Source organism: Gobio gobio (genome assembly GCF_949357685.1).
Source record: "Gobio gobio genome assembly, chromosome: 2".
NCBI classification, from domain to species: Eukaryota; Metazoa; Chordata; class Actinopteri; order Cypriniformes; family Gobionidae; genus Gobio; species Gobio gobio.
In genome coordinates this window covers 653164-725252 of record NC_137098.1, presented here as the reverse complement: position 1 = coordinate 725252, position 72089 = coordinate 653164, and the positions used below count along the sequence as shown (strand labels likewise).

The 72089-nt window shown below is 44.9% G+C and overlaps 3 protein-coding genes across 3 annotated transcripts in view; 2 read left to right on the top strand and 1 right to left on the bottom strand.

Annotated features, from left to right (window-relative positions):
* hacd1 (3-hydroxyacyl-CoA dehydratase 1) overlaps positions 1–2723 on the bottom strand; it is a 15072-nt gene extending 12349 nt beyond the window's left edge. Inside the window, exons 1-2 of the mRNA XM_079805577.1 lie at positions 2575–2723; positions 733–850 (exon numbers count right to left, since the gene is read on the bottom strand). Coding sequence (XP_079661703.1) covers positions 733–850; positions 2575–2693 — 237 coding nt within the window. The 5' untranslated portion in view covers positions 2694–2723. The remainder of the gene's footprint in view (positions 1–732; positions 851–2574) is intronic.
* Positions 2724–20951: 18228 nt separating this feature from the next.
* On the top strand, positions 20952–27986 carry LOC307139520 (transmembrane protein 236; the record flags this gene model as incomplete). The annotated part of the gene is made up of 4 exons (XM_079838515.1): positions 20952–21223; positions 22932–23004; positions 24745–24868; positions 27205–27986. The coding sequence occupies 4 exons, from the start codon at positions 20952–20954 to the stop codon at positions 27984–27986; spliced, it is 1251 nt and encodes a 416-aa protein (XP_079694641.1).
* Positions 27987–31882: 3896 nt separating this feature from the next.
* Positions 31883–59866, top strand: LOC307119296 (macrophage mannose receptor 1-like). The gene is made up of 15 exons (XM_079805490.1): positions 31883–32404; positions 39770–39936; positions 40044–40108; positions 40225–40325; positions 42331–42470; positions 42559–42661; positions 47715–47896; positions 50621–50726; positions 50975–51207; positions 56008–56173; positions 56413–56565; positions 58355–58471; positions 58609–58770; positions 58876–58902; positions 58987–59866. The coding sequence occupies exons 1-15, from the start codon at positions 32332–32334 to the stop codon at positions 59112–59114; spliced, it is 1923 nt and encodes a 640-aa protein (XP_079661616.1). The 5' UTR covers positions 31883–32331; the 3' UTR covers positions 59115–59866.
* Positions 59867–72089: the final 12223 nt, after the last annotated feature.

Genomic DNA, 72089 nt, shown 5'->3' with positions numbered 1-72089 from the left:
CAGAACATGGTCATAAAAATGCATCATTATAACTCAAATGATATCTATCAACTCGCGATCTGACCATTGTTTTTCACTTTAAAATATCAGACCAATAGTAGTTCTTCAAGAGTGACTAGATAACACTTGAGTAATTATGACCATGTTCTGAGTAAACAAGACTGCTGCATCGCTGCTTCAACAGGAAGAGAATCACAATAATATGAAGTGCCCAACCAAAGGGAACACTGATGTCCATAATGGTGAGTTTTTTGTTTTTTGCTTGATAAAATGGCACTCAAACCAATCATTTCATCTTAACTTGGGTTTTCTGAGTAAACAAGGTATAGTATGTGAATAGTTCAGATGACTAAATTTGTACAATTAAATTAACACATTAAGTAAAGTTAACTAGTTAGAATCACGGTTGGATTTTACAGTGTATATGCTTTTATGTGGCGTTCCTCAGGGCTCGGTATTGGGACCACTGTTATTTTCAAAATATATGCTTTCTATTGAGTTCTATTTGTTGGAAGTACTGTGTCTCTTACCACTGCTACACTGATGATGTTCAGGTTTATTTTCCAGTGAGTTTAGATAAGAAACGTTCATTAGACGAGTGTGAATGCTAAGTGATGATGAGGAAGGTTTGACAATCAAAAACTGGTTTATGTCTAACAGTAAGATACAGCAACACTGGAGTAAAAGTAAAGGTTTATATCACATATGGTGGATAAAAGCAGGTGATCTTACCTCCAATAGTGCAAATGTCTGGAAACATTTGAGTGTCCTTGCTATATGTTTGTACAAGCCTTTATGGGTGCCTTTCTGAAGGTAATAGCGGACCATGGAAATAGCCAGCACAAGCCACCTGCAATAAAAGATCACATCCAACGTCTATAGAAGCCGTGCCACATTGTCATCTGTCCCTTATGTTAAACTCAACTAGTCAGAGAAACACCTGCATGATTAAACACTCTCAGTGCATTATGGGCTTTCTATAGTTGCTGAGTCTACATGGGCGGGACACTTCTTATTGCAATATATTATGGGACTGAATGAGTGCACTAGATATTCTCCACTAATTACAAAATGGCTGAAAACAGAAAAAGAAGACTTGTCTTGTTTTCTTAGAGCAATAATCTCTCAAACACAGTTTCACTAGATGCATATATTTAACTAATGACACATCGTAAAGAGTATTTAGTCACTTAAGCCACACGCACATGCATGAAAGTCATTGCATAGGTGAAAAAATATCAAAATAAGTGGTATTTATATTAAAGAGAGGAAGTTTTAGCATATTTTTGGCCAAGTCAATTAACAAAAAAAGCTTAAATGAATAGAAATGTACAATCACACTTTGATTTTCTGTCAAACATTGGTGGAACACTAGTCCATGTTACTCTCAGAATGCATGTGAACGTGACAGGAAGTGACTTCATCCACTAAAAATCACGGTAACACTTCATTTTAAGGTGACTACATGTACTATAACAGTAAATTATGCATAATTACAAGTTACTAACCATAAATTAGTCAGTTAATATTACTCAGTACTTGTTTGAATAAGTACAATGTAACTGTTAAAATAAAGGGTGTCATTGTTACAGTGTAATTATATATTGAAATACTAAGTAATATTAATATTTACCACATGTACTTACAATAGGGTTAGTTGCGTGTAATTATGCATCTGTTATTACTATGGTAAATACATGTAACATGTGTAACAAGGACACTGTAAAATAAAGTGTAACCCATTTTTTATGTGCCTTACTTAAAACTTAAAAACAACTTTAATGTAATTTCTGCAAAAACTTGTGTCATCTAATAAGATATGCTTATTACACATTTGTAATGGTGAATTATGAGTAATATTGAATAACACAGTTAACATTATAATCACATGTGCTTTAGTATGTTAGTCAACACAACACAATAAGTGAAGGTAAGCATGACGGAAGATTATTAAAACATAATTATTTTAACTGAACTGTATTCTCTTTAAGTAGCCTTTTGCTTTTCTCATTAATAGCCTATTTTTTATTTGTACTACAAGGACATACTATTCAATACAAGGTTACACTTTATTTTAAGGTGTCTGTTACAAACATTTAAGTTCTGAGCAAGGAATGAATTTAGGAATAGGGGTTATTTGCATGTAATTACGCATAATTTATAGTTATTACTTCAGAGATATGTAACGCGCGTAAAGGACGCTAAAGTAAAGAATTACGCGCATTGTAAGTTTACACTGGTTGCGATGGCGCTGAACTGAATATGAATAATGTACGCTTTCAATATCATTACAGTGCATTTCATTTTTCTTTGTTAAATTTCGCCTGTCGAGCGAGTTCTAAACATATCTCCGCGACACGTGCGGGTCCGTATTAGGAGAGGCTGGGCAGCTTCAGTTCCGTCCGAGTATAGTCGACCACTACAGAACTAAACTACACGGACAGTAGTGCGGGTTTCATGCAATCCAGCCTTCGAAGTAGCCCTAAGTAACAGCCGGTCGAGTGATTTACAAGGCAACTATAAACAGACACATTGAGAATAAACGCAGCTCAAAGTCAAAGTGTCCGCAGATACCCGGCTGTCATGGCGATGTTGTAGAAGGTGAGCCATGCCGTCGCGATTGCGCCTTTCGTCCGCTTCTTGTTGTTGGTTTCCTTCTCCTCTCCGGTCCCGTCCTCCTCTCCGGACGCCATGGCTCCTCAGACTGAAGCCTCGCGCGAGCTGCACAGCTGTCGGGGGCCGGACATCCCAGGGGTCAGGGCAGGAAAACAAGCCTTTACAACTCAAGCACATCTGGAGATATATGTGACCCTGGACCACACAAGCAGTGCTAAGGGAATCTATCATCATCTAATAAATCAATCTTTCATTGATGTGGGGTTTATTAGGACAATATTTGAAAATCTGGAATCTGAGGGTGCAAAAACATCTCCTTTAAAGTTGTCCAAATGAAGTCCTTAGCAATGCATATTACTACTAATAATACATTTATGATATAGGGGGAGAGCGGGCACAACCTTTTTGACTTTCTCAGTTTGTGTAAATCCACTTGGGGTTCAGAGTATTTATTTTTTCCCACATTAATTGCACACATGTCTAGTACTATTATGTGGTTTTGTTTCATTAATACAGTGTTTACTTTTTTCTTGATTTACCCCCAAAGAATGGAAGTGAAATTTGAAAACATGCCCCATAGGTGGAGTACATTATAACATGAACAAATAACAGCTTAAAATGTGACCTGATCTAATCAAAAAAATAGACAAACTAATATATTTAGTCAACAAAATACAATTATTAACTTTTTAAAATAAAATAATGGCATTTTTAATCATTAAAAATATAAACATTTTTGAGTTTGACTACAAACTACAAAATTTTGGACTACAAAAATTATCGCTAAATACAGCTAAACAGCATAATTCAAAACATAATAATAATTAATAATTTCTGAACATTAACTCTCAGTCATTATTCACCTTTTTCTCATGGTTTCTCAAAAGAATTCATAAAAGTATAGAATATAATGTCATATTTCTAATAGGGGCTCATTGTAATACAGTGTTAGAACACACACACACACACACACACACACACACACACACACACACACACACACACACACACACACACACACACACACACACACACACACACCCCACCTGCACAACTGGGATGTAAACCCGGCTCGTGTTTTCTGCTGATAGATGAGCATTAAAGAACATCTCAACTGTTAAATAACAGATATAAGATTACAATAATATGAGATTTGTCTTATTTTAAATAAACAAAAAACAGAGATGAAAACTAAACTTAAGTAAGAAATGTACTTTTGCTATGGTTAAATACATGTTCAGTAATTTTTTAATTTTGGCGCTATTTTTTCTCTAAATAATGTTGATATGGCATCTAGTAAATACACTAAGTTTCGTCATCCTGGCGTGTGTGGAAAGGGTTAAAACATGCGTGTTACAACTAACCCCGCGTTAGGTTGAGCCCCGCGCTCCCCTATTCACCAAATATCTTCATGGAACATGATCTTAATATCCTGATGATTTTTGGCATTTAAGGAAAATGTATAATTTTGACCCGCACAATGATTGGCTGTTGGCACAGATACACCTGTGAGACTCACGACTGCTGTTGAGCTCACAGATCAGATTTATGTTCTCACAATGAACTCAAAATATATCATGAGGTGGATAGGTTACACTTCTACACTGTAAAACATGATCGTGATTTTAACAGTAAAAGACTGTAACAGTGAAAAACAGTAAATTGGTTAACAGAAAGTTTCCGTACTACTTATGCTGCGTTCACACCAAACGCGAATAAAGCTTGAAAATTTTGAATCCAGAGCAAATTGGACGCGTGTATAAATCGAGCGTTTGAAGCGAAAAAGACGCACGTTCAAGGCGCTCCAGGAGAAATATGTCATCAAACACCACTCTGCCAGTCAAAACGATTAGGCAGACAACAAATGATGATCATGAGAGCAAAGATGGGCCGTTAGATCAGCACAAGATGAATTATATCTGATGATTAACCACCACAGGACATCAGAGCCAGCGGCAGAAGGACTGGCTGAGGAAAGACTGCTCTCACCGGGTTAATGAGCTGAGCTGATCCACTGGAGCTCACACACACACACACACACACACACACACACACACACACACACACACACACACACACACACACACACACACACACACACACACACACACACACACACACACACACACACACACACCAGATCACATGTTCAACTCCACACACACCAGATCACATGTTCAACTCCACACACACCAGATCACATTTAAAGCTCCACACACACCAGATCACATGTTCAACTACACACACACCAGATCACATTTAAAGCTCCACACACACCAGATCACATGTTCAACTCCACACACACCAGATCACATGTTCAACTCCACACACACCAGATCACATGTTCAACTCCACACACACCAGATCACATGATCAACTACACACACACCAGATCACATTTAAAGCTCCACACACACCAGATCACATGTTCAACTCCACACACACCAGATCACATTTAAAGCTCCACACACACCAGATCACATGTTCAACTCCACACACACCAGATCACATGTTCAACTCCACACACACCAGATCACATGTTCAACTCCACACACACCAGATCACATGTTCAACTCCACACACACCAGATCACATGTTCAACTCCACACACACCAGATCACATGTTCAACTCCACACACACCAGATCACATGTTCAACTCCACACACACCAGATCACATGTTCAACTCCACACACACCAGATCACATGTTCAACTCCACACACACCAGATCACATGATCAACTCCACACACACCAGATCACATGTTCAACTCCACACACACCAGATCACATGTTCAACTCCACACAAACCAGATCACATGTTCAACTCCACAAACACAGCAGATCACATGTTCAACTCCACACACACCAGATCACATGTTCAACTACACACACACTAGATCACATGTTCAACTCAACACACACCAGATCACATGTTCAACTCCACACACACCAGATCACATGTTCAACTCCACACACACAGCAGATCACATGTTCAACTCCACACACACCAGATCACATGTTCAACTCCACACACACCAGATCACATGTTCAGCTCCACACACACCAGACCATATGTTCAACTCCACAAACACCAGATCACATGTTCAACTCCACACACACCAGATCACATGTTCAACTCCACACACACCAGATCACATGATCAACTCCACACACACCAGATCACATGTTCAGCTCCACACACACCAGATCACATGTTCAACTCCACACACACCAGATCACATGTTCAACTCCACACACACCAGATCACATGATCAACTCCACACACACCAGATCACATGATCAACTCCACACACACCAGATCACATGTTCAACTCCACACACACCAGATCACATGTTCAACTCCACACACACCAGATCACATGATCAACTCCACACACACCAGATCACATGTTCAACTCCACACACACCAGATCACATGTTCAACTCCACACACACCAGATCACATGTTCAGCTCCACACACACCAGATCACATGATCAACTCCACACACACCAGATCACATGTTCAACTCCACACACACCAGATCACATGATCAACTCCACACACACCAGATCACATGTTCAACTCCACACACACCAGATCACATGTTCAACTCCACACACACCAGATCACATGTTCAGCTCCACACACACCAGATCACATGTTCAACTCCACACACACCAGATCACATGTTCAACTCCACACCCACCAGATCACATGTTCAACTCCACACACACCAGATCACATGTTCAGCTCCACACACACCAGATCACATGTTCAACTCCACACCCACCAGATCACATGTTCAACTCCACACACACCAGATCACATGATCAACTCCACACACACCAGATCACATGTTCAACTCCACACACACCAGATCACATGTTCAGCTCCACACACACCAGATCACATGTTCAACTCCACACCCACCAGATCACATGTTCAACTCCACACACACCAGATCACATGTTCAACTCCACACACACCAGATCACATGTTCAACTACACACACACTAGATCACATGTTCAACTCCACACACACCAGATCACATGTTCAACTCCACACACACCAGATCACATGTTCAACTCCACACACACCAGATCACATGTTCAACTCCACACACACCAGATCACATGTTCAGCTCCACACACACCAGATCACATGTTCAACTCCACACACACCAGATCACATGTTCAACTCCACACACACCAGATCACATGTTCAACTCCACACACACCAGATCACATGTTCAACTCCACACACACCAGATCACATGTTCAGCTCCACACTCACCAGATCACATGTTCAACTCCACACACACCAGATCACATGTTCAACTACACACACACTAGATCACATGTTCAACTCCACACACACCAGATCACATGTTCAACTCCACACACACCAGATCACATGATCAACTCCACACACACCAGATCACATGATCAACTCCACACACACCAGATCACATGTTCAACTCCACACACACCAGATCACATGTTCAACTACACACACACACACCAGATCACATGATCAACTCCACACACACCAGATCACATGATCATCTCCACGCACACCAGATCACATGTTCAACTCCACACACACCAGATCACATGTTCAACTCCACACACACCAGATCACATGTTCAACTACACACACACCAGATCTTCAGAGAGGAGCTTTCTTTAGAAACCACAGATTTGAGCTTTAAACAACCACATTATCACCTTGAAAAGTCTTAAAACTACATTTTGTGACACAATAGTAGTATTCTTAAATTATGCGGGTTTCTCATCACATCACTTCATCATGTGACAGCAGCGAGCAGGCTCCTGATTGGTTAACGCAGCGCGAATTGACGCCAAAGTTCTAAATTTTCAACTTGGGCGTCAGACGCTTTTCACTTCAAACGTGTGAATGTACAAAAAGCAAAAAGTCGTGCATAACGCGTGTATCACGCAATATGCCCAATTCGCATCAAATTTGCATCATTCACGCGAAATGTATGCGCAAATGAGGCAGAAACTCGTCTATCGCGCCGCACGACTCCAGACACGCGTCAACACGTCTTTCCATTGACTTAGCATTGAAATCACTCGCTCCTGATGCTCTATTCACATCTGGTGTGAACGCAGCATAAGAGATCTAACCTTACATTTAATGTAATTTTACAGTAAAATTGTCACATGGTGTTTTGGGTGTTGGTTCATGTTTCATGTTTTTAGTTTATCATGTTCAATGTCATGTTTACTGTCATGTTTCTCAGTTTATCCTGGTCTTGTCATGTGACTCCCATACCCTCATGTGATCTTGTGTCTTGTTCTGTCATTGGTTCATTGTCTGATCAGTGTTCACAGGTGTCCCTTGTCTTGTCACTAGTCTCTGTGTATTTAAGCCCTCATGTTTGCCATGTGTCTTGGTCTGATATTGATGTTGTAACCACTGTTGGTGTGTTTTATGTTTTGCCAAGCCACGTCTTTGTTTTATGTTTTGAATTTTGATTTTGGAATAAACTGCACTTGGGTTCTTCAAGTTGCCTCTCAGTGGATTAATGTTACAAAAATACCATTACATTTACAGTTTTTGGAAATGAAAGAGAACAAGTGAAAAAACGTAAATCGACACTCCCAGAATTCCCTGCGTGACACTTCACATTTGATGTATCAGTTATGTACATTAGGGTTTTATGTCACATCTAATTTTTTTAAATGAAAGTTTATTGCATTTTTAAAATGTCATGTGTGTTATGATGGTTTTCAGTGTTTGTGTACGTATGATATGGTGTATTTCAGTAGGTAATTTAACATCATTTCAGGTAATGAAGTATGTTTTTTTTTACTGTAAATTTAACTTAAATCTGTAAAACCTCAAATGTTGCTACTGTATTTTTTTACAGTAAATTTCTGGCAACCACAGCACCAGTTTTTACCATAAATTCAACAGATTATCTGGTTACACTTTATTCAGTAACACTTTATTTTAACAGTGTCATTGTTAAACATTACATACTATAACAGTAAATGATGCATAATTACACGCAACTAACCCTAACCCTATAGTAAGTACATGTAGTTAATATTACTCAGTACTTACATATATAATTACACTGTAACTATGCATTAAAGCACTGAGTAATATTACTAGTAATATACTACTACATGCAACGAGTGTATAGTTAAATGTGTTGTGATAGTGATGCCACATATATGTACCATTATAAATATTCACAAGAATGAGGTTTATGCAGTAAATATCATTGCATTATAAGTGTTATATTTGCCCATCACAGCTGGACATAACTCAGAGAGGAGATTACTGTGATGACATCCCTCATCGCCAAAGCAGAAAAACAATGAATTTGAATATTGTTAGTAAAATGAAAGTAATATAGTTCAGTTGCTGTTGGGTGTACGAGTAAACTAATGCATAGCCTGTGTGTAATGAATAAAGATGAAGTGTGTGTGCATTTGTAGAGCTTTATAGTGGTCAGTGTGTGGTGTTCTCATTCTCACCGCACGGTGGCGCTCAAGAGCGATTGAGGGAATCTTACCTCTGTTACTCCTGTAATATCCATATTTAGAGGAACACTGATGCTCTGTTTGATTTGATGATTACAACTCTGGTAGTGATGAGAGAAACATCCCATAATGAACTGAAGCAGCTTCTTCACAATATGATTGAGGAAGGTGTAATCTATTACAGGGGTTTTCAATCTTTTTGTGTGTGTGTGGACCACTATTTGTAATCAAAAAAGTTTGCGGACCACCTCATAACACACATAATAAAATATGTCTACATTATTATATATGTCTATTCCGCACCTCTAAATAGGCTTACTAGCACTAAAACTATAACTAGTCATCACATCAGTACAACAGGCTTGTTAAAAGAAAGTTTACTGCACACAACGGCTGCTACATATTTAATTTATTTATTCTGGCTCATAGATGCATCCGACTCACTGTCAATCTCTTCATTTTTTGTAACTTCTGCCTCTGTCTCTTTTCTCTTCAGAGAACCTGTTGCTATCCACCGATCCATAACAGCACTGAACTTGAACGTCACGGCCAAAGCAGCACTAGCCTATTTTAGTAATCGCACAATAACTTGACAATTAAATACAAATGTTATATCAATATAGGCCTACATATTTTTTTTACTTTTTATTTTTTTATGGGAATTTCCTGGTTAAATTAAGGTAAAAAAATATTATTTTATTTGATTTTATTTTGCCTTTCCACGGACCACCTGCAGTACCCTCACGAACCACAGTTTGGGAATGACTGATCTATTAAATATAATTACAACTATACCACAAACTTTAACTTCATTATGGAGTGCAACTTGTGTTCCCTCAATCATTTGTAGGCTAGAGAGAGAGAGAGAGAGAGAGTTTGGCTAATCAAGGCAATTACAAACAGTTGACTCCCCCCCAAAAAAAAGAATTTAAATGACAAAACTGATCCATCTGATCCTTAGCCCCGCCCACAAAATTAGAGGTGGGGCGGTTCGGTCTGGACTTGATCCTCTATGGAGCAACTATGCTGGGGGCGTGGCGTGGGGGCGGAGTCATGTCATAGCTGAGGGCGTGGCGTGGGGGTGGAGTCATGTCATAGCTGAGGGCGTGGCGTGGGGGTGGAGTCATGTCATAGCTGGGGTTGTGTCATAGCTGGGGGCGTGGCGTAAGGGCGGAGTCATGTCATAGCTGAGGGCGTGGTGTGGGGGTGGAGTCATGTCATAGCTGGGGTTGTGTCATAGCTGAGGGCGTGGCGTGGGGGTGGAGTCGTGTCATAGCTGGGGTTGTGTCATAGCTGAGGGCATGGCGTGGGGGTGGAGTCATGTCATAGCTGGGGGCATGGCGTGGGGGTGGAGTCGTGTCATAGCTGGGGTTGTGTCATAGCTGGGGGCATGGCGTGGGGGTGGAGTCGTGTCATAGCTGGGGTTGTGTCATAGCTGAGGGCATGGCGTGGGGGTGGAGTCGTGTCATAGCTGGGGTTGTGTCATAGCTGGGGGCATGGCGTGGGGGCGGAGTCATGTCATAGCTGAGGGCGTGGCGTGGGGGTGGAGTCATGTCATAGCTGGGGGCATTGCGTGGGGGTGGAGTCGTGTCATAGCTGGGGTTGTGTCATAGCTGGGGGCATGGCGTGGGGGCGGAGTCATGTCATAGCTGAGGGCGTGGCGTGGGGGCGGAGTCGTGTCATAGCTGGGGGCGTGGCGTGGGGGTGGAGTCGTGTCATAGCTGGGGTTGTGTCATAGCTGAGGGAATGGCGTGGGGGTGGAGTCATGTCATAGCTGGGGTTGTGTCATAGCTGGGGGCATGGCGTGGGGGCTGAGTCATGTCATAGCTGAGGGTGTGGCGTGGGGGCGGACTCGTATCATAGCTGGGGGCGTGGCGTGGGGGTGGAGTCGTGTCATAGCTGGGGTTGTGTCATAGCTGGGGGCATGGCGTGGGGGCGGAGTCATGTCATAGCTGAGGGTGTGGCGTGGGGGCGGACTCGTATCATAGCTGGGGGCGTGGCGTGGGGGTGGAGTCGTGTCATAGCTGGGGGCATGGCGTGGGGGCGTAGTCGTGTCATAACTGAGGGCGTGGCGTGGGGGTGGAGTCGTGTCATAGCTGGGGTTGTGTCATAGCTGAGGGCATGGCGTGGGGGTGGAGTCATGTCATAGCTGGGGGCATGGCGTGGGGGCGGAGTCATGTCATAGCTGAGGGCGTGGCGTGGGGGCGGAGTCGTGTCATAGCTGGGGGCGTGGCGTGGGGGTGGAGTCGTGTCATAGCTGGGGTTGTGTCATAGCTGAGGGCGTGGCGTGGGGGTGGAGTCGTGTCATAGCTGGGGTTGTGTCATAGCTGAGGGCGTGGCGTGGGGGTGGAGTCATGTCATAGCTGGGGTCGTGTCATAGCTGGGGGCATGGCGTGGGGGCGGAGTCGTGTCATGACTGGGGGCGTGGCGTGGGCGGAGTCGTGTCATAGCTGGGGGCGTGGCGTGGGGGTGGAGTCGTGTCATAGCTGGGGGCATTGCGTGGGGGTGGAGTCATGTCATAGCTGGGGTTGTGTCATAGCTGGGGGCATGGCGTGGGGGCGTAGTCGTGTCATAACTGGGGGCGTGGCGTGGGGGCGGAGTCGTGTCATAGCTGGGGGCGTGGCTTGGAGGTGGAGTCGTGTCATAACTGGGGGCATGGCGTGGGGGTGGAGTCGTGTCATAGCTGGGGGCATTGCGTGGGGGTGGAGTCATGTCATAGCTGGGGTTGTGTCATAGCTGGGGGCATGGCGTGGGGGCGGAGCCGTGTCATAACTGGGGGCGTGGCGTGGGGGCGGAGTCGTGTCATAGCTGGGGGCGTGGTGTGGGGGCGGAGTTGTGTCATAACTGGGGGCGTGGCGTGGGGGCGGAGTCATGTCATAGCTGGGGGCGTGGTGTGGGGGTGGAGTCATGTCATAGCTGGGGTTGTGTCATAGCTGGGGGCATGGCGTGGGGGCGGAGTTGTGTCATAACTGGGGGCGTGGCGTGGGGGCGGAGTCATGTCATAGCTGGGGGCGTGGTGTGGGGGTGGAGTCGTGTCATAGCTGGGGGCGTGGCGGCGGAGTCATGTCATAGCTGGGGGCGTGGCGTGGGGGCGGAGTCGTGTCATAACTGGGGGCGTGGCGTGGGGGTGGAGTCGTGTCATAGCTGGGGGCGTGGCGTGGGGGTGGAGTCGTGTCATAGCTGGGGGCGTGGCGTGGGGGGCGGAGTCGTGTCATAGCTGAGGGCGTGGCGTGGGGGCGGAGTCGTGTCACAGTTGAGGGCGTGGTGTGGAGGCGGAGTCGTGTCATAGCTGGGGGCGTGGTGTGGGGGTGGAGTCGTGTCATAGCTGGGGGCGTGGCGGCGGAGTCATGTCATAGCTGGGGGCGTGGCGTGGGGGCGGAGTCGTGTCATAACTGGGGGCGTGGCGTGGGGGTGGAGTCGTGTCATAGCTGGGGGCGTGGCGTGGGGGTGGAGTCGTGTCATAGCCGGGGGCGTGGCGTGGGGGCGGAGTCGTGTCATAGCTGAGGGCGTGGCGTGGGGGCGGAGTCGTGTCATAGCTGGGGGCGTGGTGTGGGGGCGGAGTCGTGTCATAGCTGGGGGCGTGGTGTGGGGGCGGAGTCGTGTCATAGCTGAGGGCGTGGCGTGGGGGCGGAGTCGTGTCATAGCTGAGGGCTTGGCGTGGGGGCGGAGTCGTGTCATAGCGAGATCTATAGAAACACTGAGCCGTATTGGGTCAGATTGTCCGTACAGATTCTGTGACTGATCAACGACCCAGAGGATTTAATGGCCGGAGGGTCATTTTCTCATCAGAACACATGCAGCTCCGCCGAACCCCACAGGTGTGACATATTCATAACTCACCCAGTCCTTCCATGAAGACGTTCATCCAGTGTTCCTCAATTTAATGGATTAAAAGTATGTATTACACACATTTAACGTTTTAAAATGATCATGTCTTGTGCTATGAAATTGATATGTGGAGTTGACAATATGTTGTCAGTGTCACAATATTATTAGAATAACTGACAATAGTGAAGTTTTTTATTTACATTTTTATAGCAGCCGTCTTGATAAAGACTGTGTGATTTATGAGATATTATGTGGTGTAATATTTGTAGGAGCGGCTACATTTAGACGAGAACATGAACAAGTGTCGCACATATAATGTGACTGTCAGCTTGAAGCACAGCATGAGCCCATCCCATCATGAGATAAAGAAGACTTGTGAATGTTTTGTACATTAATAACCTCACGCATTATCTGTCTGATCGCTCATCGTGAAAAACTGCTTTAAAGGTCCCATGGCATGGCATTTTTCTATTATTTTATAGTGTTTTCTGAGGTGTACTTATATTATTAGTATGATTTTTACATCATAAAATGTCATAATTTAGAAATAAAAGGCATTTTTTCTATACTGCTGTTTGCCCTGTGGCTGAATGCCCTGCTTCAAGAGGCGTGTCTGCTGTGAGACTTCAGTAAAAACGCCCACTGTTGTGATTGGCTGACATCTTTGCATTTTAAATGAGCGGAGGGGGCGTGGTTTAACGAGGCACGAGCAGGCACGAGTCTGCCAGAGACAGATGGACCTGTGTTCACTTCACATCAGTTCTCTCAGCATGTCTCAGTTCAGGGTGAACTGTTGTAGTTACTAGAATATACTTCAGGTTATTCGTTTATTTCTAGTCGGAGGGGCTGTCACTCATGTCAGAAAGTTAGTAACTTTAGTAAATTATGGATCAGCGCTGACTCGAGACGCGAACCGTTTAGAACGATTCAGTCCGATTTGGTGAACTGCTTCGGTTCACTAAAAAGAACCGATTCAAAAGAATGATTCGTTCGCGAACCGGACATCACGGAGACGAAGCGATTGCTAACAAAGTTATTTATAGTAACTACTGAGTTATGAGAGCGCTGTCAGTCAGCGCGTTTTTATTGTGTTTGTATCTGAGAGTTCTGAATAAACACGAGTCCCAGTCACACCGAGTCCTCTTCATCATTATTACCAACTTTGTAACACATGCAATGTACCATTACAGCGAGATGAACGAGTTAGTAAGTGTTGGGTATAGCATTATTTCTAGATATGTTCCAATCATATGAATAGCGTCATTGACGCGCATTGAGTAACGTTACACAGCGCAAACAAAGACACAACAGCTGTAATCGAATGTAATCCAGTTTATTGTGGGGAAAGCTGGCTAGCCTAGCCGGATACCCTCATGCTTACCCCCCTTCTGCTTAATCTCACCCGCGTTCGGCTCCTCCGCTGTGGGCCAGATGCAGTACTGGGGGTCGGGGATGTTGAAGGTCGAGCTTCGGCGTGTGTGAAGTTTATCTCTAAAGATGTTACTCTGCTGATGTTAAACAGAAAAGACTGTATGCACATTTTAGAACAGATAGACGCGACAAGGACGTACAAAAACACTGACTCACAAGATAGAAAACACGAAAACACCTTTCTGTCGGGAGAGAGAGAAGCCGCTGCGTGTCCACAAATAATAAATAATAAGCTACACATAAGAAATCAATGATCACAGATCAGAAGGAACTGAAGAAAGACTTCTGTTTTCATTTGTACATCCAAACACTGAGAAACTGCCAGCATTCACTCGTTCACAAGTAACGTTAATGATCTCTCGAGTGTTTGCATGGGCGTGCCAGATTCTCTGGGCGGAGGAAAGGGAGGAAACCGCTCCTGCTTGGACGTCAAACCAGGAGACGTCAGGATTGGCTCGTCTGGCCTGTCATTTTCTCAAAGGCAGAGAGAGACAGCCAGAACTCGGTTTTACACCGATCAACATTTCTATCCACTTGGGGACAATATTCAGGCTAGGGGAACTCATATTAATGTTGAAATACCTCATAAAATGAAAATTTCATGCCATGGGACCTTTAACAATCCCGTGACGAGTTTGACTTTATTGGCGTTTTGTTCACCAAACGTTTGCCATTGCAATAATGAAAGCTCATTGTTTTAGGCTAATCTTCACATGTTCATCATATAGAGCAGATGTTTAACTGTAATGGACGTATTGCACAGGCTTTGGGAATTGAGGAACGGCTCTGTCTGTTATACAACTTCAGATCAGGGTTTATTAACTCACTAGAGCTTCTTTTCAGATAGTATAGAAGAACTCGATATTTATTCGATACAGTGGCTAAATTAACCAAAAATAAAGCTTCAACTTCTGATGATTGTAAACAGCACAGCAGTAATGACTTTATGAACTTCTTCACATGTAAGATTGATAATATTAGGAAAAAATGTTTAACCATGCAGCCGTCTAATACAGCATCACATCAGACAGAGCATTGTAGTGTCACTGAGGAAAAATTACACTCATTCACTGCTATAGGAGAAGAAGAATTGGCTAAACTCGTTAAATCATCAAAATCGACAACATGTATGCTCGACCCTATACCAACTAGGCTATTAAAAGAGATGCTACCAGAGGTCATAGATCCTCTTCTTAATATCATTAATTCATCTTTGTCATTAGGATATGTACCGAAAACGTTTAAGTTGGCTATTATTAAACCACTTATTAAAAAACCGCAACTTGATCCTCCAGAATTAGTCAATTATAGACCAATCTCAAATCTACCCTTTCTGTCAAAAATACTTGAAAAGGCAGTGTCTTCACAATTATGTTCCTTTTTAGAAAGAAATGGTATCTGTGAGGATTTCCAGTCAGGATTTAGACCGTATCATAGCACTGAGACTGCTCTCGTCAGAGTTACACATGATTTACTCTTATCATCCGATCGTGGCTGTATCTCTCTATTAGTGTTACTCGATCTTAGCGCTGCATTTGATACTATCGACCACAACATTCTTTTGAATAGACTCGAAAATTATGTAGGTATTAGTGGAATTGCATTATCATGGTTTAAATCATACCTATGCGACCGTTATCAGTTTGTAGCAGTAAATGAAGATTTGTCACACCGATCGCAAGTTCAGTATGGAGTACCACAAGGCTCAGTGCTAGGACCGCTACTCTTCACCCTGTACATGCTACCACTGGGAGATATCATTAGGAAGCATGGCGTTAGTTTTCATTGTTATGCTGACGATACTCAGCTCTATATTTCTTCACGCCCTGAAGAAACTTACCAATTCACAAGATTAACGGAATGCATAGCTGATATAAAACATTGGATGACCGGTAATTTCCTGCAACTCAATTCAGAAAAAACAGAATTTTTAATTATTGGACAAAAAAGCTCCACAAGTAGTAGCCTAGAATACTGTCTAACACTTGATGGCTGTTCTGTCAAGTCCTCGTCGTCAGTGAGGAACCTGGGTGTGCTCTTTGATACCAATCTCTCGTTTGAAAGCCACGTTTCTAGCATCTGTAAAACTGCTTTCTACCATCTTAAAAATATATCTAAATTACGGCACATGCTCTCAATGCAAAATGCTGAACAGTTAGTTCATGCGTTCATGACCTCAAGGTTAGATTATTGTAATGCTCTACTGGGTGGTTGCCCTGCTCGCTTAATAAATAAACTCCAGCTGGTCCAAAACGCAGCAGCTCGAGTTCTTACTAGAACCAGGAAGTATGACCATATTAGCCCAGTTCTGTCAACACTGCACTGGCTGCCTATTAAACATTGCATAAATTTTTAAATCTTACTTATTACTTACAAAGCACTAAATGGTTTAGCTCTCCAATACTTGAGTGAGCTCTTAACATATTATACTCCATCACGTCTACTGCGCTCTCAAAATTCTGGCCAGTTGAGAATATCCAAATCAACTGCAGGCGGTCGATCGTTTTCCTATTTAGCACCTAAACTCTGGAACAGTCTACCTAACATTGTTCGGGAAGCAGACACACTCTGTCAGTTTAAATCTAGACTAAAAACACATCTCTTTACTGTGGCATACACATAAAACACTCTCAATGAAATGATTGTTAGGCTGCATTAACTAGGTCAGCCGGAACCGGGAACACTTCCCATAACACCTGATGTACTCGTTACATCATCAGAAGAATGGCATCTACGCTAATGATAGTCTCTCTGTTTTATCCCGAGGTTTACTGCAGTCAGTTGGATCCGGGCCGTATCCAGTTCAGATGGTGGACCTGCGCCCAGAGAAGACCAACACAGGACCCCGAAGTGTCTGAGAGACCGTGATTAGACTCTCCCTGAAACTGCCTCATCGACACGGCATCTCAATAAACCCGTCTCCTGCGTGTTGCCTCCGATCATTCGAATATTGCACTTTAATAATTATTTAATCAACATCATCCTCAATAAACCCGTCTCCAGCATGTTGCCCCCGGTCCCTCGAATATTCCGATCTATTATGACCTCAGAGCTGTAAAACTGCCAGAATAATAATAATAATAATAATACGCTGTTTGTTAATTGGCCAGAGGAGAACTGGCACCCCGACTGAGCCTGGTTTCTCCCAAGGTTTATTTTTCTCCATTAGGTCACCTAATGGGGTTTGGGTTTCCTTGCCACTGTTGCCTCTGGCTTGGCGTGCTCAGTTGGGGACACAAAATTTTTCAAATAAACATCGAAATAAATCGAAATAATAAACTAAATTAACCATTTAAACTAAATTACTGATCGAATTATTGATCTAAAGCCCACACTGTCGCTGTGGGATGGTTGAGATGGGCTGATGACATCAGCGTTTTTTCTGGAGTGGCTATGCGGCTGAATAAAATTATGCTGCATTATTTTCCTGTTTAACACTGTAAAGCTGCTTTGAAACAATCTACTTTGTGAAAAGCGCTATATAAATAAAGTTGACTTGACTTGACTTGACTAGAGCTGCAGAACGCCACATGGCAACTTTTCGGGACTGCACCAAGCACAAATACATCGTAATCATTATAAAGAGTAAAGATAAAGCGTCTAACAAGATCCATGTGCTTTCATCCTAATGGCTTGTTTTCCCCCATAAGGCGGATATGAGGTTTTGTGGGCGTTCCCAGTAATGCCAACCAAGTCTATGCGTTCACCTTTACTATCTCTCTCAGAAATGATGATGGTGTTGCTCAGTACTCCGTGTGTCCTTACACTCTTTTTACAACACCAGCACAGATTTTCTTCTTCTACTTCCTCCAGCGAGCTCTGTTGACATGTGTTGCTCAACACGTCACTTACTCCAGTGCTCTGATTGGCTATAGGTCTGTCCAATTGAGTGCAGAGGCATTTTCTGTCCTGGTTTGGTTGAAACAGCCCATAATCACAGCCCAATGGACTCTGAGGATGACCACGCCAGGCTATGTAATATTGTGACAATTGCAAAATATTATACTTTGATAAAGAGTCATTTTTATTGTTATAATAATGAATTAAATAAAAACACAGATGCTGCCATCTAGTGGCTATAGTGAAAACTCATGTTATTTTAATTTTAAAGTGTTTGTTTTCCAGTAGATGGCAGCAAACCAACACACTTTCATGTCATCACCATTAATGTGATTTACAAATGTGGATCTTTTTTAAAAAGTGGATTTTACATCAAATCTAGCCATTTTATATAAATGCAAGTATTTAAATTATTACAAATTGAGGCAAATAAATAATTAAACACTCCCAAAACGGCACAACTTTACAGTAAAAACATTAATAAAGTGAGAATGTTGTATTCCTTATGTGTGTGTTTTGACAACTTAATTCCGGATGCATGTGAGAATCTTCGGCAACACTTTATAATAAATAATGATGATTTAATACTTAATTCAACACTAATGATTAATGACTGCATGGATTTATAAGAGCTAATCATAACTATGACCGGAGTCATACGGATTCATAAGGCAGCCTTAAAGGTGCAGTGTGTAAGTTTTAGCGGCATCTAGTGGTGAGGTTGTGAATTGCACCCGTCCGCCGCTCACCCCTCCCTCTCTGAGCACATAGAGAAGCTACGGTGGCCCACACAGGACAAACATGTGGTGGTCTGAGACAGCAGAGTGTAGCTAGCGCTCTGTAGAGAAGTTTGTCCCTTTAGGGCTCCTGTAGAAACATAGCGGCACAAAATGGCAGCTTCACTGTAAGGGACCCGCGGTGTGTGTAGATAGAAACGGCTCATTCTGAGGTCTTTATACTCCACTGATTATATTGCATTTCTGTCAGCAGATCCTCATAAATACTACACACTGCACCTTTAAAGAGTTCAGACACAAATAAAGGTATTTCTGATGAAATCTGAGAGTTTTCTGTCCCTCCATTGACAGTATTTATTGACAGTAAAGACGTCATTAAAGTAATCCAGTGACTCCATTGGTTTAATCTCAGTTTCATGAAGTGATGCGAGTGCTTTGTGTCCGCAAAAAAAACATAATTTACCACTTTATTTACCAAATTTAAATCTCACGCGCCCATGAAGACGACAAAGTCTTTGACAAAAACATGATTTCTCAGCTTCTTGCTCAAAATGTTGCTTTTGAAAGAAACTCACCCACATTCAAGTGTTGATCAAGAGATAATGCATGAAGCTGGTTGTGTTTAAAACCCCAAATATTCTGGGGACCATGAAACGCTTTTTAAACGCTGGCGAGGAAAGAGTTAAGGGTATCAAAATCCCCCCAAACCTTGGGAAAAAATAATGCATATTAAGGAAAACTATAGCGTCACATGTTCCCAGTTTGTCTGGACTTTTATGTGGTTTTCCAGGTTTCCTGTTCTCTGTTTTGTAGTCTTATTGTTTCATTGGTTCCAGGTGTGTGTTGTTCCCTTGTCAGCTTCTCTGTATTAATAGCCCTGTGTTTAAGTCAGGCGTCGTCTAGAGTTGTCACGTTTGTGTTTGCGTTGTTTCTTTAATAAATACTGTTTCAATCCAATTTCTCTGCCTTGCCACTGTGGCAGAAGGAAACAATAGGACTATAAAGGGACAACAAAACTAGACACAGGAAACATAAAAGTCAAAATGGGAACTTATGACAACCCTAACTAGGGACAAAAAAACTTGACTAGAACTAGAGGAACTGTAATCTGTTGAAACTCTTGTGTGTCTATCACCTTATCTTCAAGATCTGGCATTTTATATTCCACACGTACACACACATCTAGCGTCTTTTTAAAGTATATAATCGTATAGTAATATATAGCAGGGGAAGGCCAAAGACCGTCTCTGAACAAGTGTTTCAGCAGATTCTAAAATTAGCCCCCCTACGAAGAAATCAGAGTAAACTGAAGACGCCACCAAATATAGGCTGGCTGACTCAATCCTGATCCTGTTACACACACACACACACACACACACACACACACACACACACACACACACACACACACACACACACACACACACACACACACACACACACACACACACACACACACACACACACACACACACACACACACACACACACACACACACACACACACACACACACTTACTGTAAGCAAAGCATGCACCCAAACAAATAAGCCAAGTACAGAAGAGATGCAAAACTAGTACACTCAGTAGTAGACTTGTCTTCATGATTTTCACTACTCATTATACACAGACTGGACTCCTCTCGTCCACCTTTTGGTCTCTTGCACACACGCTGCTTTATTCGCAGATGTTCATGCAATATTCCAGTTTTGCACAACTTTCGCACCTTTGCATGGAAGCTCAGCTATTGTAGTGTGTGCTCTGGTTAGTGTGTGTCCTGGTGTGTGTGTTAATGTGATGTGTCCTGACACACAATGGTGAGTGCAGAGTAAGCATTAGCCCCCCCACCGGCTTCTCTGCTGTGGATGGAATATGCCAGGGCTTTGGCACAATACACCCCTCCACCCCTCCAGTTTGGGGACTGCAGGCCTTTTTTCCTTTTCTTTTCTTTCCCCCCCCCTCGCATCCCTTCCGCAGCATGGGCTCAGGGAGCAAGATTAAGTTTGCTGTGTGTGAGGTGCTTCAGTTCGCCAGCTTCTGCGTTCCACTCTTCATCATAATGCAGCGTTTCGCCCTCATCGTAGCTCAAGTGAAGAGCCAGTCTCAGCCCTCTGGTGGGAACTCTACTGCGTACTGGCTGATCGTGGCTTCATCCGTGGCCTACGTAACATCAGTGGCCATGCTCATTTGGTTGCCTATGAAGTATATGGTGTTCATGAAGAAGGCGGCGCTGGTTGCACGGAAGAAGTGGTGAGAGGAAACATGGAAAAATTACTTATTAACTAAAATCACATTTTACAGACTTGGTACAATAATATTATTTGAAGTAACCATTGAGTTACGTAATCAGATTACTTTTCCAAGCAACTAGTAAAGTAACACATTACTTTTAAAATGTACAATAAAAGTTACTTTTCAAATAAGTAACGCGGGTTTGTTGTCCAATTTAATTACTGAAAGTGTTTAGAAAAATCGTAAGCATGTGTAAAAATGATTGCTATTGTAGTTCTAGACTAAATGTGAGCATGCACTAATCTCACTTCCACAAAATAGATTCAGTATTTTTCAAAACCAGTGAAATGCTAAATCAGAATACTACGCAAACCTTCAATAATTAAATGTTAAATACACTTTTATGCATTTAATCTCTCTTTAGTGACCAATGCAGCTGTCCTTCGATGATTCGGTCATAAGCAAAAATTACTTTTGATTTTTTTTGTTAAGTGTTAAACTTTTTTCTCCTGTCTCCTATTCTTCCGTTCTCCAGAATAGCAACACAGCTGAAAGGTTAGTTAGAGCGGCGCCCTCTACTGTTCAGGAGTGAATTTGCATTTCTTCCAGCCTGAGGCTTATTCATTTCAATTTTGTTGTGAAAGCCTTTAAATTTGCCCAAAAATTTAACTTTTTTTTGTTATAAAAAAACAAAACAAAAACAAGCCTAGCCCAAGAGAGCCAACGTAAAAGTAACATAACGCATTACTTAAAAAGTGACTAACCCAGCCAGCACAGTCATGTGGGGCCCATATGGGCGTCACCTGGGCTGTCTAACTGGGGCCCAGACAGTTTTGTCCTCAGTTTCCATGTAGGCCCCACATGGGCTAGCCCAGATGAACTGAACACTGCTCAGTGTGCATACTACAGGCTGTTAAATGTAACTGAATCAGTGTTGGAGTTAATGAGATAATTAAGTGATTAATAGAGTAATGACTGAATATTACTGAAGACTCCTGATGATAACAAGCAGAATCACTGAAGGACAGAGAAACACAACAGACTTCAGACACAACTTCACAAAAGCATTATCAGCTTCCCTTTTTACCTGTTAGATTGACTTTCTGTTATCTTAGTTTTTATTGATAATTCCCACTGAGCAAAGGCGTACGTTGAAAAGACGTCCACTGAGGAGCCAGAATGAAAGTTTTTATGACGTCTGTTTTTGACGTGTTCTGCATGTCCGATATAGACGTTCATGGAACCTCAAGGTTAAAAACTAGTAATGTGCTCATTGTGGACATATTTTCCATTTGTAATTGCAAAGCAACTCACAGACAGTGTGTGTTTGTCCAGAAATCATGAAAATAAAAGAAACTTAGCTCACACCTTTAGACACTTTAGAAAACTTATCATCTGTAATTCACACATCTTTGGATGGTGAGAGAATCGCGGGATTCAATCCAGGATCTTCTTGCTGTGAGGAGACAGTGTGTCCTGAGCACACTGAGCAGTGTTCAGTTCATCTGGGCTAGCCCATGTGGGGCCTACATGGAAACTGAGGACAAAACTGGCTGGGCCCCAGTTAGACAGCCCAGGTGACACCCATATGGGCCCCACATGACTGTGCTGGCTGGGTAAGTAACTCAATTAGTTACTTTTTAAAGGAGTAACACAACATTGTAACAAGCTACTTTTCAAAGTAACTTTTCCCAACACTGATAATAACGGTTTGTTCTGCTTTCAGGAGGCCTGTTGCATTAGCCTATGTGGTTCTCTCAACACTGCCCTGCTTTGCCTTCCTTATAGCCAGCTCTGAGGTAAATACCTTTTTGACTATTCACAGAAAACAAACTGAAATTATGCTGTCCTTCATTGTCTTGATATTCTATGCATTCTATGCAATGTCTTCAGATTTTTCCAAATGTTTATTTCTCTATTGGGAAATAATTTGAACAACAAAATTTATTTAAAAACAGATGCATTTGTTTTCTAAATGACAGATCCTAGTGAAAACATGTAGAGAAGTGGTCCCAGCACTGAGCCCTGAGGCACTCCAGGAGCTCTAGATGATAGCAGTGATGGAGAAACCATGTTTCTTAAGGACAGATCTAGTGATGACATGTAGATGGAGAAGAGAAGCGGTCCCAGCACTGAGCCCTGAGGCACTCCAGTAGCTCTAGATGATAGCAGTGATGGAGAAACCATGTTTCTGAAGGACAAATCTAGTGATGACATGTAGATGGGGAAGAGAAGTGGTCCCAGCACTGAGCCCTGAGGCACTCCAGTAGCTCTATATGATAGCAGTGATGGAGAAACCATGTTTCTGAAGGACAGATCTAGTGATGACATGTAGATGGAGAAGAGAAGCAGTCCCAGCACTGAGCCCTGAGGCACTCCAGGAGCTCTAGATGATAGCAGTGATGGAGAAACCATGTTTCTGAGGGACAGATCTAGTGATGACATGTAGATGGAGAAGAGAAGCGGTCCCAGCACTGAGCCCTGAGGCACTCCAGTAGCTCTAGATGATAGCAGTGATGGAGAAACCATGTTTCTGAAGGACAAATCTAGTGATGACATGTAGATGGGGAAGAGAATTGGTCCCAGCACTGAGCCCTGAGGCACTCCAGTAGCTCTAGATGATAGAAGTGATGGAAAAACCGTGTTTCTGAATGAAAGATCTAGTGATGACATGTAGATGGAGAAGAGAAGCGGTCCCAGCACTGAGCCCTGAGGCACTCCAGTAGCTCTAGATGATGGCAGTGATGGAGAAACCATGTTTCTGAAGGACAGATCTAGTGATGACATATAGATGGAGAAGAGAAGCGGTCCCAGCATGTTTCTGAATTAGAGTTAACAGTTTCATTGTACATCTAATGTGCAATGACAATAAAAGGCATTCTATCAGTTCAAAACTATTGTGGGGAAACAGCCTTGGCTTATCATTCACAATTCTGACATTCCCTATCCAGAGTTCCAAGGCCTGTGAAAACCAAACAAACAAACCTGGTGTGCAGAGGGAAGAACACACCCCCTTTTAAAAAGACAAATATTAAAATATTGCATGCAATGGGACTGCTATTGCTTTACTGTGTATATATAATAATGTTAACTCATATTCCACTCTTAATAGTTGCATTTATAAAACATTCTATATACCTTTCCACGCATTCCAATCACAGTCGAAAACAAAATCATCCTTTAATCAATTTGATCTTCTCCTTCATAAAGCACCTTGGACAGCGTAATGACAGGCCTTTAGAGCAAAGAAAGAAATATTAGAGACCAGGGATTAGATAAGTGAGTTAATAGGAATTAGTAATAAAATATGAATATACAAATTGGTTACATTAACAGGAAATCGTTTTTGATGTTTTGAGCTTGGCTTTCCGATGATGGAGTGCTGCTGTGTGTGTGTGTGTGTGTGTGTGTGTGTGTGTGTGTGTGTGTGTGTGTGTGTGTGTGTGTGTGTGTGTGTGTGTGTGGCGTTATGCTGGAGGCGGGGCTCTTTTTCAAGCACAAACGGTGGCCTTATTGTCTTTCTCTCTCTTCGTTTTTAGGTACAGATTAGGTATGATCTGAGGTTGGACACATTTGCTGAACTGCCAGTGTCATTGGTTATTCTCTCCCTGATCTGCATCGATATAGTGGAAAGAGTCCGATATTGCAGACTGACTGGTCGAGGTGAGTGTGAGGTCAAGGCGGGGGGTCAGGGGTCCTGGAGCCGTGGAGCTTTTGTACACCCCTGAAGTTTGAGTGCTCTGGTCTAGTCTATACCATAATATCAGTCCAGATGACAAAACGCTCTCGTTTGGCCTCAGAAGACTGGATGATGTATGAATGATGCAGCACAGGAGCCATGTGGGATGTCTCTATTTGTCTAGATGTGCTTCTTGGTTCTTGACACTGCTCACTATCTCTTGCAGAGTGTAGAAGTCACAGTAATGATTAGGGGTGGGAATTTTTCAATGCATATCTATACTGAAATATTTGAAGTGGTTCAAAAGCCACGGCTCACATAATTACTGGAAATCAGACCAAACTTTCCATATTTTGTCGAATAGTGACAAATTTATCCACAGATAATGCTTTTTTAACTCAAAAAGTTAGGTGCATAAGCTCAGGTCAATGAGACCTATGATCAATTACAAAAAGAAATACAAAACCTGTCCTAATGGAAAGAAAACACGTTGATAAAAAGATTGAATCCAATATTTGGTGATGATATAGGGTTTTCAACAGTGCTTAAGGGTTAAAGGAATAGTTCACTTCAACATTAAAGTTCTGTTATCATTTGCTTATCCTTATTTGATTCCAAACCCAAATGCTTTTTTCCATGAAACATGGAAGATCGTTTTCCACTCTGGTAATATTTGCATATAAATATCAATTGACCATGTGTTTTCTTCTTCACTGGCACAAACTAAAATGAAAAGACAGACGTGGTTTTACAAATGTCTTAAAATGCAGATATAGATCAGGAAAGGCCCTTGAACCCCCAGCAAACTCGTACGGTTCCGCTGCTATATTATATTATAGCATTGGCGAAACAGATTTGGCAAACGCTCCAGTGTGTGTTTGTGTTCTATTTACTACAGGCTTGTGCAGCGTTGAGCAGTGTAGCCAATCACAGACATCTCTGTTGATCTCTTGAATGCATTGGCCAATCAGAGGTGATTCATTCAAACACAGGAGTTTTTGAGTTCTAAATTATTGCGTATATAAATAAAACAAAAAGCAGTTTCTCTGAAACAAATGTAGACATTATTATATAATCAATTATACATTTTAAAGCATAAGTTAGTTTGATTGCATTACATTATAACGTGTTCAATATGGATATTTTTCTTACACAAACCCATTGATTCACTTCAGAAGGCCTTTATTAACACCGGAGCCGCGTGAATTAATTTTATAATGGAAGGACTTTTTTTTTGCTTCACTCCATTCACTGCCAGTATAAAGCTTGGAAGAGCATGACATTATTAAAGGGTTAGTTCAGCCAAAACTGTAAATTGTGTCATTAATGACTGAGCCTCATGTGGTTGGACACCCGTCAGACCTCCGTTCATCTTCAGACACAAATGAAGATATTTTAGTGTAAATCTGATGCTCTGAAAGGCCTCCATTGGCTCAACTTTACACTCTCAAGACCCTTAAAAGACACTAAAGACTAAAGTTACAAAGTCCATCTCACTACAGCGGCTCTACAATAACTTTATGAAGACGAGAATAGTTTCTGTGCGCAAAAAAACCCTAAATAACGACTTATATAGTGATGACGATTTCAAAACACGGCCTCATGAAGCTTCGAAGCGTTATGAATCAGTGAGTCGAATCATGATCCGGATCAGAGCGTTATGAATCAGTGAGTCGAATCATGATCCGGATCGTGTGTCAAACCGCCAAACTGCCAAAATCCGTTGACTTTGGCGATCCAAACCGCTGAATCGACTCACTGATTCATAACGCTCTGAACCGCTGAATCGACTCACTGATTCATAACGCTTCGAAGCTTCATGAGGCCGTGTTTTGAAATCGTCATCACTATATAAGTCGTTATTTAGGGTTTTTTTGCGCACAGAAACTATTCTCGTCTTCATAAAGTTATTGTAGAGCCGCTGTAGTGAGATGGACTTTGTAACTTTAGTCTTTAGTGTCTTTTAAGGGTCTTGAGAGTGTAAAGTTGAGCCAATGGAGGCCTTTCAGAGCATCAGATTTACACTAAAATATCTTCATTTGTGTCTGAAGATGAACGGAGGTCTGACGGGTGTCCAACCACATGAGGCTCAGTCATTAATGACACAATTTACATTTTTGGGTGAACTAACCCTTTAAGATAACTCTGATTGTGTTCGTCTGAGAGAAGAATGTCACACACACCGAGGATGAGTTGAGGGAGAGTAAATCATGGGGTCATTTTAATTTTTGAACTATCCCTTTAAGATCTGTACTTTCCATGTTGTAATGTGATGTGGTCAATCACGTGTTTCTCATTTCTTGTGTGTGTGTGAATACAGCTAACGAACTGGCGCGGGATGCTGACATTGCTACCTTGGTGACACACATTGGAAGAGTTACTCCTATTGTCACGGCGGGTCCATTTCCAGCAGCTCCGGCTGGCAGTGCGGCCGCAGAACACGCCACAGGGTCGGCCAATGGGATTGTGCGAGGATTATCCAGCACTAGTGCGGCTCAAGCCGGACCGGCCAATGGGACGGGCAATCTCTCAGGCGGCACAGCAGCTCCAGGACTGCCAAACAATGGAGCCGCTCCAGGCCATCTTCGCAACACGGCTGGGTTGCCTGCGAATGGGGACATGTCCAGAGGACCAGGCCACCACGGACATCAGGTCGGCATCAACGGAACTGATCCAAATTCTGGAATACCCTTCCAAAACATCGCCTCTCCGTATTCTGGACCTCTAAGCTTCCTATTTGCCAGCGACAGTCGAGCTGAAGTCTTTGCTGACAGTTTCCTGTTCTGGTTGGACACGGTGGAGATGGTTCGGGTAGCCGGCCACACGACTGTGTATTTTTCAGGCTGGGCATTTCCAGTTTACCTTTTCTGCTGCCTCTCTTCACTGCGATTGGTGCTGATGCCTCACAGTGCCCTCCTCTCGCCTCTGGGCGTGGTCTTTCAGGACCTCCCCTTCCTAGTCTTGAGGTTGGCATTGATTGGCCTGTTTGGTTTCGTAACACCAGTGCTGTATGTGATCAAGAACATGCTGGTCTGTCTGGCCTTCATTTACTTCAACTTCATGACGAAGCTCAGGATCTTCAACACTGAGAGGATGTTCTGATGGGTCCGCTTGGCTTGGGAAAATCGCAAATCAGATTATGAGGCACTAAGTAATGTTTGTTTGCGCTGGATATAACAGCAAATGTGAGTTTGGGGCGAGGTATTATTTTTGCAGTGGTGCAGAAATAAAAACTTTAACTATATATGAATGTTAAAAAGCCCTCAGGATATCATTTACATATCTTGAGAAATATTATAATGACACTAAAATATGAACATGGCATATTACAGTGGCTCCTATATTACATTACAATACACTGCATAACCCAGCAATCCAAAGACATATTTCAAAATAATATTTAAATTTTTTTGTGACACTATGGAAACATTTCTGGTTTCTTTGACTTCAGGTACTTTCATTCCCCAGGGTTTATTTATTTATTTATAAAACATTTTTCTTTTTGTTTTATGGAGATCACATGTCTTGGAATTTTTTTTTTATAATGCAATTATTATTTATTTTTGCTACTTTTCATATGCATTTTTTTGTATAAATATTGTTTGTACCAGACCCAGGCTTTTAATCTTCATCTATGAAAATGCTTCACATACATTTGAATTACATGTTTAAAAAAAGTTTAAAACATGACCCATTTCAATATTTGTGAAAAAATTATTTAAAAAATGGCACTTTATTTTTTACGACACTTACTGTTGTGGCATAATTTCCACTACATTGAACAATTTTGCTTCTAATAAAGTTTGTTTTCATAATGTTTGTGTACTGTTTGAGACAGTGATATAGTGAAGAAAACTACAAAAACACAACGTTAAAATGTTACCAGTGAACAGAAAATTCCAAAGAATTTTAAACATGTGATTTAGTCTTTAATTAGTGTGCATTTAGGATAAACTGTAAAATTTGCCGTAGCAAGACAAAGCAGACCAATTTACTGAATTTGCCAAAAATATTGAGCCGCTCCTCCACATCCCTGAGTTCAGGTGTTCAACCCCTTCATGGCCACAGGTGTGTAACTCCAGCTCTAGGCCTGCAGACACTTCTACACACATTAGTGAGAGAATGGGCCGCTCTCAGGAGCGTGCGTGTGTGTGTGTGTGTGTGTGTGTGTGTTTGCTTCTACACACATTAGTGAGAGAATGGGCCGCTCTCAGGAGCGTGTGTGTGTGTGTGTGTGTGTGTGTGTGTGTGTGTGTGTGTGTGTGTGTGTTTGCTTCTACACACATTAGTGAGAAAATGGGCCGCTCTCAGGAGCTCAGAGAACTCAACTCAATCTGTGGACACCTGTGCAATAAGTCCATTCGGGACATTTCCTCACTACTAAATATTCCACACTCAACTGTTAGTAGGATTATAACAAAGTGACACACAGACTGATATATTTCAAATGTTTAATTATTTTAATTTTGATGATTATAACTGACAACTAAGGAAAATCCGAAATTCAGTATCTCAGAAAATTAAAATATTGTGAAAAGGTTCAATATTGAAGACACTCTAATCAGCTGATGAACTCAAAACACCTGCAAATGCCTTTAAATGGTCTCTCAGTCTAGTTCTGTAGGCGACACAATCATGGGGAAGAAGCTGACCTGACAGCTGTCCAAAAGACGACCTTTGACCCCTGGCACAAGGAGAGCAAGACACAAAAGGTCAATGCAAAAGAGGCTGACTGTTCACAGAGCTCTGTGTCCAAGCACATTAATAGAGAGGCAAAGGGAAGGAAAAGATGTGGCAGAAAAAAGTGTACAAGCAATAGGGATAACCGCACCCTGGAGAGGATTGAGAAACAAAACCCATTCAAAAATTCACAAAGAGTGGACTGCAGCTGGAGTCAGTGCTTCAAGAACCACTACACACAGACGTATGCAAGACATGGGTTTCAGCTGTCGCACTCTTGACCAACAGACAGCGTCAGAAGCGTCTCGCCTGGGCTAAAGACAGACAGGACTGGAGCTGCTGAGTGCTCCAAAGTTATGTTCTCTGATGAAAGTTAATTTTGCATTTCCTTTGGAAATCAGGGTCCCAGAGTCTGGAGGAAGAGAGGAGAGACACACAATCCATGTTGCTTGAGGTCCAGTGTAAAGTTTCCACAGTCAGTGATGGTTTGGGGTGCCTTGTCATCTGCTGGTGTTGGTCCACTGTATTTTCTGAGGTCAGAGGTCAACACAGCCGTACACCAGGAAGTTTTAGAGCACTTCATGCTTCCTGCTGCTGACCAACTTTATGGAGATGCAGATTTCATTTTCCAACAGGACTGGGACCAGCACACAGTGCCAAAGCAACCAGAGCCTGGTTTAAGGACCATGGTATCCCTGTTTTTAATTGGCCAGCAAACTGGCCTGACCTTAACCCCATAGAAAATCTATGGGGTATTGTGAAGAGGAAGATGCGATATGCCAGACCCAACAATGCAGAAGAGCTGAAGGCCACTATCAGAGCAACCTGGGCTCATAACACCTGAGCAGAGCCACAGACTGATCTCCTCATGCCGCATCGCTGCAGTTATTCAGGAAAAACTAAGTATTGAGTGCTGGACATGCTCATACTTTCATGTTCATACTTTTCAGTTGGCCAAGATTTCTAAAAATCCTTTCTTTGTATTGGTCTTAAGTAATATTCTAATTTTCTGAGATACTGAAGTTGTCAGTTGTCAGTTATAATCATCAAAATTAAAAGCAATAAACATTTGAAATATATCAGTCTATGTGTAATGACTGAATATAATATACAAGTTTCACTTTTTGAATGGAATTAGTGAAATAAATCAACTTTTTGATGATATTCTAAGTACATGACCAGCACCTGTATATATGGGGATGATTAGGAGCCAAGGCAAGGCGAGTTTATTTATATAGCACATTTCATACACAATGGTAATTCAAAGTGCTTTACATAGAAAAAGGAATTAAAATATGCATAAGAAATAAGAATACCATGTATAAGAATTAAAAATAAAAACAAGGACAATTAAAACAGTCTGAGATGGAAAAGATGGAGCAGGTTTGCAATGTCTCCTGGTCCTTACAAGTCGGTGCCGGACGGGCTCCTGGACGTTACCATGCCCCGCAGGGCCTCCCCTTTCTTGAGTCCGCTTCTTTACACTGTCTGCTATCGTTTTACCTATGCCTTTAACACGTATCAACGCTATCAGCGACTTCTTATACCTTTAACAAAATGAAGCGAAGCACACTGCTCTCCTTTTCCAAACTCTTCCAGTCAGACAGCCCTGACCAAAAATAACATTCAACAGATGTATCAGAAATAGAAATATACAGTTGTAAAGAGAATTAAAAACAATAAAATGATGATATATAGATACTAAAAGTTATAAAAAGAATAAAAAGATGATATATGGATAAGATAAGCTGCAAAGGGTGGGCCGACTCAACAATTTAATTTTTTAATCCTCCAAAAGTGGCCATAGATTAAAGGGATAGTTCACCTAAAAAATTAAATGACAAATGATTTACTCTCCCTCAAGCCATCCTAGGTGTGTGTGACATTCTTCTTTCAGACGAACACAATCAGAGTTATATTAATAAATGTCTTGGCTCTTCCAAGCTTTATAATGGCAGTGACTGTTGGGAAATTTTTGAAGTCCTTAAAAGTGCCTCTGTCTGTCATATAACTGCTCCACACGGCTCCAGAGGGTTAATAAAGGCCTTCGGATGCGTTGTCATGGATGTCATGTTAGTGTATTTTTTCACCGTGTCTTTCATTTCCTTCTTTCTGGTCTTCACTTCTTCTTCTTTATTACTTTCGGTAGGAAACAGGATTTCCCCATGACATTTGAAAGCTTGTTTTCTCCAGAATTGCCATTGTGTCTCCATCCGACTGAATCAGCATTTTTCACATTTGAGAGAAAAATAACAAGTGATGTTCCATGTTTCTCTCAACCGTTGAACTTCAACATCAATTGCACAATTCTTTAAGCTGACTAGAATGGCTCACAAATCAGCCGAACACTTTGTGAAACACAATGCTTGGCATCATGACTTGTGCATGAAATTGGGGGTAAACACAAGCAGAGACGGACACTTCTCTCTGTCCATGAAGTGACTAAACTCTGCACTTTTCTACCCGTTCTCCTCTTTACTCCAGCACTAGAGGAAGATGATCAGCACATATTATCATCTATCAGTCTGTTGAGGAGTTGCTCTGCTAGATTGCACAGGTTTAGAGAATAGTTGTAGAAGTAGTCAAGTCAAGGTCTTTGACACAGGTACAGCTGTAAATGCAGGATAGGGATGATGTGCCACTGCTTCCCCCCCGACACACCCCCAAACGCATGACAGGATACAATCATTTAACTGGGAGAAAGGTGTATATAAGCCTCACACACTTCAAACACACACATGCTTGGATTACTGGTTAAAGGACAAACATGACGAAATATGCCGTCCCATCGTTTGTGTTGCTCTCTTTATTTGTTGCGTTAAAACCTTCAGCTCAAACAGGTACGTCCCTGATTTAATGCTTATTAATGGGAATGTCACACTTCCCTAGAATGGAATTGCATTGATATATTATTTAGTTGTGCCCTTGTTGAGTAACTTCACATGCCAGTTATGCTAGTCATTATTTTCTCTAATGTAGGATTGCCTTATAATGATATAAAACATTTCATATTCAAGTATATTCTGTGGGCATACATTAGAGCATTGTTTAAAAGCTTTCATGGCTCAAGACTTGACAGAGTTTGCATTTATTTAGTCATTATATTTATGCAAAAATTCCCTAGGATATATACAATTAGAAATAAATTTGACAATATGAAGTCAAATTAAATGGTCTGGGTGAATTTTCGAGTTCATATGATTCAAGTTTGAGTGACTGTTTGACCACAGAATTTGCATTATAAGGATTATACAGATTCAGGACAGCCTCAAGATGTTGCTATATGTGGGTAAAATGGACATAAGCGGGTTTTCCCATTATATACAGTACGATGTATATCCATTGTATCTACTTTGCATATTAATGTGTTCTTGGGGCAATATGTCATGAAAAAAGAAGTGTGATAATGGGAGTAGTAATTGGCAAGATTTTGATAAAATTGTCTAATTTTCCATAGGAATATTGAAACATAATTTTGTTCCCTATTGACTTGTTGTGTCTCCAGAATAAGTCTAAAGTGGACGTGTATGAAATCAATGCCCTGATTCTTAACAGAAAGTCATATTTTGATTTGAAACCCCATAACATTTTTCCTAAAATGTTAATTTATGATAAATGATAAAAAACTTGTCAGATTTAAATGATAATTACAAAATATTATCATATTCCAGTAAGAGTGCTAAATTTGATCATTCAGTCATTGTTAAAGTCCAAGAAGAGGCAGTCGTCATTGTGAAACTTTAAAACATTATATGTTATCTCTGAAAAGCCCTGAATGTGCTCTGTAGTGATTTTACCTTCGTCCATTCAAGGATGCTAAGTAAGGTAGTGATTGGTACTCACGTCACCACTGATGTTGTGAGTTTTGAATCACCGGTCACTTAAGGTGTGGTTATGAGTACATCAGATGACCATCCTCTCTTAGTTTGGGACACTAGTCAAGGTCTTTTACCTTGGCTCTATGAGAACACTCCAAAAAGGAGGCACTTCAATCATTTTAGATTGCATGTAAAGTGGGGAGAGTTGGTCAGCTGATTTATCTGAAAGATCGGTGAGTGTGGCGAGGTGGACGAGCGAGAGACATGGGAGGAGCGAGCGAGACCGGTGAGGGATTGAGAATGAGCGTCACCTGCGAGGCACACCGGTCTCGAGTCCTCTCATGAGGGAGCACAGAGGATATAAGGACGAGCGGCTCCAGTGAAGGACGAGAGAGGACCAGGCCTGGATTTTAAGTTGTGTTTTGTTTACATTTCGTTATGTGTGTGTGCGCTGCAGTCGTCCATGAGGGGCTGCCGCTTTTACTTTCATTTTGTGTGTATTATTTTATTAAAGTCTGTTGAATGTTCGCCGTTTCCCGCCTCCTTCTTCCCACATGAACAAACAACGTTACAGGGAGTTCCCTTTCGAAAGGGAACTCGCGCTGCGTCAGCTTGACGCTACGGGGAACGCCTTCAGCGTGACAGGTGTCTGAATCACAATCGAATCACGTCAATCCTATTGACCGGCGACAGCCCATGACATCATCAAAGTGCGACCAGGAAGTATATAAGGGCGCCTTACCAACATGACACCGCTTCTTCGTCTTCAGGGACTGTTTGTCTGCTTCGAGAGAAAGAATCACGAATAAAAAGCAATGAAACACACAGGGAAGTCCAAGCATAACTTCCGGAAGTGCGCGGATCCGTGTCCCAGGTTCCTTACACCTGAGGACACACATACCCTTTGTGTGTTTTGTCTGGGGGAAGAGCACGCTCGGGAGGTTCTCGAGGGAGCCTCCTGTGCCAACTGCGAGCGTCTTCCCATCCGGACGCTCCGCTCTCGTCTGGCCCTCTTCTCGAGGGAAGTGGGTCCAGCTTCTGGGGACGGTCCCGCCGGTGCTGAGGCCGAGCGCCGGCTGCAATCATGGGGTTCCCAGATGGATCTGGCTCATCGTCTAGAGAGAGGCGTGGTTCTCTCTGACGATCGGTCAGATCGCGAGGGGCAGCTGCCGGGGGAGGAGTCAGACCTTTCCTCCCTTTCGTCAGCTGGTGCTCTTCCGGATGAGCAAGGGGTAGCTGAGCAGGGTGGTGACGAAGTATCAGCTGAGGCTGAACCCTCTCAGCCGCCCTGCCCCGTGTATGACGAGCTGCTGGAAGTGATGGAGCGTGCCACTGCTAGACTGCAGCTACAGTGGCGGCGCGCGAGGAGAGAGCCCGCGCGTTCGAGCCGCCTCGATGATCGGTTTCTCTCCGACGTCAATCCAGCAGCTCCTGGGAGCCTTCCATTCCTCCCCGATCTTCATGATCAGATCTCGGGGGCATGGAAGAAGCCGTACTCGGCTCGGATCTTTTGTTATCAGCGAGGGAATTTCGCTGATGTCGAGGGATCCGCCGAGTCCGGTTATGTGTCGATGCCACCAATCGACAAGACGTTCGCGAACTATCTCGCGTCTGGGAGGCCATCGACACTGAGAACTCCCGCCCTGCCCTCTAAGGCGCTGAAGACCACCTCACGCCTTAACGGCAGGGCATACACGTCGGCAGGTCAGGCTGCGTCGGCGTTGCACACTATGGCGGTGTTGCAAGCTTACCAGGCTGATCTGCTGAGGGATCTCGATCAGGGGGAGGGCCTACCCCCTGATGCGATGGCCGAGCTGCGTCGCACCACAGATTTTGCTCTCCGGGCTACCAAACAAACAGCGGTCGCCATCGGTCGTTCGATGGCGGCCATGGTAGCCACGGAGAGACATCTGTGGCTGAACCTGGCGGACATCGGGGGGAAAGAAAAGACCTTTCTCCTCGATGCCCCGGTTTCGCCCTCTGAACTCTTCGGCACCTCCGTCGAGGCGGTGGTGGGAAGGTTTAGAGAGGCGAGGGCACGCTCGGCGGCATTTAGATCATGCATCCCGCGGAGATCCGGGGCGGCACCCAGACAGGCGGGAAGCTCCGGTCCGTCACGGTCTGAGGACTGGCGGCAGGACCAGCGAGCCAGCGTCGCTTCTCGCGCGCCCCCTCCTGGTTGGAGCAGGGCGTGAAAAAAGCGTGACTCCCGCACTCAGAAGAGGAAGGACGTCGGACAAGTGACCCGGAACCAGCGCCATGGAGGGCCACGTTGGGATCAGTCTCCGCCTCCGAGGAGGCGCTAGACTAACGCAGGCCCTTCCTCCTTCTAATAATTCCCTTTTCCCCTACGCCTCTTACATCAGGCGGTGGGCCCGTGATGAGCGGGAAAAGGAAGTACCCCAATCTCTGACGGCCCGCCAGGCCTGGTGTGTGAGAGCGCCCTCGAGCGGGTCGGTGGTAATGCTGCACCTAAGCACACACATTATGAATAAAGATTGTGGTTGAATATCAATGGCGCGCTGCAGGCGAGCGGGTAAGTCCCCTGTGGGGAAAATATTAATACATTTTCTGTTCCATGCTCCCTGCTGAGGATTTCGGGATCACTTTGGAGTAGTTGGATATTTCTGTGGACGGCCAGAACGAATGCAATTTACAAGCCAGTTGCTTTAAAAGTATATTCAGCAGGTTTTTGCAAGCGCTGTTGATTATGTTTTTTATCTCTAAAAAAAAAAAAAAAACGGGAATATCACCGGCTCATTCCTGCGGGTGTGTAGCGCTTTTTTCTGAATATAGGAAGGCTGCGTGTAAGAATTCCCAGCTTCAAGCTTGTAACTGGTAGCCACCTCAGGGTAGAGCGGCCTGCGCCCTCTCTCAGTGTAAGACTGGCTAGAGAATTGGGATCAGACTGTTACAACTACAGCTAGATCTAAAAAGAGCCCATTAAAACAAAACAGGTTTAGATCTATTTTGGCCTACGCTTCTAGGGTTAAAAAAAAAAAAAAAAATTTCCCTAATGTAGCCGTCTCTTACGTAGAGTCGTCCGGCCAAGGCCCGCCCCCTTTTCTGTGTTCGGGGTTTTTTACTAGCAATACAGATGGTGCTGTGCAGTATGTGATAGCGACCTAGCCAGTGGTCGCTTGGAGGGGTAGGCCATCCTTTTTGTTTGGTGTAAGGATGTTGTATATGTTGTTCAACTTTGCCCTCCAGAGCTAGTTGTTTTAAGCCGCCAGTTCTTTGGAATTATACCTGGCATGTGGCAGTACTCCTCTGTTAAAACAGGGTAGATTAGAGTATTTCGCTAACCTAGCTCTGTATCATTCTGCCTCACCCATGGCTTGGGTTGAGCGGCACTTCTTAACCTTTGTAAAAAAAAAAAAAAAAAATATGGTCTGGTAGTGAGCTCCCTTGTAGCCAGAGCATTGCCATGGCTGACGCCCTTGCATTTAAACGATAGGCCGCTTCAAAAGCTAGGTCCTTCATTGGGCGGGTGGCGTACGTGGTACTACCCCCGTTTAGGGGGTCCAGGGCGTTGTTTTGCCGAGTATCCTGTCATGAGTAATGTAATTAGGTTCCAGAGCTTGTAGGCGCTGCTGGTAAGACTGCAACTGTCATACAGTAGGCCCGAAAAGTGGGCCGCTGGGATGGATTAGCCCCAGGTTGGGACCTTGGAGAACTTGGGCAGTCTGGGCAGTAGACTCCGGGTCAGGTGGTAGGCCTCAGTAGGCCTCCTTGCGAGTGAGTCCCGACGTTGGGGAGGTTAGCGATTAATAGCTGCAACCTAGATAGGTTGTCAGCTTTGGAAAGTAGGCCTTTTGCAAAGTCGGCCCCTTTTGATTGCTATGTGTTTACTCCCCAACGATGTCAGCCTCAAGTAGCAGAATTTTCAACTAATAACTTCTCTTTGTTGTCTTGTCAGCCAGCAGAGGAGCCGCTGTCAGCCGGGAGATATAGCAGCCAGTCTCGTGCCTGCCACAACAGGAAGCCGCCTCCGCGGATCTGCTGTAAGGCTCCTTGGACGCCAGTCGACCATGATAAGTCAGTGCGGCTGCCTGACTGTCCCTAGGGGTGAGCCCCGGGACCAGGATGCCTCTGGCAAAAAAATGGACTAACATGGACTGCTGGCAGATGGTAGGCCTTACTCTGCCTCCCGGTGAGCTCGCTACCAGGCGATAGGCCGCACTGGGCCTCCCTGAGGGGGAATTCCCGAGTCAGAATGCTCGGGCGGCTAGCATAGCCTGCTATTAGGTAGCGGGCCTCTCCAGGCCTCCCTGAGGGGATGAGCTCCTGTTTCCAGCTGCATCGACAGTGGGCTTCGACTGCTATTATGGGGATGGGCCTTATCTGGCCTCCCTTTGGCCGAGTTCCCGAGTTGGTTCCTCGAGCATTTGGCATGTACTGCTATCATGCAATAGGCCTCACTAGGCCTCCCTGAGGGGTTGGGTTCTCAGTTCAAGAACTGTTTACTGGCATATGCTGACAGCTAGTGGTATCTGCCCCTTATTTGGCAGCATCTGAGGATGGTCTTACCCTGGCGCGACTGAGGTCGCTTCTGCTACTTGGTTCCCATGGGAGGGAATCTAGCCTACAACCTGGCTTACCTACCGGGCAGCCCCTTCCTAAGCTCCCCTCTCTCCGAGGGTCGTCTGTGAGCCCGAAGCTGCCTGGGCCTGATCAGATGGTCGTAGGCCCCTCGCGAGGCCTCCCAAGTTGGATCAGCTTTTAGGCCAGTCTGGCCTCCTGAGTGTTTCTACCTGATAATAGCTCAGTAGATCCTAGGATCGAGCAGATTGACTCCCCTCGCTGGCAAGGGTAGAAAGCGCTATGCTGAGTACTGCTCTCCAGAATGCCCGTCTCTGAGATCCGGCTCGAGGAGGACACTGCCATTCTGCAGTCCCTTGGACTGGATGCCTCTTCAGGAGGCGAGTATCCAGAGGCTCTGTTCTCGAACAGACAAGGATGGCCCGGCCGAAGTGCCCCTTGAAAAAGGCACCAAGCTAGGCCGCCTTGGCGGCGTTAGTGGCTGGCTGGGGCGCCCTAGGGCCCCCTAGCCACATTCCCTTAAAGGAGCCCCCTTCCTTTGAATGGGTTGGATCCAGGCCTTTGAGCGGCCTGATTAGGACCTCGTGCAGCCGCACTAAGGTTCCTGACGAGGCTTATAGCTTGGGCTATGACCGTAGGGAATGCTGTCACTGACAGCCTTGTGTGACCAGAGGGGGAGTGGTTCAGGCATTTCATTTGAATTTGCTTGTCCTGAGAGTTGTCACTGCCAGTGGGCATGCACTCCCCTCGGCATGGCTCATTTGCATACTGTACACAGTTAGAAGTCTTTAAAGTGTTTTTAAAGTTTACCAACGCATTTCTCACTTTCCAAACTACCATCAGAATACCCTTGGCAATATTCTAAACAAATAGACACTAAACATGATGGGAAAAGATTGAACTGTTCATTCATTTGTTCATTAACAGCTGAATTTGTGTAAGGTGTTGCATTACAAATAGCTGTCACTGAGAAAACTTACTCCTCTTAAATGGAGGTGTGTAGTTTACATCAGTCTTAAGGTTTCCAAACACAATTGTGAATGGATTTGGATGGATCATTGTGGATCATTTGCTTTCACCCACTACTGCTAAGGTCCTGTGGAATTTGTATGGCAGTCACAGACCAGGACATTAAGGATTAATCTCAGGTTGGGGTGAAGGGCAGAAACTGCATGTGGACCAATGAGATAGCCTGTCCTTCCTGGGCTTGGTACTAGAGCTGGTCTTCTTGCCCTCTAAGAGGTGTCTGGCTGTTGTCTTAGCATCTTTATCTGATGGCGTTGGACAGTTTGTTTGTGTTAGTCCACCAATATCCAATCAAAATGTAGCAAACCTTTGTCCACTGTTATGGGCAGAGAGGGGCCGGCCATAAACTGGGTCCTGGAATGTGCTGTCCACTACAGCTCTTTACAGGACATTCAGACTCAAAACTGTGACCTGCAGTCAGGCAAGTCCCGTTCTCCTGGAAACCGCCAAACCCAGACTCGTCCATGGGATTGTCAGACAGAGAAGCGTGATTGGTCACTCAGAGAACACGTCTCCACTGCTCTAGAGTCCAGTGGTGGCGCGCTTTACCCCACTGCATCCCACACTTTGCATTGCACTTGGTGCTGTAAGGCTTGGATGAGCTGCTCGGCCATGGAAACCCATTCCATGAAGCTCTACACACTGGGCTTGAGCTCATCTGAAGGCCACAGAAGTTTGGAGGTCTGGAGCTCTTGAATCTGCAGAAAGTTGGCCGCTTCTGTGACCCTCAGCATGCGACTTTACTTGCAGTAGCTGACTAGTACAAGTCACAAAATCACAGATGAAGACAATTACAAGTTATGTCTTTTTATTCTGCAGTGGAATATATCATGACATCTGATGGCTGGATCCAGTACAACGGCAGTCAGTACTTCATTAATGAGGACCTCCGGTCTATGGAAGACGCTCGTTCGTTCTGCAAGAAGAATCATGCCGATCTTGTTGTCATTAACAGTCAAACAGAGAACATGTTTGTAAGGAAGCAGGTAAATTACTGTAATGAGCTCATAGTGGAATCACTCAAACTCTATCAGTTAATGTTGTAACATTTATTGCGTTATCATTCAATATGGCCACTGACACTGTTTTCCAGATATCTAGGAAGTCAGAGAGTCAATACTACATTGGGATGAGGGTGGAGCTGGATAAATCCTTTAGGTGAGTATGAAAGAGTTGGATACAGTGTGCATAAACTAGTTATTTTTAGCAAGGCATTGTTTAATTTAAGTACATTTGTGCTGGTTTTATAACAGAGCTTTTTGTTGTATTTATAGCTGGGTGGATGGTTCGCCTGTTGTACACACGTCATGGAATCAAAATGAACCAAATTTTGCCAATAATGATGAGAACTGTGTGACCATTAACAAGAGAGCGGGTAAGGACTCATCATCAGTATTGTTCCTATATAGAGAAGCATTTCCGTGTGGCGTAAAGCAAGGGTGTTCATTCCTGCAGATCCCTGTTCACACGGATCCACGTAAACTATTAAAAACGCTGTATTCTGCTACCTGACCAGTAGATGGTGATATCACTTTGTAAAGAAATGCATGTCCATGACATTAGAGGTTCCCTTTCAAGGGAACTCCCGTTGCATCGAATGACGCTATGGGAACGCAATGCGCGATGAAGTCAGACGAGACGTCAGAGCGAATGACGTCATGAACCAGGAAGCTATATAGCCTGCCCAAAACAAAGCCGCGCTAGCTTCAAGAGTCTGAAGTAGCGCTCTGTGTGATATCTGTTCAGTGGTTTTTCAAGTGTTTTTTCTAGTTCAGTAAAATAAAAGCTAAACAAAAACACAATGGCAGACAAGCAGCAGTTTAGAGTGTGTGTGCACCCTTGCTCGCGTTTCCTTACGGGTGGGGACACACACATTTTGTGTGTTGCATGTTTGGGAGAGGAGCATGCACGGTCAGCGCTCGAGGGCGCTGGCTGTGAGCACTGTCACGGTTCATCTATTCACACCGATGCGACTACTTCAGACTCTTGAAGCTAGCGCGGCTTTGTTTTGGGCAGGCTATATAGCTTCCTGGTTCGTGACGTCACCCGCTCTGACGTCTCGTCTCACCATTGGACTGATTTGACATGTGCTTATGACTTCATCACGCATTGCTTTCCCATTGCATCATTCGATGCAACACTCGTTCCCTCTTCAGGGAACCGAGGTTACAGTCGTAACCTAGGTGTTTTTTTTCATCCCAGTCCCACTAGGTTCTATTCTGCAGCCTCCCGCTCCCACTTAAAATTAACTTTTTGTTCTCCCGCTTACCGCTTAGAATGATTTTCTTCCCGACCCGACTGATTCTACTAAATTTAGACCTCGTTTCCAGATTTAAATTTCCCCTAAAGAAAGAGAGTGACTGGGATAACAAATATAAAATGTTGGCTGTACATACTTTTTTTTTTTGTCTTATCATGATACTTTCAATACCATAAGACATGTCACAGAGAAAAATAGGCTAAATCAAATAAGACATCTGTCACTCAAAATTATAAGGCAAAAATACAAATAAACGAAAACTGACGGCTTACTAGCTATAGCTACTGCAAAATTAAATGTTTTTTTTATCATCCATGCAAGAACAGAATGTTTCATTACTGAACGTCTTCAAAATCCGACCACAAAGGCTGAATGTTCTCTCGGAAGGTGCTCTCGGGGACGGGATGCAAAGAACATATATTGCCAGGTTCAGGGCAGGGAACTGGGAACTGTGTGAATGCCACCATTGCTGATCATTTTGTTCACTTCAAGTTCAAGCGCGGATATGCTGTTGTTAAAGGATGTCGGGAGCTGCCGGGCTATTGTCAGACTGCCCGCTCCCATCCAAAGTACACCAGAGTTACCGACCACTACCACCTTTTATATGTTCTCCCGTGCCACATGAAAACTGATCGGGTTCCGCAAGGATGCAGACCTCTACATGATGGCACAGTTTTCACAAATTCGCATTTTTGTAGTTTACAAGGAGACAATAACAGGATCGTTTTCAAAAGTTCGCGTTTTCAGGCCCCCAAAATGCTATTGTTGTGTTAATGAACGGCCAAAACACATACAAAGTTTTCAGTTTTTAAAACAGATGTCTCTCAAATCAAACATGCCTGACTCAACCCATCAGCTTATTAGTAGAGACTCAAAGCCTGTGTTCAACTCCACTTTTAGACATACACTTTCACACTTCCCTAAGCATTTTTGGTTTATACTTCTATTAGTGCAATGAATATTGATTAATGGGTATAGGTTTTACATAAGCCTATAACATTAATTCAGTGTTCTTATACGGCACCAACAATCTTATGATATATTTGACTATAAAATGTTTATATCTGCATTATTCTCTAATTCCTTGCAGAAAGTATTAGCAATATGTTTTATTTTAAAGGATTCTGGAATGATATTAACTGTGGTGTGGAGTTGCCCTCTATCTGTAAAAGAAGTTCAGACTTTGTCAAAGCCACCATGTCGCCTTCCACTGTAGCACCAGGAGGCTGTACTCCAGAATGGACCAGGTTTCAGGGCAGAGTGAGTCATTTCATCATAAAATCATAATATTACCAGGCCCACATGGAATCTGCACATTCTAATTAAAAGCATTTGTGTTTTCCAAAAGTGTTACAAGTTTTTTAATAGTAAGAAGACGTGGCATGAAGCTCGGGACCACTGCATTTCACATGGAGGCAACCTGGTGTCAATTCGTAGTCATGAAGCGCAAGGTGAGCATTACACTTTTGACACTTTTACATGCACACCAAAAACTGGTTATTGTGACAAATCTGCTTATTTGTGTTTGCATGCACTGTGTTAGCAGCATAACTGTCCACATGCAGCGTCGACAGTAAGGGACTTGCTCCACATATTGCTGTAAATTTAGTTACCTGGTCCTCTGTTCCTCTGGCTTCACCTTAGTCCTCTGAGCCTGCCGTTGTCCTCTGAGCCTGCCCTGGTTCTCTGTTCCTCTGGCTTCACCTTGGTCCTCTGAGCCTGCCCTGGTCATCTGTTCCTCTGGCTTCACCTTAGTCCTCTGAGCCTGCCCTAGTCATCTGTTCCTCTGGCTTCACCGCGGTCCTCTGTGCCTGCCATTGTCCTCTGTTCCTCAGGTTTCACCTTGGTCCTCTGAGCCTGCCTTGGTCCTCTGTTCCTCTGGCTTCACCTTGGTCCTCTGTTCCTCTGGCTTCACCTTGGTCCTCTGTTCCTCTGGCTTCACCTTGGTCCTCTGTTCCTCTGGCTTCACCTTGGTCCTCTGTTCCTCTGGCTTCACCTTGGTCCTCGGAGCCTGCCCTGGTCATCTGTTCCTCTGGCTTCACCTTAGTTCTCTGAGCCTGCCCTGGTCACCTGTTCCTCTGGCTTACACGCAGTCCTCTGTGCCTGCCATTGTCCTCTGTTCCTCTGGTTTCACCTTGGTCCTCTGAGCCTGCCTTGGTCCTCTGTTCCTCTGGCTTCACCTTGGTCCTCTGTTCCTCTGGCTTCACCTTGGTCCTCTGTTCCTCTGGCTTCACCTTGGTCCTCTGAACCTGCCCTGGTCATCTGTTCCTCTGGCTTCACCTTGGTCCTCTGAGCCTGCCCTTGTCATCTGTTCCTCTGGCTTCACCTTGGTCCTCTGAGCCTGCCCTGGTCATCTGTTCCTCTGGCTTCACCTTAGTCCTCTGAGCCTGCCCTGGTCATCTGTTCCTCTGGCTTCACCGCGGTCCTCTGTGCCTGCCATTGTCCTCTGTTCCTCAGGTTTCACCTTGGTCCTCTGAGCCTGCCTTGGTCCTCTGTTCCTCTGGCTTCACCTTAGTCCTCTGTTCCTCTGGCTTCACCTCTGTCCTCTGTTCCTCTGGCTTCACCTTGGTCCTCGGAGCCTGCCCTGGTCATCTGTTCCTCTGGCTTCACCTTAGTTCTCTGAGCCTGCCCTGGTCACCTGTTCCTCTTGCTTCTCCGCAGTCCTCTGTGCCTGCCATTGTCCTCTGTTCCTCTGGTTTCACCTTGGTCCTCTGAGCCTGCCTTGGTCCTCTGTTCCTCTGGCTTCACCTTGGTCCTCTGTTCCTCTGGCTTCACCTTGGTCCTCTGTTCCTCTGGCTTCACCTTGGTCCTCTGAACCTGCCCTGGTCGTCTGTTCCTCTGGCTTCACCTTGGTCCTCTGAGCCTGCCCTTGTCATCTGTTCCTCTGGCTTCACCTTGGTCCTCGGAGCCTGCCCTGGTCATCTGTTCCTCTGGCTTCACCTTAGTTCTCTGAGCCTGCCCTGGTCACCTGTTCCTCTTGCTTCTCCGCAGTCCTCTGTGCCTGCCATTGTCCTCTGTTCCTCTGGTTTCACCTTGGTCCTCTGAGCCTGCCTTGGTCCTCTGTTCCTCTGGCTTCACCTTGGTCCTCTGTTCCTCTGGCTTCACCTTGGTCCTCTGTTCCTCTGGCTTCACCTTGGTCCTCTGAACCTGCCCTGGTCGTCTGTTCCTCTGGCTTCACCTTGGTCCTCTGAGCCTGCCCTTGTCATCTGTTCCTCTGGCTTCACCTTGGTCCTCTGAGCCTGCCCTGGTCATCTGTTCCTCTGGCATCACCTTAGTCCTCTGAGCCTGCCCTGGTCATCCGTTCCTCTGGCTTCACCGCGGTCCTCTGAGCCTGCCTTGGTCCTCTGTTCCTCTGGCTTCACCTTGGTCCTCTGAGCCTGCCCTGGTCATCTGTTCCTCTGACTTCACCTTAGTCCTCTGAGCCTGCCCTGGTTATCTGTTCCTCTGGCTTCTCCACGGTCCTCTGAGCCTGCCGTTGTCCTCTGTTCCTCTGGTTTCACCTTGGTCCTCTGAGCCTGCCCTGGTTATCTGTTCCTCTGGCTTCACCTTAATCCTCTGAGCCTGTCCTGGTCATCTGTTCCTCTGGCTTCACCTTAGTCCTCTGAGCCTGCCCTGGTCATCTGTTCCTCTGGCTTCACCTTGGTCCTCTGAGCCTGCCTTGGTCCTCTGTTCCTCTGGCTTCACCTTGGTCCTCTGAGCCTGCCCTGGTCATCTGTTCCTCTGGCTTCACCTTAGTCCTCTGAGCCTGCCCTGGTCATCTGTTCCTCTGACTTCACCTTAGTCCTCTGAGCCTGCCCTGGTCATCTGTTCCTCTGGCTTCACTTTGGTCCTCCGAGCCTTCCTTTGTCCTCTGTTCCTCTGGCTTCACCTTGGTCCTCTGAGCCTGCCCTGGTCATCTGTTCCTCTGGCTTCACCTTGGTCCTCTGAGCCTGCCCTGGTCATCTGTTCCTCTGGCTTCACCTTGGTCCTCTGAGCCTGCCCTGGTCATCTGTTCCTCTGGCTTCACCTTAGTCCTCTGAGCCTGCCCTGGTTATCTGTTCCTCTGGCTTCACCTTGGTCTTCTGAGCCTGCCCTGATCATCTGTTCCTCTGGCTTAACCTTAGTCCTCTGAGCCTGCCCTGGTCATCTGTTCCTCTGGATTCACCTTGGTCCTCTGAGCCTGCCTTGGTCCTCTGTTCCTCTGGCTTCACCTTGGTCCTCTGAGCCTGCCGTTGTCCTCTGTTCCTCTGGTTTCACCTTGGTCCTCTGAGCCTGCCGTTGTCCTCTGTTCCTCTGGTTTCACCTTGGTCCTCTGAGCCTGCCCTGGTTATCTGTTCCTTTGGCTTCACCTTGGTCCTCTGAGCCTGCCCTGGTTATCTGTTCCTTTGGCTTTACCTTGGTCCTCTGAGCCTGCCCTGGTTATCTGTTCCTTTGGCTTCACCTTAATCCTCTGAGCCTGCCCTGGTCATCTGTTCCTCTGGCTTCACCTTAGTCCTCTGACTCTACCCTGATCTTCTGTTCTTCCGGCTCCACCGTGGTCCTCCGAGCCTGCCTTGGTCCTCTGTTCCTCTGGCTTCACCTTGGTCCTCTGAGCCTGCCCTGGTCATCTGTTCCTCTGGCTTCACCTTGGTCCTCTGAGCCTGCCCTGGTCATCTGTTCCTCCGGCTTCACCTTAGTCCTCTGAGCCTGCCCTGGTCATCTGTTCCTCTGGCTTCACCTTAGTCCTCTGAGCCTGTCCTGGTCATCTGTTCCTCTAGCTTCACCTTCCTCAGTCCTCCATACCACGACTCTGCCATGGTCATTGGTCTAGTGTGCTCTGCCCTGGATATCCATCTCTTCGGCTCTGCCATGGTCATCCACTCCTCCTACTCCACCGTGGTCCCACTGTAGTCCCTTACTCTGCCAGCTCCACCAGGGTCATCTCCTCCATCAGGTATCATGTCTTGTTTGTGTTTCTTTAGTTTAGTTTATTTTCCTGTGTTTAGTCTTGGTGCCCTTGGCTGCTATTGTTACTGATTTGTTAATTGCTTCTGGTTTTGTTTATTTTGTATTTGTTCTCATTGTAATAAACTGCTCTTGTGTTCACACTCACACTCTCCTTTAATAGATAATACTTGACACTTCCACTTCCTGATTTCATACAGAGCAGATGTGCCTTCTATCTGCTCCCCGCTCTGCTTTGGCGCTGATCTTTTTGTCTTTTTTTCTTGACTCCCTGCTTGCTGGACTCCTGAAAATACTGAAATGGAATTAATTAACTGGTCTCTCAGCGTGAAGTCCATTCATGAACCGGACGCTCGCCACTGACGCTGAGGATCAGAACGGATTGATCAACTATGATCTGGAAAATTACCGAAGATCAGCTAAATGGATTAAGATTTTGACCCCCTGCTTCCCTCACCCCACCGTCCAGCTTGTCCCTATCTCTCGGTTTGGAGGTCAGCTTGACAGCTGGGTCCTGCTATCTTGCTTTCGTTCCCTGTGCACTGCCATATCTCCCTTCAAGGACAAGCCACAGAACTGAACTTGAAAACATCTTAAGTTATGGCTAACATTCTCACACAACACCGGAATCTTCAAGACTCTTACTCGCATCATACACAGTTCACCCCCATCCCTGCCCCCATCCAACCGTCTGCCTCCCCCTTTCCTCCTTCCTATCTCCCTTACTATTCCCAACAAAAAATACCATCACGTGACCACATGTACTGTGTGTACTATGTATGTAATGTTTGCATGTATGCTTAGCAATCTGCATTTCTTTTTTTCTGGAGAGCGTGTGGCGGCGCTTTAAATAGCTGCGGTTCGGAGGCTTGCTCCAAACTCATTTCGTTGCATTGTACTTGTACATGTGTAATGACAATAAACTTGAATCTCATCTCACGTTACAGAACACTACTGTCTTCAAAAACTTTAGAAAGGACTTTTTAACCCCTAGAGTTTTTTTTTCTTATCAGTGCGAAAGATACTCAAAATACTCTGTTTATTTTGGTCATACAGGCAAGTGTTATACATCCTTATAATCAGTTAAGTTTCTACTTTTATTTGTGTACACTCACAAAAAAAAGTGTTGCACGATCTGCAGCCTCTCTCTCACTGAAGCCCATTCTAATACTCTTCAGAAAATGAACTGTAACTAAGTGAATACTTGTCACACAAACATGAGACATATATCTAAAGAAATGTTGTAATGTCAGGTTATTAATGTATAATTCAAATCGGGGAAAAAGACTCTGTTTATGTAATTTGTTTGAAAAGAGAGATGTCAGTCGTTCATGTTAATTAGCAGTGGGAAAAAAGCACAAATTTCAGAGCATGATAACTTCTAAAGGGTCCCGAAACTGGCTCAGACCAGTAGGGGTTGCACTTGAATATAATACCATGTTCTTACCAGGCACAACAGGTAAGTTTATAACAATATTCAATTCGTCTGTCCACACAGAAAACTAAGATTCTGCTTAGGAACCAGCCGATCACAAAATTAATTAAATATATCTTTTTGATTCTTTTTTTGTTTGTTTGCAGCATTCCTTACTACTCTAATACTTGGTTCAGATGATGCCGTATGGACTGGTTTTAATGATATCAACACGGATATGAGGTTTTTATGGACTGATGGAAAAGGTGTCAGCTACACAAACTGGGCCAATGGTCAACCTTCAATACTCCAAGAAGGGGCTGGCAGGTTTGACTACTATTCTTCAGAGGCAGGTATTCACATTATATTGATGACAAAGGCTATCCTGTATCTATAAAGATGACCAGAATCATCACTTTCTCTTTTGAGATGAGATGTTTATGCCAGTTTGAGTGCTACTAATAAAATCAGTACACACCAGGTTGTTTCGATTTCGTCTGATTCAGCCTCAAACATATACGGCTCTATCACAGCGCAATTTAGCCTGACTAGCCAGACCCACATCAAGATGTTGGGTCTGGGAACTCACCATTGGCAGGGCTCAATCTGAGGGGCGGGATAAACGTTTGTATTTCAAATTCCCTCTGCACGCAAAAGGGGAAGTGGAGCTAGATGATAGATAAAATTTTCATTATTTATTCAATTCATTCGTATCCGGTTGGCAAAACTCCAAACACATCTTCCTTTCTTAAGAATGACGTCAGTGCCGTTCTTTGTTCTTTTCTCAAAGAAAAGCTTAACTCCAAGTCTTCCAGAGTCACAGCCAAAGCTGATTCGAAAGACGCTGTTCGCCAGCTTCTTTGTGTACAAGTAGCACGCGGAACCGCCACAACTCTGCCGTCAGAGTTGTCTTCACTTTTATCTTTTTACACATTCATTTCCCACATATAATTGAATGAGGAAATGATGGAATGAGCCACAATAGACTAGCATGTTGACTACTTGAACATACATTTTGCTCTCCTTTCTTTCTGGCCAGCAAATGTCTCAATGACTCTCTGATTAAAGTCAGTCATCTCAGTAGTGTCATGACGTTTGCATTGTTCAGATATTTGAGGTCTCTTACCCCCATTGTTGTCCACAAAACTTCAGTACCGACACTTTGAAATAAAAGACAGGGAAAGCAATAAAGGGCATTGGTAACAACACATCCAGCCAGCCACCTCCGTTTCTCATAACAAGCGTGTGAAGCTCCGAGTGCAGCTGCGTCCTGTCACTGGCCTGATGATGCTGGATCTGTAAATCGTGTTGGTCCGGTTCGGGATCTTCCAACGAACGCCTTGTGAAAGAATTTGGTTAAACTGCTGCCATCTCTACGAAACTGATCATCCTAATAAGGTTTTGGCGGAGTCGGAGTGACTGTGTCGCCCGCGCACTTTCGCTTTAGTGGCCAAGAGTGTAAAGTTGAATGACAGGTGACGAGAACCAATCAGATTGGATAAAATAACACGCATCCAATTCTGATTCGCCAGGGACGCAGCAACCTGCGTCCGGAGGAGGATCTTTAAGTACCAATGAGAGACCAGATTCAGGTCACATGCTGCCCATATATTTTTAGACTCAGAGAGATATCCATTTGTCCGGCGTCCCTCACGCAAGAAACGTATTGAAGAACATATAAAATAGTTAACCCATCAAATCCAGTTTTTATTAAATGCTGAGGCTCTTACTAACAGCCAGCACATCGTATGAGTAAACTATTTTATTTTTATTTCACTTTTATATCATTTTTGTATACATGTATATTTCTGGAATTTTGATGGGGGCGGCGCCCCAGCGCCTTCTATTGACCAGCCGCCACTGGTACCCGGAACTGACCTGGACCCGTCTATTATTTCAAAAGCTGGAACCGAACCCGGCGCAAAGACACAGACCCGACTGGACCCGATTGTCACATATTTCCACAGAAAACTGATATTAACAAGTCAATAAACAAATTGCGAAACATATAACTTTTTGTCTTACCTATAGCTGTCGTCTCCCTTCCTTGTAACGTTACTTGATTGTGATGCATTACATCCTTGCCAAAAAGTTAAATCTGTGTTATTCCTCTCTTGTTATTCCAAGCATGCTTAATTCACTCATCATTTCAGCTTTAAAAGTCCACTTTATGTCACGGGTGACAAATGCGTCTTTGCACATTTGCATTTCGACTCGAGTTAACTCGCATAATAACTGTGACTGTTTGCCTTTTTGAACTATTATAACAAACTATCATCTCTGTGAGCCGAGTCTGACCACCAAAACTTGAAGATTAAACAAGACGGTTCATATTATTATTAAAGTCGGTCACTGCGGAAGCTCGGGTTGCCATAGAAACATGACACACGCTTGAGACTGCATATGCGCGTTAGCTGGAGCTTTTTTATGCACTTTGAGCATCATAGAAAACATTTGTGACCAATGGCGCCGCTCCCACCATGCGCATCACGGGACTGTTTGTGACAGTTTACCTGAGATTTTTTTGCAAATTTGAAATATACTATTCATTGTTTTTTAGCTTTTTTCGCACATAACTCATGAAGGTATCCATTATTGCTGTGCACTTGCAACGGCTGAGAGAGAGAGCGAGCCATGAGAGAGAGATCACTCGTGTTTTTCTTCGTTCTTTTTTTTAAACCTTATTTCCCGGCTCACACTTTTCTTATCCTAATTTTACAAGTTGCAAGTTACAAAAAACACACAAGCAGTGCTGACTGACTCTGATCACGGGCAGGTGTTCTCCGAGTCCAGATCGACTCTGCATTACACACAAATGTTAAACAGACCCGGGACCCGAAGAAATAGATTGGGACCCGACCCAGACCGGGCTGATCATTTAAAATATAGACCCGAACCCGTACGGGTCCCGGGGGCTCCGTGAAGACCTCTATTGTTGAACCCAGTTGTGAATGTGAAAATATATTCTACAAAGTAATCTTGCTACAGTTACCGCAATTTATGTTCGTTTCTTTGTTTGTTTGTTTGTTTTTTTAAATGCTGAGTTAATGAATCTGAACTTTGTTCCATCCAGCACTTTGACTGTGTTGTCATGATTAGAAACCCAGGAGCGATGACAGGTCTGTGGAAAGTCGAATTTTGCGACGTTCGAAGAGGTTTCATCTGCAAGAGGTCAACAGGTTAGAGAGGAAACGCTGCAAACATTGTACCTGAAATAACAATACATTAACACAATGATTTTAGTTTAGTTTTAACTCCTTCACAAATGCACTGGTCACAGCTCAAGGTAATCTCTGCAGTAAAATGTTATCACTTACATTACAACACAAATCAGTTTATTGGTAACGTTTAACCAGGTCAGTGCTCATTTCAAAGTGTATATTACACATAAAATATATGTAACCTGTGTGTAACCTTTGTGTTCTAGACTCCCAGCTGGCTCATCCGGTGACCACAGCATTGTCACATCATTTTATTTCACTGGGAAATTATTCATACAAGGTGCAGATGGAGAAAATGAGCTGGGATGAAGCAAGGAGGCAGTGTAAAGCAGATGACGCTGACCTTGCCAGTGTGCTGGATTCCATCAGCCAGGCTTACACCATCCTTAGAGTCAGCAAACTGAAGGAGCCTTTGTGGATTGGCCTCAACAGCAACCTGGTACACAATCACATTTGAAAATCTGTAATTCCTGTGTGCATACAGTACAAAGATTTTGCCAAATTATAAACATTTCCTAGATCAACATCCTTGTGCTGGATTTCACCCGTTTCACTTGAAACTGGCCTCACATCAGAAGGAGCGTCCGTCTGCTTACGCTCGAAAAAGAGGGATGGGAATTAGCCGGGCTTGATGCCACCAAAATTAATAAAAATGGCCCCCCCAAATCAAGCAAAGAGGTCCCTGAATGAGTTCTTGATTTTAATATTTAGAACAGGATAGAGAATATTTTCACAAATATCAGCACAATTTCAAATGTGATAGCCTATTGGTTTTATGCAACAGTTCAATAAACAAGAAGTTAATGTTAGATTGATTGATTTAATTGATTGATGAATACTTTATTAATCCCTTTAGGGAAATTCAAACAACCAGTAGCTCACATAACATCAAATAGTTACAGACAATAAAATCACACAAACAACCAACTTCTAATAAATAAATAACACAGCCACAACAACCTATTAAAAGGGCCACAATAAAGGGCATAGTAGCATACTTTTTTTTTTAAAACAACACCTTGCCTAAATAAATAAATAATTCAAATACAAACTAAATATATATAATACAAATTGATAGCTCACTAAAATAACTACAAAAACAGCCTAAAATAAGAATAAACTCCCCTAAAGGATTATTAGGAACACCTGTTCAATTTCTCATTAATGCAATTATCTAATCAACCAATCACATGGCAGATGCTTCAATGCATTTAGGGGTGTGGTCCTGGTCAATCTCCTGAACTCCACACTGAATGTCGGAATGGGAAAGAAAGGTGATTTAAGCAATTTTGAGCGTGGCATGGTTGTTGGTGCCAGACGGGCCGGTCTGAGTATTTCACAATCTGCTCAGTTACTGGGATTTTCACACACAACCATTTCTAGGGTTTACAAAGAATGGTGTGAAAAGGGAAAAGCATCCAGTATGCGGCAGTCCTGTGGGAGAAAATGCCTTGTTGATGCTAGAGGTCAGAGGTCATGGGCCGACTGATTCAAGCTGATAGAAGAGACACTTTGACTGAAATAACCACTCGTTACAACCGAGGTCTGCAGCAAAGCATTTGTGAAGCCACAACACACACAACCTTGAGGCGGATGGGCTACAACAGCAGAAGACCCCACCGGGTACCACTCATCTCCACTACAAAGAGGAAAAAGAGGCGACAATTTGCACAAGCTCACCAAAATTGGACAGTTGAAGACTGTAAAAATGTTGCCTGGTCTGATGAGTCTGGATTTCTGTTGAGACATTCAGATGGTAGAGTCAGAATTTGGCATAAACAGAATGAGAACATGGATCCATCATGCCTTGTTCCCACTGTGCAGGCTGCTGCTGGTGGTGTTATGGTGTGGGGGATGTTTTCTTGGCAAACTTTAGGCCCCTTAGTGCCAATTGGGCATGGTTTAAATGCCATGGCCTACCTGAGCATTGTTTCTGCCCATGTCCATCCCTTTATGAGCACCATGTCCCCATCCTCTGATGGCTACTTCCAGCAGGATAATGCACCGTCACAAAGCTCCAATCATTTCAAACTGGTTTCTTGAACATGACAATGAGTTCACTGGACTAAAATGGCCCCCACAGTCACCAGATCTCAACCCAATAGAGCATCTTTGGGATGTGGTGGAACGGGAGCTTCGTGCCCTGGATGTGCATCCCACAAATCTCCATCAACTGCAAGATGCTCTCCTATCAATATGGGCCAACATTTCTAAAGAATGCTTTCAGCACCTTGTTGAATCAATGCCACGTAGAATTAAGGCAGTTCTGAAGGCGAAAGGGGTCAAACACAGTATTAGTGTGTGTTCCTAATAATCCTTTAGGTGAGTGTATTACCTCAGCATGACCAGTCTTTCGTAAGGTTATAGTGAAAAGAAAGAATTCTGGGAGATCAAGAACTGTTAAACAGCCTAATGGCCGTAAGAATAAAATATCTTCTAAACCTTTCAGGTGACTTTTATTTTAGACCCTTGTCTGTTTTTGCTCTATTTTGCAACAAATTCAGAAAACCATATTCAGGTGATCAATGTAAATAATTGGTAATCAGATTAGTTACATTAAAAATGATGGATTTTCAATGCCGCTTCCTTAAGATTCTCCCGCCAAAAAACCCCTTGCAGAATCTGTGAAAATGTGAATAATTTTAACAAAATAAGAGGGATCATGCTTGGAGACAGCCATTCGCTTCTGCTGGCCTCCGTAACGGATGAAGAGCTGTTCTGAGGTCCTGAAGCTTTGCATTCTGCCCATGTATAACCACAGAGCACGGACGGGACAGAGAAAAGCCAGGGCTGGGTCTGCCTCCTCCGAGGGGAGCGCTTGCAGGTTCACTACCTGGGGTTAGGGTTAGGGTTAGGTTTAGGCTAGGGAGTGGTGGGAACCATGGGCACATATCCAGGCCTCAGGATTACGTGAGAGTTAGCCGGCCCCAATTCTAGGCACGATTCGTTGACCGAAAATGCGTGCAGGTCCTCCGCCCTCTTGGAGTACTGACTTCCACGACAGAATTTTTGCTCATGGCTCTCTGCGCTCTCTGTGGTGTCATAAGCACCAGAGATAAATCCCAAGAGGGTACAGACTGAGAGCCAGGCGGATTTAATCTCCTCACCCCCCTCAGAAACCCGACAATCAGATCATGCTTCCCCAAAGATTCACCCACTGCATTGTGATGTGTGGCAATAGTGGCAACATACACTTGCGGGTGGCGGGAGACAGCCTTCGCTCCAACCCATCCTGCAGGAAGGAGAGCACAGAGCTGATCAGACACTTCAGGGGTCTCCCCGCAGGGAAGAGCACCACTCAACGAAGAGGGTCCCACTTAAAACTGTAGCCGAAGTGATGGGTTAGGGACAGGTGTGGTGGTATGGGTAAGTTTAAGGGTAGGGTTAGGGACAGGTGTGGTGGAATGGGTAAGTTTAAGGGTAGGGTTAGGGACATGTGTGGTGGTATGGATAAGTTTAAGGGTAGGGTTAGGTGTAAGGGAAGTGTCAACTGTGTAATTACAAATGTAACTACAGAAATTCATTACAGGTGTAATTACATGCAGGTATTTTTAAAAATGTAAGTACGATGTAAAAACATGTATGGACACAATAAGTGCATTGTATCAAATGATTAATTAAAATGTTAGTACATAGTAGTTAAGGCCAACTAATATAAAGTGGGTCCCACATTTTCACAGATTCTGCAAGGGGTGTGTAAACTTTTGAGAAAGACTGTATGCCTGGTCATATTTTCTTGAGGCAGTCTACTGGACACAATATGGCAAATCAATGTGTCCTGCGTGTCAGACAGTGGTAATGCATCCAAACTCCATCAGTGACAGAAATGGAGAACAAAAAATAATTACGAGAAACCCAAGGTTGTAGGAATAGGTTTTGGTTAGGATTGAGGATCAGGGTTAAGATTTGACAGGAATGTTGTTCCAGGTCCATCAAAAGATGTTGAACATGTTCTACATGACAAAATCATGTTTGCGACTAGAATGCTGAGACATGTTCCCTTTCAGTCAGTCATGTTCAACGTTACATCGACATCACCAACGTATTAAGATCACTTCTGGGAGCCCTATCAGTTTCAAGTGTATACAGAACCGTTCACCGTGTCTCAAACCTTCTAGGTTGGATGATTGGTATCTTGGGGCGACCCGTGCCGGTTCTCAGCGCCCTGCCCCAGTGCCCTTCTTCCCAGAAGTGCATAAGGAGCTTACTAGATCGTGGATGGCACCTTTTTCTGCCAGAAACTAGGCTAGTAGCTCCTCCCTACTCACTACCCTCAATGGCAGGCCAGATTAGTCCCGCTTTCTCGTTCGCCTGAAGCCTGGTTAGTGCTTCCCAGCCTGTCCTGCTGGCTCATCCATACTATCAGACTTGGCTATGCGATTCAGTTCGCCCTGCGGCCCCCAAGTTAAGGGAAATCCACTTCACCTCCGTGCTGAAGGAGGGTGCTCCTGTTTTATGGCCGGAGATCCAGGTCCGACTGGCAAATGACGCGATAGAGCTGGTCCCTCCAGCCGATATGAAGACAGGTTTCTACAGCCGGTACTTAATTGTACCCAAGAAAGGCGGTGGGTTACGGCCAATCCTGGACCTGCGGTTCTTGAATCAGTCCCTACACAGGCTGCCGTTCAAGATGCTAACGCAGAAACGCATCTTCAGGTGCATCCGTCCCCAAAATTGGTTTGCAGCGATCGTCCTGAAGGACGCGTGCTTTCATGTCTCGATTCTCCCTCGACACAGACCATTCCTACGCTTTGCATTCGAGGGGCGGGTATATCAGTCCTACGCCCCGTGACTTTACGAAGGTCGTGGAGTTGCTCCCAAGAGAGAGCGTGGTGTTCACCTACTCAACTACCTCGATGACTGGCTGATTCGTGTGCGAACACAAGGACATGGTGCTCAGTCACCTCAGCCAGTTGGAACTTTGGGTCCGACTGGGAAAAGAGCAAACTCTCCCCCGTGCAGAGGATCTCTTTTCTCGGTATGGAGTTGGACTCGATCAATCTGACAGTGTCCAGTCTGTGTTGAACTGCTTGAATTCATTGAGAAACAGAACAGCAGTCCCACTGGAACATTTTCAGAGGCTCCTGGGGCATATGGCATCCGCAGCCACAGTAATGCCGCTCGGATTTGTTCATATGAGGCCGCTTCAACACTGGCTCCACAACAAGGGTTACATACATAACCGAGACGTTTTAACATCAAGAGCCTTACGAATGACTTTTTTTGTTTGTTGCTTCAGACAAGTGGACGTTACCGCTGGGTGGACAACTGGCTTCTAAAATACAGCAAATGGGCAACAGGAGAGCCCAAAAATAATTTAGCTTGTGTATATATTGATACGGATGGCAACTGGAAAACGGCTACATGCAACAACACGTATTATTCCCTGTGCAAGCGATCCCCAGGTATTTCATTCACAATCATTTCATCCAATTAATACCTAGATCGTTTTGCATAATTTAACTTGAGAACTGGTGTGCTATTACTTTTGTGACCATTTCCTTCACACACTAAGATCAACTATAGAAAAAAATTTACTTTATCATTGTTTGTCTGAATACTCAATTCTGATTGGCTGGAAGATGTGCATTAAAATCGTTTGAAGAGTAAGTTAATATGCTAATGTACTTCCACTGTCCCGCAGACGTCGCTCCCCCAGATCCTCCTCAGATGCCTGGGAACTGCCCCAGATCTAAGAGGCGCAAAACCTGGATCCCTTTCAGAGGACACTGCTACGCCTTCATGGCCTCCATGTCGGACAACTGGGCTCGTGCCACAAATGAATGCATGAGTATAGGTAGGCATTACTTTCTGTTCAGTAGATCATCTGTTTTAATTTAAACATAATTCTAACAGAGTAAATGAGATTATTGCATCAATACAGTGATACTATATAATGATACTCATCCACCTTCATTTCACACGAACACGAAGATGAAGATTACACAGCAGTCTTTAATAAATCCACAGGTTCAAAGTAGTGTAACACAGTGGTTCTCAAACCTGTCCTGGAGTACCACCAGCCCTGCACATTTTGTATGTCTCCCTCGTCTATCAAGTCAAGTCAACTTTATTTATATAGCACTGTTTACAATGCAGATTGTTTCACAGTAGCTTCACAGTGTTAAACAGGAAAATAATGCCACAGAATTTGATTCGGCCGTACAGCCGTTCTGGAGAAAACGGTGATGTCATCAGCTCATTTCAATTATCATACAGTAACAATGTGGGAAGATCAGTAATTTAGTTTATATGGTTAATTTAGTTTACTAATTAGATTTATTTGGATATTTAGTTGAAGATGTAGTGCCCCCAACTGAGCAAGCCAAGCCAGAGGCGACAGTGGCAAGAACCCAAACCCCATCAGGAGCATAATGGAGAAAAATAAACCTTGGAGAAACCAGGCTCAGTCGGGGGGGCAGTTCTCCTCTGGCCAATTAACAAACAGCGTATGATTTTTATTCTGGAAACTTTACAGGTCAGATTCTAATTGATTCTAATTGACACGGTCTCTGCAGACACTTCAGGGTCATGCGTTGGTCTATCACACCTGGTTCAACTCATGAGCTCATTAGTAGAGACTGCAACACCTGAAAGGGGTGTGTCAGATATAGGGAGACATACAACATGCGCAGGGCTGGTGGTACTTAAGGACAGGTTTGAGAACCACTGGCGTAAAGGCCGAGCTCAACACACAAACATACATACATGAGACCCGACCACATTGAACTGAAAGAAGGGAACTTAAATACAAGTGCAAATGAGGTGATTAACAACACACAGCTGACAGTGATGACTCAAATCAGAAACCATGACAACAAACAAGTGGCGGGAAATGGTGCAAACAGGAAAACAAAGTCCAAACTGAGTGAAAGTGTAACACAAAGTGTTATGAAATACTTAACTCACGGTTTGTGATGCAACTGCTGTCAGATCCAATACAGTCGCTGCTTCATCTGTCAACAATAGTTTCCACCAATAAAATTCTCCATTACACTGTGCCTCAGTCAAATGCTCAGAACAAACATATAATCCTCTGACGTGATCCACCATCCACTTGTTTCCAAGGTGATGGTGATCTTCTGAAATCTGTACAGAGACTCAAATCAGCTGTTTAAACTGGACAATTAATGTCAACGTTCTTTTGCTCTTCCATTTATCCTGTTGTTGGCAGATATCAGAAACTGAACAGACATCTGTATACTGCATCAGTGTAGACAGCGTCAGTCATTATAATGGCTTCTGTTTGCTCTTGAAGCGATGCTCACATCCAGTGTGGGCAAATGTCAGCCGTTAAGAGACTGAACGCCAGTGGGCGGGGCCTATAGAATGATGATGTATAAACAATGGTCGATGTCTTGCTCTGGAGGTGGGCATATGCCATCACAGGGCATGTGTGACATCACAGATCACCCAATATCCAAACAAGCTGTTTTTGGAGCTTGATTAAATAAATGCTGCGTTTATAACGAGGAGGATGTTTTAATGGTACAAAGACCTCTTATGTCAAAAGATCAAGGCAGTGCCGATTTTTCACAGAAAAACGTTTGAAATAAAAATTGCAGGAGTAAAAACTGTAATTTCAGGGGCAACGTTGCTGACTATCGAGGACTCATTAGAATCCAGGTTTATCCTTCAGAATGTGGAGCCCATGAAGGATCGAATCCATTCGTTCTGGATCGGCATGCACCGCACTTATACGGGTTAGAAATAAATCCAGACAAACACAATACTCTAAATGATCTCAGAAGCACCGTCTGATAGTGTGTGTGTGTGTGTGTGTGTGTGTGTGTGTGTGTGTGTGTGTGTGTGTGTGTGTGTGTGTGTGTGTGTGTCACAGGTCAATGGATGTGGATTGATAATACAGTGGTCGATTACACAAACTGGAAGCCCGGGATGCCTAATGATGTTGGTTCTTGTGTGGAGATCCAGTCGAGCACTGGGATGTGGAACACCGCACACTGCATTATTTACAGGCCTTATATCTGCAAGATTGCAAAAGGTTAGTTATGCAAGCAGATATACAAATGCAACTTTAATAGATTACTCAGTTTAACAGTGTAGGCTACCTTTCGTAAACATGTACACATATGTCTTTATATTTCAGTTATACCACCAACAGCAGCAGTACCACGTATGTAGCTACGTTTCATTCATTGAAATGAATTATAATTAGGGCTGTCATAAGATGAAAGTTTAATGCTGTTTAATTCTGCAGTCGGGGTGTTGGAAGAGGATTCTTATAGCTCCGCGGTCATCGCAGTCGGGGTCATCCTGGTCATCATCGCTGTGGCAGGCCTCGGCACATTTCTGTTCTTCAAGAGAAGCCCTAGACCTGTGTTTTAGAGAGTGTGTGTTTGACAACAGACTTGACAGTCCTCCGTAAGCCTGAAAGTCATTTCAGAACATCTCCAAGAGCTCTTCATCTGGAAAGCAGCTGTTGTGTAAAAGTATCCTTTAACCCGACCTTACTTTACCCTTTATCGATCACCTCGATTTTTTTCTTATCAGTGCCAAATAGACTCAAATAACAATGCAAGTGTTATACATCATTATAATCTGTTACGTTTCTACTTTTATTTGTGTACACTCACAATAAAAACAAAATGTTGTGCTTTTGCAAAATAAAGAAAACAAACATGATGTGCGATCTGCAGCCTCTGTCAATGAAGTCTAATCTGATTCTCTTCAGAAAATGAACTGTAACTTAGTGAATACTAGTCCCACAAACATGAGGCACATGTCTAAAGAAATGTTGGAATGTCAGGTTTTAAATAATGTAAATCAAATTGAAAACAAATATTCTGTTTATGTAATCTGTTTGAAAAGAGAGAGATGTCAGTCATTATCCACTAATGCGGCCATGCCCACGGAGCGTGAATTCTTTTGAAAGTCAAATTAAAGGGAGAAAGGGGTAAGATGAGCCAGTGGGTAAGTTGACCCACCCCCTTAATTTTGGAATCTGTACACTTTTATTGTCATGTGACCATATATTTTGGAACCACTCATTTCTGCCAGACTGTGAACAGGAGAAGCAGACGGGAGGAGTGAAAGGCACCCCTTTACTTTAAAAACTTGTCAAAGTAAAATATTTGCATAACAGATTCATGACTGTTGCATCAATCTCTTAAGTATGAACTGGTATAGTTTCAATGTAATGTTACACAACTAGTTTATAATTTTCTTTAAAAAATAGTTTGAGTTTTTTTGATAGGTACAATTTACAAGAACACCAAATCCTTCTCTGATAAGAACCAGAAGATGCGTAATCATATCTTTCCACCTGTAGTCCCTAATAATCCAAAATGTTCAATATTGCAGAAAAACGTCTCGGTTATGTATGTAACATTAGTTCCCTGAATAGGGAATGACACCCCTGTGTGATTGCGTCGTGAAGCACCTATGGAATCAGTCCAATGGCTTGACGCAGGGGTGTCCAAACTCGGTCCTGGAGGGCCACTGTCCTGCAGAGTTTGGCTCTTACTTGCCTGTCTGGAAGTTTCTAGAATGCCTAATAAGACCTTGATTAGCTGGATCAGATGTGTTTAATTGGGGTTGGAGCTAAACTTTGCAGGACAGTTGCCCCTCCAGGAGCAGGATTGGACACCCCTGGCTTGACGGAACGGGTGACGTCATCGACCAGGAAACTACATTTACATTTATACATTTGGCAGATGCTTTTTATCCAAAGCGACTTACAGTTCCCTTATTACAGGGACAATCCCCCTGGAGCAACATGGAGTTAAGTGCCTTGCTCAAGGACACACTGGTGGTGACCACTGGGATCGAACCAGCAACCTTCTGCATATCAGTTCCATGGTTTAACCCACTGGACCACCATCTCACAACTATAACTATAAAGCATACCCGAACCAAACAGCGTTAGCTTCTGAAAGGCCTTAAGCAAAACGATCACGGGCATGCAGGGAGTATGGCAGGGCGACTCAGCGTCTCGTTCCCTATTCAGGGAACTAAGGTTACATACGTAACCGAACACTATACCCACGCCGCCAAATGAGCAAGGGCCTGTCTGTGTGAAATCTTGAAATCTAAGACGAGAACACCTGACCCCCTGGAGTGCAGCCGAGGTCACGTTCGTAGAACCTCACGAATGTGTGCGGCATGGACCAGCCTGCCACATCACAAACTCCTAACAGTAATGCTTTGGAAGCAGCCAGACTCCTATTAGAGTGGGGCCGTAAGGAACCCAAACTCCATCAGGTGACAGAATGGAGAAATAAACCTTGGGAGCAACCAGGCTCAGTCGGGGTGCCAGTTCTCCTCTGGCCAGACATTACAAGTCTGAAGTCATATTAGAACGGAACATTCAGAGTATCTGTCCAGTTCCATCTGGTTGAAGATCGGAGTCATCCTGCCGGAGACGGATTTGTTGAGGATCAGTGCCACTGGATGTCATGTCGATGGTCCGTCACAGGGGAGAGTCTAATAACGGTCTCTCAGACACTTCAGGGTCATGTGTTGGTCTTCTCTGGGCACAGGTCCACCATCTGATCTGGATACGGCCCAGATCCGGCTGACTGCAGTAAACCTCGGGATAAACAGAGAGACTAACCTCACGGACGGCCGCCGTACACACATAATAAAACATAACAAAAACACAACGTAAAATCTAGGCCTGGTCCTCTCTCGTCCCTCCTTGTGTCAGAGCTCCTCTGTGAGACACGAGTTCTCGCGGTCCCTCGGCTTCTCTGCTTGCCACACTGAATAATGCTAGGAAGAGTTCCAGAGTTTAGGAGCTAAATAGGAAAAGGATCGACCGCCTGCAGTTGATTTGGATATTCTCGGTATGATCAACTGGCCAGAGTTTAGAGAGCGCAGTAGACGTGATGGAGGATAATCTGTTAAGAGCTCGCTCAAGTACTGGAGATAAACCATTTAGTGCCTTGTAAGTAATAAGCAAGATTTTAAAATGTATGTGATGTTTAATAGGCAGCCAGTGCAGTGTTGACATAACCGGCTAATATGGTCATACTTCCTGGTTCTAGTAAGAACTGGAGTTGCTGCGTTTTGGACCAGCTGGAGTTTATTTATTAGGCGAGCAGGGCAACCACCCAGTAGAGCATTACAATAATCTACAGCTCATCAACATTACAATAATCTACAGCTCATCAACATTACAATAATCTACAGCTCATTAACATTACAATAATCTACAGCTCATCAACATTACAATAATCTACAGCTCATCAACATTACAATAATCTACAGCTCATGAACATTACAATAATCTACAGCTCATCAACATTACAATAATCTACAGCTCATCAACATTACAATAATCTACAGCTCATCAACATTACAATAATCTACAGCTCATCAACATTACAATAATCTACAGCTCATGAACATTACAATAATCTACAGCTCATCAACATTACAATAATCTACAGCTCATCAACATTACAATAATCTACAGCTCATCAACATTACAATAATCTACAGCTCATGAACATTACAATAATCTACAGCTCATCAACATTACAATAATCTACAGCTCATGAACGACTCAACTCACTATTATTGAGAGCATGTGCTGTAATTTAGAGATATTTTTAAGATGGTAGAATGCAGTTTTACAGATGCTAGAAACGTGGCTTTCAAATGAGAGATTGGAAGAAATGACAGAAATCTGTACATTATTCACTGCTCATTCGCAGAGCTTTTGTTCTGTTCTTGTGATATGTGAACAGTTTTCAGATTTGTTTGTTTGACACTATGGCAGCATCTGTGGCTATTTACATGATGAGATTTTTTTTTAAACTATATTAGGTGTTGGAAAAAATGTTTTTGCTAAAAACTCTAAAACTATATTTGGTTAAACTTTGTTAAAAATGAATTTAACTGAATAAAAAAAAGGTTAAACTTCTTGAACATTGTTATGGACCGTAGACCAAAATTCTACTATTTTAGAACACAGATGATGCATCAGGTCTCCGTCCTCCCTCTCACATCGCCAACATTCCTCAATAGCCTGATAGCTTAATATTTAAACTGGATAAGTCGTACTCCCAAATTCCTTGACATTACTTTAAAATGTTTGAACATATTCTAATCCAATCTTCATCGCTAATTGTAACATTCAAATCCTTGCTCCAGACTCTTTTAAGAACGGAATGGAAACTATAACCTACTTTATCCATTAGTGATCTATAATATACTGATACCTCATGTCCTCTACCCCATGCTTCTCAAATTGTAGGCCAAATATTATCTTCATGTGGACTTTGACTATAAGAGCCAAAAGTCCCACATAACAAGTGTCTCAGCTGTAAGTATCTGTCCAAACACTTGGGTTAACTGGTTAAAAGATTTAAACGTTGGTTTAAAGAAGATTAAAACTGGTTAAAAGATGAAAAGAAAAACATTGATTTTCCAGTGAGTAATTTGGGATTCATCCAAATACTTAAAGCTGTATTCAAAAATGGGTTAAACTTAAATAATCTCGCAATTTCTTTCAGGTGGAGATGCCCAGTGAGCCAAGTTTCTTAAGCTGAAGGCGTAATAATACAATATAAGTTTAGGAAGACCCAACCCTCTGTTGCAATTTGCTCATATGTACCCGGGGGCGCTTACCATTCCAAAGAAATGACTTGGTTATCTTATCAAAATGTTTGAAATATTGCAGTGGAATTTCTGAAGTAAACGTATAGCGAGGTACCGTATACCTTCTTTGGGCCACTGAAAGGGAGCAGGTGGAAAAAATGACATAGGGCAATAGATTCCAACTTAGACCAGGCGATAACTCTTACTCTCAGTTGGGTCTTTATCCTTTTTAAGGATAAGTGTAATTATACATGTGCCCTTTCTCCATCGCCTCATTACACATGTTGTAGTGATGGAGACACTTCCGGTCCATCCGAGGGCAGGGACCTGATTACCTCCACAATTTCACTCATTGGTAAATTTAGTACATTGAAAAAAATCCTTTATATCTCCAACCTCTGCTTCACAACAAGATGTATATAAATATAATTTATAATTATAAAATATAAAAATATAATATAATATATTATATTAGCGTTATCAGAGCATTATCAGATTGCATGTGGAAGCTAAACTTTCACAGGAATTAATTGAAAAGTTGAAACACTCACTTTGCTCTGCACCGCTCCGTTATGAATGCCCGATCCGAGCGGCCGTGCTCATCCTGTGTGAGATCCTCCCCTGTGGACGGACTGATAGCATGCCGAACAGCTCCTGTAGTCTCTGGCCAAAAATCCTCTGATGACGCAAAATGACGATATTTACGGCATTTGAGATTTTTTCCAGAAATAAAATGCATAATTCTCTCGTCTCAGGGGGACATGGGGGGGGAAAGTACCATAATTCGAATATACTACGGGGTTTCTACTGATACAAAGCCTAATGCTAAATCCTTGAAGTTCCCCTTTAAGGAATGCAATGATGTCACATGGTGTTTTGGTGATGGTTCATGTTCATTGTTCCTTGTTCATGTTTTAGTTTATCATGTTCTTGCTTTGTTTTAGTGTCATGCACTTCCTGGTTTTGTCATGTTTCAGTGTCATGTGAATCCCATGCCCTCATGTGATCTTGTGTCTTGTCCTGTCATTGGTTCATTGTCTCATCACTGTTCACAGGTGTCACTTGTCTTGTCATTAGTCTGTGTGTGTATTTAAGCCCTCATGTTTGCCATGTGTCTTTGTCAAGTATTGAATGTTGTAACCCGCTGTTGGTGAGTTTTGTTATAGTTAAATGCCAAGTCTTTGTTTTGATTTATGTTGAGATTTATGTTTAATTGTGAATAAAACTGCACTTGGGTCCTTCAACTTGCCTCCAGTGGAGATCTGTTACAGAATACTTGACCACCAACAATGGACCCAGCAGTTTCCATGTTTCGCCTACGCCAAGGCCAGCGATCCATAGAGAACTATGTGGAGGAATTTTGTGGGCTCTGTCACAAGGTTGATTTTAATGATGCTGCTCTCAAGGGCATTTTTCGCCATGGACTCAATGACCTTTTAAGTTATTTAATGCCTGAGAGCACTGTGCCATGGACTCTGACCAGATATATTGACTTTGCACTGCAGTTGGGTGGGTCATCTTTTACGGTGGGGACTGTGGAGGAGGGGCCCCACAACCCCACAGTACCCACCACAACCCAGCCAGAGTCATCTGCTCCAGCCCACGTCCAGGCTCCAGCCCACGTCCAGGCTCCAGCCCACGTCCAGGCTCCAGCCCACGTCCAGGCTCCAGCCCAAGTCCAGGCTCCAGCCCAAGTCCAGGCTCCAGCCCACGTCCAGGCTCCAGCCCACGTCCAGGCTCCAGCCCAAGTCCAGGCTCCAGCCCAAGTCCAGGCTCCAGCCCACGTCCAGGCTCCAGCCCACGTCCAGGCTCCAGCCCACGTCCAGGCTCCAGCCCAAGTCCAGGCTCCAGCCCACGTCCAGGCTCCAGCCCACGTCCAGGCTCCAGCCCACGTCCAGGCTCCAGCCCAAGTCCAGGCTCCAGCCCACGTCCATGCTCCAGCCCACGTCCATGCTCCAGCCCACGTCCAGGCTCCAGCCCACGTCCAGGCTCCAGCCCACGTCCATGCTCCAGCCCACGTCCATGCTCCAGCCCACGTCCAGGCTCCAGCCCAAGTCCAGGCTCCAGCCCACGTCCATGCTCCAGCCCACGTCCATGCTCCAGCCCACGTCCAGGCTCCAGCCCACGTCCATGCTCCAGCCCACGTCCATGCTCCAGCCCACGTCCAGGCTCCAGCCCACGTCCAGGCTCCAGCCCACGTCCAGGCTCCAGCCCACGTCCAGGCTCCAGCCCACGTCCAGGCTCCAGCCCACGTCCAGGCTCCAGCCCAAGTCCAGGCTCCAGCCCACGTCCAGGCTCCAGCCCACGTCCAGGCTCCAGCCCACGTCCAGGCTCCAGCCCACGTCCAGGCTCCAGCCCAAGTCCAGGCTCCAGCCCACGTCCAGGCTCCAGCCCACGTCCAGGCTCCAGCCCACGTCCAGGCTCCAGCCCACGTCCAGGCTCCAGCCCACGTCCAGGCTCCAGCCCACGTCCATGCTCCAGCCCACGTCCATGCTCCAGCCCACGTCCATGCTCCAGCCCACGTCCAGGCTCCAGCCCACGTCCAGGCTCCAGCCCACGTCCATGCTCCAGCCCACGTCCATGCTCCAGCCCACGTCCATGCTCCAGCCCACGTCCATGCTCCAGCCCACGTCCATGCTCCAGCCCAAGTCCAGGCTCCAGCCCAAGTCCAGGCTCCAGCCCAAGTCCCCGTCCAGGCTCCAGCCCAAGTCCCCGTCCAGGCTCCAGCCCAAGTCCCCGTCCAGGCTCCAGCCCAAGTCCCCGACCAGGCTCCAGCCCAAGTCCCCGTCCAGGCTCCAGCCCACGGCCCGCTGTCCCGCCCAAGAAAATTTTGGGGGGGGGCAAGGGGTACATGGAGGCCATGAAGGCCACGCCTCTGTGGCCCCCTGAACTACCGTTGCCGCCATGGCCTGGTGAACTGCCGTTACCGCCATGGCCTGATAAACTACCATTGCCGCCATGGCCACCCACGCCTGAGGGTCCAGGTCCTTCCACGCCTGAGGGTCCAGGTCCTCCCACGCCTGAGGGTCCAGGTCCTCCCACGCCACAGGGTCTAGGTCCGCCCACGCCACAGGGTCCAGGTCCGCCCACGCCTCAGGGTCCAGGTCCGCCCACGCCTCAGGGTCCAGGTCCGCCCACGCCTCAGGGTCCAGGTCCGGCCACGCCTCAGGGTCCAGGTCCGCCCACGCCTCAGGGTCCAGGTCCGCCCACGCCTCAGGGTCCAGGTCCGCCCACGCCACAGGGTCCAGGTCCGCCCACGCCACAGGGTCCAGGTCCGCCCACGCCACAGGGTCCAGGTCCGCCCACGCCACAGGGTCCAGGTCCGCCCACGCCTCAGGGTCCAGGTCCGGCCACGCCTCAGGGTCCAGGTCCGGCCACGCCTCAGGGTCCAGGTCCGCCCACGCCTCAGGGTCCAGGTCCGGCCACGCCTCAGGGTCCAGGTCCGCCCACGCCACAGGGTCCAGGTCCTCCCACGCCACAGGGTCCAGGTCCGCCCACGCCTCAGGGTCCAGGTCCGCCCACGCCTCAGGGTCCAGGTCCGCCCACGCCTCAGGGTCCAGGTCCGGCCACGCCTCAGGGTCCAGGTCCGCCCACGCCTCAGGGTCCAGGTCCGCCCACGCCTGAGGGTCCAGGTCCGGCCACGCCTCAGGGTCCAGGTCCGGCCACGCCTCAGGGTCCAGGTCCGGCCACGCCTCAGGGTCCAGGTCCGCCCACGCCTCAGGGTCCAGGTCCGCCCACGCCACAGGGTCCAGGTCCGCCCACGCCACAGGGTCCAGGTCCTCCCACGCCACAGGGTCCAGGTCCGCCCACGCCTCAGGCTCCAGGTCCGCCCACGCCTCAGGGTCCAGGTCCGGCCACGCCTCAGGGTCCAGGTCCGCCCACGCCTCAGGGTCCAGGTCCGCCCACGCCTCAGGGTCCAGGTCCGCCCACGCCACAGGGTCCAGGTCCGCCCACGCCACAGGGTCCAGGTCCTCCCACGCCACAGGGTCCAGGTCCGCCCACGCCACAGGGTCCAGGTCCTCCCACGCCACAGGGTCCAGGTCCGCCCACGCCACAGGGTCCAGGTCCGGCCACGCCTCAGGGTCCAGGTCCGGCCACGCCTCAGGGTCCAGGTCCGGCCACGCCTCAGGGTCCAAGTCCGCCCACGCCTCAGGGTCCAGGTCCGGCCACGCCTCAGGGTCCAGGTCCGGCCACGCCTCAGGGTCCAGGTCCGGCCACGCCTCAGGGTCCAGGTCCGCCCACGCCTCAGGGTCCAGGTCCGCCCACGCCACAGGGTCCAGGTCCGCCCACGCCACAGGGTCCAGGTCCTCCCACGCCACAGGGTCCAGGTCCGCCCACGCCACAGGGTCCAGGTCCTCCCACGCCACAGGGTCCAGGTCCGCCCACGCCACAGGGTCCAGGTCCGGCCACGCCTCAGGGTCCAGGTCCGGCCACGCCTCAGGGTCCAGGTCCGGCCACGCCTCAGGGTCCAAGTCCGCCCACGCCTCAGGGTCCAGGTCCGCCCACGCCTCCCCACGCCTCAGGGTCCAGGTCCGCCCTCGCTCCCAGGCCCGTCCAGGTCATGTCTGGGTCCGGTGCCCCTGCACGGGCCTGGCCCACCATCCCTCCCCCAAGACCACCCCCCAAGACTATTTGTTGAGACTCTTTATTATTAGGCCATTGAAGTGTTGGTGTTGTTTGGGCGTCAGGGGCCGCCCATAGAGGGGGGGATCTGTCACATGGTGTTTTGGTGATGGTTCATGTTCATTGTTCCTTGTTCATGTTTTAGTTTATCATGTTCTTGCTTTGTTTTAGTGTCATGCACTTCCTGGTTTTGTCATGTTTCAGTGTCATGTGAATCCCATGCCCTCATGTGATCTTGTGTCTTGTCCTGTCATTGGTTCATTGTCTCATCACTGTTCACAGGTGTCACTTGTCTTGTCATTAGTCTGTGTGTGTATTTAAGCCCTCATGTTTGTCATGTGTCTTTGTCAAGTATTGAATGTTGTAACCCGCTGTTGGTGAGTTTTGTTATAGTTAAATGCCAAGTCTTTGTTTTGATTTATGTTGAGATTTATGTTTAATTGTGAATAAAACTGCACTTGGGTCCTTCAACTTGCCTCCAGTGGAGATCTGTTACAAATGAGCAGTTAGGACCCATTTTTTTAATGAAATGTTTGCTCTGTCCCTTCAACAACAGAGAGTACCTGCAGTGTGGAAGCAGTCTACAGTAATACCGGTACCAAAAAAAAGAAGATCCATCCATTATAAAAGTGCATCTATCATCATACCTCTGAAAGCTTGTACCTCTCATTTCCTTCTTGCTGAGCTTCATTTTCTCCAGAATTGCCATTGTGTCTCCATCCAACCAAATCAGCATTTTTCACATGTGAGAGAAATAACAAGTGATGTTCCATGTTTCTCTCAACCGTTGAACTTCAACATCAATTGCACAATTCTTTAAGCTGACTAGAATGGCTCACAAATCAGCCGAACACTTTGTGAAACACAATGCTTGGCATCATGACTTGTGCATGAAATTGGGGGTAAACACAAGCAGAGACGGACACTTCTCTCTGTCCATGAAGTGACTAAACTCTGCACTTTTCTACCCGTTCTCCTCTTTACTCCAGCACTAGAGGAAGATGATCAGCACATATTATCATCTATCAGTCTGTTGAGGAGTTGCTCTGCTAGATTGCACAGGTTTAGAGAATAGTTGTAGAAGTAGTCAAGTCAAGGTCTTTGACACAGGTACAGCTGTAAATGCAGGATAGGGATGATGTGCCACTGCTTCCCCCCCGACACCCCCCCAAACGCATGACAGGATACAATCATTTAACTGGGAGAAAGGTGTATATAAGCCTCACACACTTCAAACACACACATGCTTGGATTACTGGTTAAAGGACAAACATGACGAAATGTGCTGTCCCATCGTTTGTGTTGCTCTCTTTATTTGTTGCGTTAAAACCTTCAGCTCAAACAGGTACGTCCCTGATTTAATGCTTATTAATGGGAATGTCACACTTCCCTAGAATGGAATTGCATTGATATATTATTTAGTTGTGCCCTTGTTGAGTAACTTCACATGCCAGTTATGCTAGTCATTATTTTCTCTAATGTAGGATTGCCTTATAATGATATAAAACATTTCATATTCAAGTATATTCTGTGGGCATACATTATAGCATTGTTTAAAAGCTTTCATGGCTCAAGACTTGACAGAGTTTGCATTTGTTTTGTTTCATTATATTAATGCAAAAATTCCCTAGGATATATAAAATCAGAATTAAATTTGATAGTTGTTGTCATGCATGTGATTAGCATAAGTCAAATTAAATGGTCTGGGTGAATTATCGAGTTCATATGATTTAAGTTGGAGTGATTTTTTGACCACAGAATTTACATTATACGTATTATACAGATTCAGGACAGCCTCAAGATGTAGACACAGTGTAAGTCCTTGAACCCTGATCATATCCTCTTGAGAACCAGAAAAAAAAGTTTTGTGAATTTAGAATTTTTCGTGTCATTACATCATTTAGAGCAGGGTTCCTCAAATCTTACCCTGGAGGTCCAATGCGCTGCAGAGTTTAGCTCCAAACTACCCAACCCTAACAACCCTACCCCTATTGCTGCAAATCATGATTTGGTTAATGGTGAGTCCTTAGGCAAGCACGATCTGATCGTCAGGTTCCTGAGGGGGGCGAGGAGACTAAATCCGCCTCATCCTCCCTCTATACCCTCTTGGGACTTAAAGGTCCCGTTTTTCCTCTTTTTTTGAAGCTTTGATTGTGTTTACAGTGTGCAATATAACATGTGTTCATGTTTAGCATGTAAAAAAAACTGTATTTTTCACACAATTTACTTATCTGTATACCGCTGTTTTCACTGTCCTCAAAACGGCTTGAGGATTTCTTTGTTCTATGAAGTCCCTCCTTCAGAAATATGTAATGAGTTCTGATTGTGCCAGCGGTTCCCGTGTTGTGATTCGACAGCAGGCTAGCGCACGTTGCCCGGAAAGGTCACGCCTCTTACCATAACGGAGAAGCATGTGCTCAGAGTAAAGCGTCCCTGGGAAGGCCAAACAAAGGTGATTTGACTCCGGGATGAAAATAACAGCGTCTCGACGACATGCCGACAAACACACTCTACAAACGCAACACTTCCTCTTCTCCACGCGGGAGCAACAAGACCACGCCCCCTTTTTCGCGTACTCTTGTCGGCGGAGTTTAGTCAACAAACTGTTCTACTGACGTCATTAAAGCAGGAAGTACAGGGATGTAGAACAAACCGGCCGTTCGCTGTAGGCTTTGAAAGGGAACTTCTGTTAAATAAAATATCTCGCTTGGCATTGAACTTTGAGCTTTATAATTTTACAGGTATTATTTATGCTCTAACAGCAACATTACACACTAACTAAAGTTTGAAAAATGGGATCACGAAGAACAGGACCTTTAACTCTGGTGCTGACCGCACTACAGAGGGCGCCCTTCGAGCCTTTGCAGTCAGCTGAGCTGAAAATCTTGTCTCTAAAGACAGTACTCCTGGTTGCATTGGCCTCGGTTAAGAGGGTAGGGGACCTGCAGGCATGTTACGGAGGACAGCAGAAGGGAAAGGCTATCTCCAAGCAGAGGATGGCCCACTGGATAGTGGATGCCATCTTCTTGGCGTATGAACCCAAGACGTGCCCTGCCCGCTCGGGTTAAGAGCCCACTCCACCAGGGGTGTAGCTTCTTCCTGGGCGTTGGCGCCTCGCTGACAGATATTTGTAGAGCTGCGGGCTGGGCGACACCTAACACGTTCGCTAGATTCTATAGCCTCCGTGTGGAACCGGTTGCTTCTCGTGTGCTCGCTTCCCATAGTCAGTAACACCGGAGTGCCCGTTCTAGTGTCGGCTTGCTGCGCCACTCCCTTCCCCATGGAACGGATATGTGCGCTTATCTGCTCCAGTTGAGTTCCCCGGAACGGCGAACCCTGTTGAGTCCTCCGCAACCCTCGACAGTCGGATGTGGCGGAGCATCCGATGCCAGGTCTAACACTCGTATGCATTGCTGGAACTTGTGTTAGGCTGGGTTCCATATGTTGTGACCCCTCGGTGGTTCCATATGTGTATTCTCCACAGTACAGCTCCCTTCGGCGAGCTTGTGTCTTTCCCTCGGCAGAGTTCCTCTGCCGTCCCAGTACGGTGTTGTTCCCCCGTCTACAACAGGCCGGGCCACCCCTGGGCAGGGCTCCGAACCGGTTCAAGGAACGAAAACCGGAAACGAACGAAATTTTAAGAGGAACAAAAACTAAAACAAAATCAATTTGAATCGTTCTGAACAGAAACGTTCATTTGAAATGACCATTAGCCGGTTAATAACGTTATTTTATCGTTCTCTTTAATATTTTTATTTGGCAGTGACCAATCATGAATTGAGTAGTCCAGCATGTGATGTTGACGGATCAAGCGTGAGTGAAATGCCCGCACACCATCATCTATGAATCTACCGTCAGTGTGAGTGCGCATTTTCATGCCTCAAGTACATTTCTTTCCCCGCTGAGGTCTACAATGAAAGCGCAGGTATTGGAGGACATTCTTTTCGAACGTTTAAATAAGCAGTACGGCCTTTAAGCTCAAATAGACTGATTAAGGCTAGTTTATGGATTCCGTTTAAGCCTATCCAAGTAGGCTATAGCATTTATCAAACATTTTTCCTATAGTCTTTCAGATTGCCAATACAGGACAGGTCAATGTTTTCTATAGACGGTTGATGCTTCGTAATAAATTAT

Coding starts and splice junctions, on each gene's coding strand:
- LOC307119296 (XM_079805490.1), top strand. CDS start 32,332: ATGACGAAATATGCCGTCCCATCGTTTGTGTTGCTCTCTTTATTTGTT. Junction 40,109..40,224: donor GAGCTGGATAAATCCTTTAG/GTGAGTATGAAA, acceptor TTGTATTTATAG/CTGGGTGGATGGTTCGCCTG. Junction 50,727..50,974: donor CATCTGCAAGAGGTCAACAG/GTTAGAGAGGAA, acceptor TTTGTGTTCTAG/ACTCCCAGCTGGCTCATCCG.